This window comes from Medicago sativa, chromosome 5 (genome assembly GCF_051527215.1).
Source record: "Medicago sativa cultivar Bolivia chromosome 5, Bolivia_mono, whole genome shotgun sequence".
NCBI lineage: Eukaryota > Viridiplantae > Streptophyta > Magnoliopsida > Fabales > Fabaceae > Medicago > Medicago sativa.
The window spans coordinates 46,298,726-46,370,814 of record NC_140753.1 but is presented as its reverse complement, the minus strand read 5'-3'; the positions used below and the strand labels follow the sequence as shown (position 1 = coordinate 46,370,814).

The 72,089-nt window shown below is 33.1% G+C and overlaps 1 protein-coding gene, 1 long non-coding RNA gene and 4 pseudogenes across 5 annotated transcripts; 3 read left to right on the top strand and 3 right to left on the bottom strand.

Moving 5' to 3' along the window:
* Positions 1–7,106: 7,106 nt before the first annotated feature.
* Positions 7,107–8,339, bottom strand: LOC146922451 (F-box/FBD/LRR-repeat protein At5g56420-like; annotated as a pseudogene).
* Positions 8,340–12,428: 4,089 nt separating this feature from the next.
* Positions 12,429–14,451, top strand: LOC146922450 (uncharacterized; annotated as a pseudogene).
* A 3,352-nt stretch (positions 14,452–17,803) lies between these two features.
* LOC146922449 (uncharacterized) lies at positions 17,804–21,302 on the top strand. Of its 4 annotated transcripts, none has more exons than XR_015012474.1 (4): positions 17,844–19,195; positions 19,326–20,311; positions 20,408–20,509; positions 20,906–21,302. It is a non-coding gene; the product is annotated as an uncharacterized LOC146922449 (long non-coding RNA). The 4 variants fall into 4 exon arrangements; XR_015012475.1 differs by having other exon boundaries at positions 17,845–19,195; positions 19,359–20,311; XR_015012473.1 differs by having other exon boundaries at positions 17,804–20,311; positions 20,415–20,509.
* A 28,477-nt stretch (positions 21,303–49,779) lies between these two features.
* On the bottom strand, positions 49,780–51,535 carry LOC146922448 (putative F-box/LRR-repeat protein At3g42770; annotated as a pseudogene).
* Positions 51,536–51,568: 33 nt separating this feature from the next.
* On the top strand, positions 51,569–53,064 carry LOC146922447 (uncharacterized; annotated as a pseudogene).
* Positions 53,065–63,423: 10,359 nt separating this feature from the next.
* On the bottom strand, positions 63,424–69,386 carry LOC146922446 (uncharacterized). The gene is made up of 9 exons (XM_085715371.1): positions 69,129–69,386; positions 68,901–69,037; positions 67,918–67,984; positions 67,429–67,481; positions 65,799–65,853; positions 65,634–65,708; positions 65,429–65,546; positions 63,951–63,997; positions 63,424–63,845 (listed from the first exon to the last, which is right to left on the bottom strand). Exons 1-9 carry the CDS (start codon positions 69,228–69,230, stop codon positions 63,741–63,743), a joined length of 759 nt encoding a protein of 252 aa, XP_085571497.1. The 5' UTR covers positions 69,231–69,386; the 3' UTR covers positions 63,424–63,740.
* Positions 69,387–72,089: the final 2,703 nt, after the last annotated feature.

Sequence of the window (72,089 nt, the reverse complement as noted above, 5' to 3'; positions counted from 1 at the left end):
CTTTACATCTACCAACAATAACAATATATAAAAATCCCTAAGAAAAAACAATATATAAAAATTCCTACTCCAATTTTTTTCATTTTCATGATTTTATATGTTTTTTGAAAAAGTCAAAATGAAATTTATTAAAATCACAATGAGTCCTAACCAGCACAAGGAGTGCTATGCTAGGAATCGTAAAGTAGCAACGTATAAAGGGTAAATGGGTAAACCCATGCACTCGTGCACCAGAGACAAAATGTAAAAAACCATAGGAAACACCACCTAACAAAGGGGCTATCTTCAAAATTAAACGAAAACAACCGAGAGGAAACGAATCAAATGATCTATCTCTGTGCTGCATCACCACCGCCACGCACCACAAAACCGCCACCACACCCGCATCCACTACCACACAACCCGAAACCCGTGTCTACTCACCAGCGATCCACCAAAACGGCATCACAACTTCCATTATCACAACATCACCACCATCAACTCCTCCCACCATCACCTCCTCCCATCACCACAACAACAAAAACCATCACCTCCCACCACCTAACCGTCACCTACATCATCACCAACCACATGGCCTACAAAACCAACATCATCTCCTCCACCCTAATCTTTATCGAATCGAACGAGCCCATATCAAAAACCGCGGACAAACGAGAGAACAACCAAGAGGGGAATCTTTATATAGTTGTTCTTCTTCTTATATAGTTGTTTTCAATGTACTTTAAAACTTTTTTTTTGAGACTATGTTTTATCTACTAACATAACAATATAAAAAAAAAAATCAAATTATAGCAAAATTTCATAATCGCCACTTATTAAAACTCGCTGAAGCCATTCTTTCTTAGGGTGAGGAAGACGGCTATAAGGGTTTGGTTTCTTGTCTATTTTCTAATTATGAAACTTAATATCTACCAAAAATACAATCTTACCCTTCTTAATTTTTTTAAACGGCATCAAAATTATATTCGTTGTGTCGTTTGCTTCAACCTCTCCCTATTTTCTCTCTCTTAAAAACAAATTAAAACAAATTCACTCGATAAAACACACTAACTTAATCTTTTTTAAAGGAAAAACAAACTTAATCTTAATCTCAATAAAAACAAATTTTCTTATAATCTATTCTCTAATTATGAAACTTAATATCTACCAAAATATATTCTCTAATTATGCAACTTAATGTACGCCAAAAATATAATCTTACCCCTTCTTAATTTTTTGACACGTAATCAAAATTATATCATTTTGTATCTTTTGCTTCAACCTCCCCCTATTTTCTCTCTCTTAAAAACAAATTAAAACTAAGCCACTCGATAAAACACACTAACTTAATCATTTTTTAAAGAAAAAACAAATTTTATCTTAATCTCAATCAAAACAAATTTTCTTATAATCTATTCTCTAATTATGAAACTTAATGTCTAACAAAAATACAATCTTACTCATTCTTAATTTTTGACACGTCATCAAAATTATATCATTTTGTGTCTTTTGCTTCAACAACCCCCTATTTTCTCTCTCTTGAAACATATTAAAACAAATTCACTCGATAAAACACACTAACTTAATCTTTTTTTAAAGAACAAACAAATTTAATCTTAATCTCAATCAAAACAAATTTTCCTATAATTCAACTTCTAAATATCTAAACGATTAAAAACGAGTTTACGATCTATTATCCTTCTCTAATTCTCTTTGTTGGCGTAACTCACGGAGGCCGCCGCCGGTGCGTTCGTTCGTCGGATCTCCTTGCCCTTCCCTTTCCGGTGACCAACTTCCTCCTTGTTTAATCCTCCTTTTTGCTGCGTCGTCGCTACGGTTTGTTTGGAACGAGGTTGTTGATGTCGGTTTGCTTTCTGATCTCGGAACTCGAAATCGGATCTGGTTGTTTCGAAGCCGGTTTGTGTTTTGGCTCTAGAGCTTTGCTCGTTGGGATCCGAAGATGCTGGTTTTGGTGGTTCAAGCTGGTTTAGTTTGGTCTCCGTTCGTGTATGCCGGAAGGTTTCGGGGAAGTTCCGACGTTGGGGTCCTTGGATCTTTGCTTTTTCGTTAACTTGGTTTGTGCTTTGTTTTTGTTCTATTTGTAGGTTTGCAAGTTCTTCTTGTTGGCGGGTTGTTTTGTGAGGACAACGCTTTTTGTTTTGTATTCGTGTTGTTTTCTTGTTCAAAGGTTGGGGAGCTCGGATTATGGCTTAGTGGTGGTTCGGTTTCATGAACCCGCGAGGATCTGGTTCGGTTACAATAACCGAGAGGGTCTGGTTTGGTTACAATAACCCGAGAGGGTCGACTTACGTATTGGACTCATCCCTCGATCCGAGTTCTAACGCGTTTATGCTCGAAAGGGCTTGTATGCTTGCTTTGTTGATTTCGAGGAGCTGTTGGCACTTGGTTTGTTCGTGTTGGCGGTCAATCCATTCGCCGGTTTTTAACCTTTTTGTCCTTTGGCATTGTTCACTTTTTCATATTTTTTTTGTAATTTGATTTCGCACCCCTGCGTGGGTTCCCTGGATTTCACCCGTTATAGGTGAATTTTTGTTTGGATAGATTAGGGTTGGTCCACATGGGTTGATCACGATGTATCTCCTTTTAGGGTTTTAACTGGGTCGAGTCTTATGTCCCCCAATCTCTCGTACTCTTTGTTTTTGTTTATTATATTTTTTCCATCTTATTATTTTGACACCTCAACATATATTTACCTTTTTGTGTCTTTTGTAACAAAACATCATATTTACACATATATTTGGAAACAAAGAATCGGACTATCGTACAATATTATAAAATAATATTTTTTTATTGTTGTAGAGTATTAATTATTATATCTTTTTTTAATAATTGTTATATCTTTTAGAAACATAACTATGAAGAACACCGAAAAAGTGATAAATGAGTCACTAAATAATATAGTTGTACAATTCATACGCTGGATTCATAACGACATCTTTATCAATAATGAAATCTTTATTATTTTTAATAGTTTTACATATTTTTAGTTTACCTCTTCATAATATTTAATAACAATTATTTCAATGATTTTATCATGGGCAAATTATTCTTTAAAAAAAATCATGGGCAAATTACACTAACATTCTTCAAGGTCTTCTTAAATAACACAAATACCCGCTCAATTTTTTAACTAAACGATAATCTCCCTTATTTTTTTATCAAATTGACAAGCACTTCCCTTATAATTTAACACGGTTTAAACTTTGTTAATTCCATTTTTCTTGAGCAATTAACTTCTTCATACGAGTATGAACTCACTTAATTTTTGATCATTTTTTCTTTCCACTTTTACTAGGTGATGTTACCCATCTTATTGTTCCTCGAGCAAGGTGGTTTAAGTTTTAAACTCTAATGTAATAAAACGGATACAACGAAGATTATTTCATTTTCATTGATCAACCACAATGTCCATCCACCAACATGCTTCTCATTTCTATATCATCTTTGGATCTCTTTTGTAATTGTCAATGCTTGATTCTATATTGTGGTAAAAACAAATGTTGTTATTGTTTCTCCATTGTGAGAAAAAACCTCATTTAACTTAATTGTGAAAAGAGAAAACAGATACAAACAAACTAGAATAACAAAAATTAAATTGTATATATTTACAAAGTTATTGAAATGGATAAAATGAGGAGATTGATGTGTTTCGAAAATTTGAAGGCGTGCTTGTGTTATTTAAGAAAATCTCAAGGGAAGTCAATGTAATTTACCCTTTTATCATGAACATCGGCTTTATCATTAGTTTTTCTTATTTTCACAATTCATATAGCATTGCAATGCGCTTTGACATATAATCCTCCGCTTCAAATCTTCCCGTGCGGAGCACGGGCCGTTCTTAGCACGGGTTTGTTGCTAGTTTTTATTTATAGCGGGGTTAGCCGGTTAGGGTATGTTATATTTTCAAAGTGGATATTGTGTTTTTCGGGTATGATATATGATATATTTTAATAGTGGATATTGAGTTTTTAGAGGAAAATATTCTATTTTGGTTACTATTTTTAGAGGAATATGGATATTGTTTCTTTTTACTAAAAAAAAGCACATACTGTTTTTTGATGAAAAAAAGGAGATTGTTAATGAAGGTCGATAAACATAAACAATTAGGTTGGAACTTTTTCACCTTAACACCTTAAAAGATTTTATGTACCTCCTATCAAGATTTAAAGAGAAGAGATTATATGAAACAAAGTTCAATGGGACTCTCATAACTTGTTTTCCGTTGACTTCTCAAAAGTATATTGTCCTGAGTTGTATTCAGTAAGATTGATAAACAAAATGAAAGCTGGAGGAAGAAAAAGTTGTATGTCTTGCTAATATGTAGGCCAGTTCTTTAGGAATGTGAATATCATATTATTAGATGAATTCAGTTCTAATACTTTTTGATTTACACATGACTCTTACCTCAAGCTGGCATGAAATATCTTCCACACAAAAGCTCTTAGTTTCGACCGCATATTACAAATCCAAACTCGCATAATAGCGCTACTGAAATCACCGCTGGCTGCTGTGTTTACTGACGCAGTTTGTGCAGTCTGCCGCAGCAGTGAGTAAGGGCCTGTTCAAGGGATTTGGAGAAATTCTGTCTAACCAGAACCATGATATAAATCAGTGAATATGGAGCTACTATGGAATGAAAAATTCAATTTTTGCTAATATTTTATGCTAACCTACTTCTGCATATCAGTGAAGAATGAATCATGACACTTTTCTACTAAGTTTGATATCATCACACATGAAATATTAAAAAACTGAGAAACCTAAATTGTTTTTTCCTAAAAACCTGATATGGTATGGAAAAGTTAGCAAAAAATGCAATCAGCTTTCGACAATCTTTTAAAGATGCATAAAACAATCACGTTATGATACACAAATAAGAAAACAAGATCAGGACGAACTAAAAAGATGTACATTAAGCTGCACCTAAATTTTATCAATAAAGAATCCAAACAAAGGAAGACGAAGAGAGTCTGACACACAAAGAAAGTAACCGATAACAATAAACAGAAAATATGATTAATAGACGCCATGTGTTTTAAACTCTAACCGAACACTTCAAGATGACAAGTACAGATTTTTTAATTTTCTTTTGAGGACAAGTACAAAGAGTTGAACCTCTAATTTATTTGCAAACGATCGAAAACAAACAGTAATAGGAAGTTTACGAATACAAAGAGGATTGTACTTCTTAATTCATTCATCTATTACAAAAATTACCCTGCAATTTTTTTTAAGTACTTTAATTCAACTAAATATATGGTACTTCCATTGCATTCCAACATTACATATAAAGGTAGAAAAGTTACCGACATATGCAACACCTGAATATATACATATACATATGCAACACCTGAATATATACATATACAATTCTACCTTGTCCATGAAACGATCATAAAAATCCATTAGAGATACACTTAAAGCGTACTGTGCTTAATTTTTTCACTACTCCTAGAATTCGTGTAAACACAATCCTTTTGTAACGAACTTGTTGCTGTAAAAACATCATTTTCAAAAGATTTCTAAAAAATATAATTAAGATGAACCATTATATCATGGAAAAAGAGAAAAGAAAATTTGTTGCCTGCGGAATGGATTGGAGTCCAATCGTCAAAATTCTCTCTAAACTGTTTTCACTCTCTAATATGAGAAGTCCACCCCTGTTCTCACCTTCATTCAACTTTAAAATTGTACTCGATGTTCATAGATTTTGCACACTATATAAACTTCTTTTTGAGCAGCTTTATACCCTCCAAGAGCTTTTAGAAAATTCTCTTTTATGATAAAAAGATTATTGTATAGTTATCAATTATCAGATGCCTTTCAAGTCCAGTCTTCATAATAGAGACTAAATAAACTAATTCGCTTAAATAACTTTCATCTTATTACAGATTCAATAATTAAGAAGGAAAATGCATCATTCATGCTTCCTGCAATGGAATTATAGTGAATGATATTGCCAACACCATGGATGATTTATCGAAATGAAAGTGGATCAGACCAAAGGAATCACCAATAAAATATGAACCAACAAAATAATGGAAGAATAAATCTTGTCAATGACACACTTTTGATTGTAGCTTCGGAGGAGACGAAGAAACAATCGCTTTATGACTGAAACCATATACGGCATCAATCTTGAAAATCATCTCAAACATTTTCAACTATTGCGACATAAAAAATTATAGAGTCATCATTGTTAAGTATAAAAATTTCTTGTATAAAAAAGATGGATTTTTGATAAATAAAAATGTCGGAACGCATTTAGAGTACCTTTCCTAGACACTAATCCTAAACAAAAACTATGTTTTCGGTGTAAGATCTTTCAGGAACTAGTGTGAAAAAAAAAAAGGTCATTCAGAGAGTGAACAAAAGCAAGCAAAGTAATCATTAATGACAGGTGCTTATTGTCAAAATTCTGCACAGTTGCACTCAAAACTGCAGATCTGCTTCAATATAACCGAACCTGCTATTGTTTGTCCCTCTAATTTATCAAAACAATTGAAATAATAACCTCTATCCAAATTCGATAACAAAACACAAATATCAAGAACATCAAACCTGTCCAATTTTTTCAGTTTCAGATTTAAGTATCAAATGCAAGTTTAGAGGACTTGAAAGTAAGCACAAAGACGGAAATTTTGTGTTTCATTGTCATCTAATTCTATGATTCAAACAAATGGAAGTGGGAAGTAGTAGTTTGGACCTTGAAAAAGACACCAAACATGGGAATAAGCACAACAAGAAAATCACATAAAATTGCAATGAAGTAACCCGTAAAAGTAGAAACTATCTCTAACAAAAAAAAGAATAATAGTGGCAGCACCATGTATATGATCAAAATAACAATTGGAATATTATATGATCATTAATGCGAGCAAAATCCAGTAAAAAAAAAAGCACAATCAAACAACTCGAATATTTGGAACAATTATAACTTTCAATACAATAGATCAAAATTAAATGAAAAGCATTCAAACAAGAATGTTATCAAAGGCCACAAAAATGATATATTCCGCCCTATAATTTGCACATACTAAGACAACCACATATTCAATGGCTGTATATGATTGGAATAGAAACTAACGAAAAACAATGATATCTAATTACTCAATAAATTCATATGAAAGTTTACATCCTGGAGATATCCTTGGACAAGTGGATAATATTTCCATAATTTGATGTCTTTGCATTAATCCATTTGGAGAACTAGCAGTAACATCGATTCTCATCACTTCTAAAAGCCTTGCATTCTGCAAAATATATGTTGCAAATCGGAGATCGTTTCCAGAGCCTTCAAAGTTTATAATTGTACACGACCTAAGGTGAGAGCATTCAAGAACTGAAATTTGGCATTCTGATTCCTTTAATAATCTCGAGCTCCACTGTCAAAAAGGATAAAATTAACGTTTATTAAAATATGAAGAAAGTAACAATCATATAAAAAGTAATCACTATACAAACCTTAGTCATGTAAAGAATTTGAAGCTTGGGACAATGCTGTAGCAATTCTACTACACGAAACCAACCCCTAACAAGCCAAAAAACGATAGTTGAATGTGAATCAAGTTTTGAAAAATTGGAATGCCTTTGAAAGAAGCCGGGTCCATATTGATTGTTATGCATAGAAACTCCACATTATAAATCACACTAAATGGAACATCGATTAAACTGCAATCCGCTCTGACCAATTTGGACAAGAACAACGATTTAAACTCATCCGCTTCATTATTTTCAATATGTCTCGAATATCTAGGATAAGAAATATGCAAATCTCGTAGAATAGGAGAGGAATTAAGAAGCTTAATAAAATCATTCTGATTTTCAAAACAAACATATTTCAAACCTAGGGTTTTGAGAGATGGAAGATCAGCATAGAAATTACGAGTTCCAACATGTAGCCACTCAAGTTTGAGAACAACTAAGGTTTGACAGGTGAAAATTGTGGGATTCAATACGGTGTAACGCGCAGTGAGATTAAGTTCCTCGACATGACGTTGTTTAGCGGCTTCTACCCATGCATGCAATCTTTTTTGAAGATTAACGTCAAAAATTCTAGGACGACACTTGAGGCCAAATATTTTGATAGTTTGGTTTCTCGCACAAGGAGAGAGCATAAGTGTGTCAACAAAACGACAGAAGCAATTGATCGCGTCATCGTTGTCATCACGGGTGGTTTCATCGTCGAATTCGAGAACCGAAAGTGAATAACAGAGTGGTGCCCATCTTTTGGAGAGAACGGACGTGGAGAAAGCTTGTTTGGTTGGGAGAAAGGAGAGAATGATGGAAAGCAACTCATCAGGTAAATTACTGATCCTGTCGACGGAGGCTGTCTTCATGTTTAAGAGTTTTTGGACTCAGGGAAGAGGAAGACGGTACTCAAGGGTTTTGCAAAAGCGTGATGTGATTACCTATTTTTTGTTTTTGAGGTTATTGGGTGATCATTTAAACTAGTTTAGGGCTAGTTTGTTTTAGATTTAAAATAAAAAATTGATTTTTCTTTGTATTTTTAAAATTGGATTTTTTGGAAATTTACTCAAAAATAGTAGAAATTATTTCAAACTCATTTGTTATAAACAAGGTAATCGAACCGGACCGGACATCAAACCGGTAAAGGCATGGGTTCGAGGTTTAAAGGTTCAACGGGGTTGAACCGTTTTTAATAAGATAATCAATTTATATATAAAAAATATAAAAATAGGTAGCATTTGAATAAATATAATAAAATCATTTTGGTTACTATAATAACCAAAAAGAAATTAAAAAATCTTATATAATAAAGCTTAACCCCTATAGCTATTTCTAACCCTAATATTTTCCCCCCATTTCTCCCTCCACTTTTTCGAGCCATTGATCTTGCACATTTAGGCGCCATTCAATTTTAGCCATTGATCATCTTACTTAATTAATGCCGGCCAAATTTTGTTATCAAGTTTGCTATAATTTTGGCCAAATTTGAATCCTTATTTTTTAACCTAACAAATTTCATTCTTATCCTCCTTTTTTTTTAATCAAATATTTTCTACACTTTTAGGTTTGCAATTATTTAACATAACAAATTCCATCTAAAAAAATGCATCGCACCAATTTTATTCCTATCCTCTTGCCTTTTTTTTTATGAAGCAAATATTTTCTACCCTAACTTACTAAAGCTTAACTCTTCAAGCTATTGTTGCCCTAATATTTTCCCCATTTTTCCCTCCACTTTTCTGAGCCATTGGATCTTGCACATTTAGGCGCCATTCAATTTTAGCCATTAATCATCTTACTTAATGCCGGCCGAATTTTTTTATCAAGTTTGCTATAATTTTGGCCGGTCGAATCCTTATTTTTTAACCTAACAAATTTCATTCCTATCCTCCTTTTTTTTGAATCAAATATTTCTACACTTTTAGGTTTGCAATTATTTAACATAACAAATTCCATCTAAAAAAATGCATCGCACCAATTTCATGCCCTCCTTATTTATTAATTTTATTAGGTCTGCGGCAACTTAACCTAATAATTTCCCTCTAAAATTTTGCATTAGATTAGCAGCAATTTAACCTAACAAATTCCATCTAAAATGCAGCGCACCAATTTAAACTAACAAATTCCTTCTAAAATGCAGCAATCCCTAATATTTCTCCTCACGATAAGCTTTTTATTCATATCATGTTGTGTCATCGTTTGTATATATCTATTGTTTCGTAGACTTTTATTTTTGACAAGTTGTTGTACACTTATTAATGATATTTTTTGTTACAATTATTAATGATATATTTGTACTATATTTATAAACAATAGAGGATTTTAGGTTGACTTTTGTTATTCAAATTATACCTTAAACAATTTTGTTTGTTACATTTGAAATTCATAAATATTTATGCTTATAATTTTAATCTATATAAACTTTTTTATATAAAATATCGTTCATAATCTATATGTGTTATTATTTCAAAAAAAAATCTATATGTGTTAGTGTAATAAAAAAAACGAAAAGACGGCTATGTGAATGCCCGTCTTTCCACACGTTGACATAATGTAAATCAATATTTTTCTATATTAAAAATAAATCAAATTATTACGTGGTATATCCCGTGAAAATAAAACTATCACATACCTCCCTAAAAACAAAAGAAACAAAAAACTATCACATTCCTTAAAAAAAAAAAAAAAAAACTATCACATGCTTGAAAAATTCTATAAAAATCCTAACGAATCTTTTTCCTTTTTATAAAGCAACGAATATCTTAATATATATATATATATATATATATATATATATATATATATATATATATATATATATAAATGTTAGATATTCTCCAATCAACCTTAATTAACCCTAATCCCGCCCTTTTTGGCGGGTCTAAATATATATTTTTTTTAAAATTGTTTTGCAAGGAATTGAACCAACTACCCATAACAACACCTTAGAGCTTTTACCACTAGACCATTAACATTTTTATTGAAATATAGTTGCTTATAAAATGGATATGTAATCTTAAAGTCCTTTTTTTAAGCCACTAACACTCATTTTTATTGTGTTTATTTTCATGTTTGATTAATTTCACATAATTTAATTTATGACTTTTATTCCATGTTCATTTTTTGATGCAAACTAATGTTATAATTTTCTTTTTTGACATTTTGCATGTCGATCACTCTCAAACATCACTTACTTTCATTGTTTCTATTACTTTAAATGCAACTCTAAAATTAATAATATAGTCGGCTTTGATGCTTATATAAGAAACTCTACAAAACTCGTACATCGTACGGGTTAGAGTCTAGTAAATAAATAAAGTTTTTGGCTTGTATGGTAGCCCACGCCCACTTTTTTTTTTATGGGCTCCACAAACCCATTTCTTTTGTATTTGTAATTGATTGGTAACCCTAGCATGGTTGCTACTGCTAATGACAATAAACAGCCGCCACCAACTTGCAACTTTCTAGTATTGTATCCTTCAATTTTTCTTCTATTTTTAATATAACGGTTCTTCACCATTTGTTATCGCCTGCATCTGTGCTTATTCTTTTTGAACCAAATGTTTGATTCTCTTCATCTTCTTGCGGTTTTGTTTGAATACTTTGATTCTATGAATGAGGGTTTCTCTTTGTGCTGTCTGTGTGTGAAAAAACGCGAAGGAAGAACGAAACTGAGATTTTGGCCATCTTTTTCGTCTGTTACCAAAACGCAGTCCAACCTGTCAAACCTCTTGAACCTCCGGTTTAGCCGGTTTTCCGCCGGTTTTCCGGTTTCATGACATAGCGGTTTACAGGCCATTCCGAACTGGACATATAACCGGTTCACGGTTGAACCGTTTGAACGGTCCGGTCCGGTTTTAATCACCTTGGGTATACGTTAAAAAAGAGATATTGATATTTACTAACTTAAAGTTTTCATTGTTCGGGATTTTACATAGTAAAAATCATATATTTTAAAAAATGACATCTTTAAAAATTAATTTTTATGAAAAACTATTTGAAATAGCTTTTTTTGAGATTTTTTCAAAATTTTAGTATTAAAAAAAAATTATAACAAAATGATGAAAAAAACTTCAAATGACTTTTTTAGATGAGTTACTGAAACTAATTTTTCATTTGAAAATTTCTTTATTGAGAAAATTATAACAAAAACACATTACGCGTAGCATTATGCGTGCTAGATTTATTGTGCGTGGGGGTGCTAGATGGAGTATAGGTTCGGGCACGACTATACCTATACTTAATGAACCATGGTTGCCAAATGGGGAGTTTATCGGTAGTGATATTCGAGGTGCTCATTTCGTTCATAATTTTACTTGTTAATAGCTTGATGAATTTATATGATAAAAGGCTGGAATGAATAGGTAGTTCGACAAGTTTTTAGTGATGATATAGCAAACAAAATACTCCATACGCCACTTATTTCTCGGGTTGACGAGGACAAAATTATATGGAAAGCGGAAAGGCACGGACGTTATTCTGTTCGTAGTGCCTACGGGTTATGTGTATCGAACTTATTGACTCCTCTTATAACCGCGGCCGGGCTATTGGCTGGGTATTTGAAATCTAAAAGTCCCACCGAAAGTCAAGAATTTAATTTGGCGGATGTGTCGTGGTTGCTTACCGAGCTCGTGTCCGTTTGTTGGACAAAGGTGTTACATGCCCCACTAATTGTGCTAGCCGCGACTCCACTCACGAAGATCTTTTGCATGTTTTCTTTGATTGTCCTTTTGTTTCACGGGTTTGGAATAGAACAGGTCTTTGGGGCTCTGTGCGGCACGCCATTTCTATTACGGACTCGGCTACGGAAGCTATATTTTATCTCGTTAGAGAATTTGTCTCGTTGAATTAACACAACGTCTCGCATCTATAATATGGAGGATATGGAAACACCGCAATCTCGGAGTGTGGGATGATGAAACGAAACAAGCGCCAAGGTTGTCGAGCGTGCTATCAACATGGTTGCGGATTGGAAGCGGCTAATACTCCGGATGTTCTTGCTTCTAGTTCGAATCATCAACAAGCAACGGCCTCCACCTCCCAACAACATCGAACTATGTGGCGGCTTCCTGTGGCCGGAAGATATAAATGTAATATCGACGCGGCTTTCTCTCCGTAAGTCAACCGAACGAGGTATTGGCATTTGTGTTCGCGATGCGGAAGGTACATTTGTTCTCGGCCAAGGATCGTGACATACCCTTGTAATGTTCGGGTGGATGTGGGTGAAGTTTTAGGGCTGCACTCCACTTTGCAATGGCGAGTGATATGCGGATTGACAATGTGGATTTTGAAACGGACTCTAAGTTGACGGTGATGCTTTCCTTTCTACCGGGAATGACTTGTCCGAATTTAGCTGCATTATTTCCTCCTGTCGTTCTTTATTCAACACTTTCTTTTCTAACTCTAGGGTGGAGTTTGTTAGGCGACAAGCCAACGTGGTTGCTCATGCTCTTGCAAGAGAGGTCATGTCTTTAGCTAGTCCCGCCGTCTATTTTGAAATACCCAATTGTATTGAAACTCTTATTATTAATGAAATGCTATAAGCATGTTTTCCCTAAAAAAAAACTATAAAAATCTATTTAAAAAAAACCTATAACAAACGGGCCCTAAATCTCTCACAACCAATAAATACATTATTTTATAAAATTTGGCTTAATTGCATGTTAGATCCTTTATGTTTATTTTAGTTTTCAAGTTGGTCCCTTATGTTTTAAAAGTTTCAAGTTGGTCCCTTACGTTTTAAAAGTTTCAAGTTGGTCCAAAACGTTACTCACGTTGGAATATGTTAGTCCCTCCGGTCACTTAACGTTTAAAGATTTGGGTTGACAATATGAGTGATGGAACTTAACTTATTTAGACAATCAGTTTTATAACATTTTTTAAATTTATTTTTGTTTTATTAAACTCAATATCATGTCGCGGAAAGGACTAACTTATTCCAACATGAGTAACGTTTTGGACCAACTTGAAACTTTTAAAACGTAAGGACCAATTTGAAACTTTTAGAACATAAGGGACCAAATTGAAAACTAAAATAAACATAAGGGATCAAACATGCAATTAAGCCTAAAATTTTCATTCAATTGTAGTTTTTTCTTGTTTCTTTCTTCCCATCAACTTGAAAAATCAAACGTAAAAATAAGTTTTTTTTTTTTACAAAATAAAATGATATTCATTCATTTCAATTGATATAATATAAATACACCCACATATGTTGAAGGGAACACTAAATATTATGGTGGGATGCTAAGACAAGTGAGTATTATAAACATTTAAATTTTATTACGTATTTGTATTCTGTGAAAAAATTGTATAGGAAAATTTGGTTTGTACGAATATTATATCTTGTTATTAGATATGCCGGAGAATGTAAAATATGCAGAATTTGGCTTTCAAAGTTTAGAATTTCTTGATGAGCTGGAATTCATATACGGGGATACAGTGGCAACAAGTCAACACCAATGGTCACAAGCTTTGGGTGTACATTTAAATCTAGTGACAAATATACTACTACAAATGTGCAACAAGAAATTATTAAATATGATGATAGTGAGTAATTTGATATTGATGATCACTTTAGCCTATGGAAAATACTTAACCCATAAAGAAAAGAAAGTTTTCAACAAATATTGGAGGAAAGTTATAAAGGGTAAGGCAAAGGTTGGGACAGTGTAACAACTTTGAGAAAAACATTTGAGCCATTAGTTGAAGCCATTGAAAGTCATAATGATTTTGAAAAGGCTGAAATTGCAGCCACATCTCATATCCATAGACAATACTTTATTCCAGTTACGTTAACTTACCGAAAAGTGAAAAGGTGGATATTTTTTGAATGGTCAACAATTTAGTCATGCTTTCAAAATACTTAAAGATGATCAAAATCGAGTCCTACTAATATTCTTAAAAGATTCTAATAAAGACTTGTCGAGTGGACTCTATACAAGTCCTATTAATGTTACTAAGAAATCATATAATATTTAGGTTAAGATTGTCGTGGGGTTTGCTAGTTATATTGGCATTCATGTTTTATGATTAGATTTTGATTTATGCTTTATCCTTAGTACCTCTCAAAGTTGTTATTTGGTTGAGAATTTTGGTTTTATAATTATGCATAGCAAAATTAATATATATGCATTTGCATTTGTAAATGTCATTGTATTCAAATTATTTTCTCAACTCTTTCAATTTAATTTAGGCTTAATAGCACTTTTGGCCCCCTATGTTTGAAAAAGTTGCGATTTTGGCCCCCTATGTTTAAAAACTACAAAACCGCCCCTTAGGTTTCGGTTTCGTTGCACTTTTGACTCCCATGGTCAATTTTGACTGTCCACGCTGACATGGCATCCACATCACTTATGTGAGGTGCCACGTGGAATTTATTTTATTTTTTATTTTTTTTAATTCTTTTTCGTTTTTTTCAATTTTTTTAAATTAAAAAAATAAGAAAAGAGAGGGAGTAGTTTAGAACGGAGAGTGAGTTTGATAAAGAGAAAGAGAAAGGAAGAAAAATGGTGCTAAGCGCGACGGCGATCGTAGCCTTATTAAACCCCGGATCGGAGCCTTATTAAACCCCAATTTTCCTCACCATTCCTTCCATATGCTTAGCTTAAAACCCCAATTCATTCACATCTATAACACCACTAACAATATCACCATACACACTCAAACCCCTTGCAAAGCGAGGCAGAAAACGCTTCTTACCTCGGCCTAGAAACTAAACCGGCAACACGGTTCAATTCCTCGAGCTTATCACGTCGAACAACAACATCATCAATTAAATCATCATCAGATCGAAATTTCCAAACCCCGGATCGAAAATTCCCAACCACTGGAATCGAAAATTGAAAAATTGTTGTTGTTCTTTGTTGTTGTTGTTGTTGTTCCCATGGTGCGGTTGGTGTAGAATTGATTTAATTGGTGGAAGAGAAGGAAGAGGAACGAGAAAGAAATTCGTAAGGGAGCCGGGCAAAGAATCACTTCCCTTCGAGCTTGTGAGTTTATGAATGGGTTTGTTTTTGGTTAATTCAAAGTGCTTTCTTATTAAACCATTGATTTAATTGATTTTCGATCACGGGGTTTAATTGGTGGTTGTTGTTGTGTGTTGGTGGTTGTTGTGGGTTGTGGTGATGTGCGTGAGAACAAAGAAGGAAGAGAAGGTGAGGATGATTCTTGTTGTTGGTGGTGGGGATGGGGATGAATATTGGTGGTCCCTCTCTTTTACGATTTTTTTTTAATTTTTTCAAAACAAAAAAATGGAAAAAAACGAAAATGAATTAAAAAAATAAAAAATAAATTAAATTCCACGTGGCACCTCACATAAGTGATGTGGGTGCCATGTCGGCGTGGACCAGATCAAAATTGACCATGGGGGCCAAAAGTGCAACGAAACCGAAACATAAGGGGCGGTTTTGTAGTTTTTAAACATAGGGGGGCAAAATCGCAACTTTTTCAAACATAGGGGGCCAAAAGTGCTATTAAGCCTTTAATTTATGATAATGTTTTATAAAATAATTTATGAATTTTTATTCACTTTATAAAGTATCTCAATGCTCTTTTGAAAATAGTTTACCAACCGGATTTTAACTTAAAAGTGCTAATTAATTTAGAAAAAAACAATTCATCAAAAATTAATAATAATGGATGATAAGATAAGAGTGAAAATTATAAATATTTAATAGTGGAAAGTCTGCGAGACAAGGAGTGGAGCTTCACTTGCCAAATTGGCGATACAAGCTCCAAAGCCTACTAAGAAAAAAGGATGCGAAGGATGCTAATTAATCGATGTGGATGAGGATGTGGAAGACGATGAAAAACGTTTGGTGAAGAAGTTGAAGAAAGCTCGAAGTTGGCTCAAGTAGTAGAGAAGAAAATTGTGGAAGAAGTTGCGGGAATGCTTGCTAAGGTCTGAATGAAAAAGTTGCCGAAGTGACTTCGGATATGTTGCCGAGAGTTCGAGTACGAAGGCTGTGGAATGCCTAAGGAATCTTAAGGAACTTCGAGATGCTGCTCAGAGCATCAACTCAAGGTAACAATTATGACTTTGTTGTAGTATATGTATGCTCATCTCCTCCTCACCGATTTGAACCCCCTAACCCTTCTCCATAGAAATCCACCTCTTCGACCCTATTTCTAAACCAAATTCATCCATTCACCAAGTTACATAAATTGTGAGTGAACCGGACTTCCCACAATCATCGGAACACACTCAATCCCCTCAAACTACAACTCTTAGAACTAATATATAATTCCCTCAAACTTCAACCCTATAATCATCATAACACACATCATCCCCTCAAACTGCACCTCGCATTTGCAAGCCAAGAAAACATCTTAATTCTACCATCATGGTAATTTTAAATTCATTTTTCATAAGTTCATAGAATTCCTTGATTGGCGGAATTGATAAATGCACCAAATCATACGCAAGTGATAAGCACTAAGTTATCATCACCACGGAGATTGTTGCTCAACTCGGTAATTGTAACGCCCATACTAGACGTATCTAGAAAGTCCAAAGCATGTGCGTTAGTTTAGTATTGGATACATTAAAATTTACAACAATAAAATACATACGAATGAATATTTACTCAACAATTTGCGTTCGTACAATGTAAATACAAAACATCTCGTCCAAACATAGAAAATGCATCCTTGATAACCATAACATCATGCGGAGGTACGAGCATAATCTTCTTCGAATCATCCATCCGGCTCCAAGCTTGCTTAACATCTGTTTATCCGAAACAAATAAGGATTGGGATGACACATAATGTCTCGGTTATGTAACGCCCTCCTTTTATTTAATTATTTTTATTAAGTTAGAATCTATTTATGTGATTTATTTTAAATATGTGAGGTGTTGGTAATTTATTAAGTGGCATTATTCTATTATTTATTAGAATATGAGAATTATTAGTGTAAGTAGAATTGGAGGTTAGAATAGAAAGAAGAATAAGTTATTGGGCCTAAATAGATTTAGGAAGAGTGATTAGTATTATAAATAAGGAAGCTTAGATTAGAAAGAGTTTTTACGTTAAACCGCTTTTGGAGAAAGAGGAGAAGTCTGCGAGAACCCTAAGAACAAAGAACGCAGCCGTTGGAATTCGAAAAATAATCTAAGGTAAGGGTGAGACTAACTCTCATTAGTATCAAGTTTTAATTCATGAAATTTAATCAATTGTTGTAGTTTTAAGAATTTGGGAATTAGGGTTAGAAGTTGTAGATTGTTGATTAGATGACGGAAACCTCGTTGACACTACAAGAAATTTGTCATATAACAATCTGGCCACCTTTAAGAACGGTAAAAGAAGGCGTTGATATAGATAGCCTATAACAACCGAAATTCCAAACCGTCCGTTGCCATAGGATCCGAGATAAAACGCGTCCAAATTTTCCCAATTTTCACCAAATATTCAGATAACGCCAAACACAAGCGCTCAATTTTTTCACCCTCTTTTAATTTTTTTCCTTCGTATTTCTCTCTCTCACACCACAAAACTCCTCACAGAACAAAAACTTCAATCCCTAGTTTGAGAAATCTCAATCCCAAATCGATTCTCACCCCGAATCAAATCCAGATAGTCTTAGATTCAAGATCCCACCTTCCCTGAACTCAATCACACATTCTAAGATTCTGTGAAACCCAATCGTTTTTACTCACTCCGAAACCCAATCGATTCACCACCGATTCTCAGATTCTCGCATTCAAGTTAAATGCTTCAGTGTCGTCACTCTTTGTTCATCTTCATAGTCGCCGATCGAGTTAACTTCACAATCTCCTATTTCTTGCAAAAGGTAAACGCTTAGATGTAATGTGCCTGATTTGTTTTTCGATGATATTGGAGAAATTTTAAATTAGCTAATAAGCTATAACAAGCTTTTAATAGGATGATGAAAGGGTTTATTCAATCCAATTTATTTCTCTGTGTTGTACACTACTATTGCTGAGTGTTTGGAAGCATGTGCGTCTCTGTTTTTGTGTAGAGTGTATGTAACGTAACGGCAGAACAAAGGATGACCAACGCTCTCTCTCTCTCACTACCAATATATCCTGTAGTACGAATGGAAAACCCTTTGACTCGGATCCTGTCTATAGATCCATGGAAGTATATCATATATGTATCTCTTCTCTTCTCTTCTCTTGTGCCTGTCTGTCACACTTTCTAACAGTACATCATAGATAGGGTTTAATCAAACAGATTAGTCTCTATGGATGATCTATGCCTATGGTGTAAATTTTTAAGAATGCTGGTGCTAACAAATGTCATATGGGTTAGGTAGAAGAAAAAAAAAGTTGATTTCTAAAGTTTTAATGCATTGAATATATAATTTAAGAAAAAAAATTATTTTATATTTCTCAACAAGTATTGTTAGCATTTCCTTTATATTAAGTAGATATTTATATAGAAATTTGGCATTATTTTCCTTATTTTATGAGTTGACTTACAGTAAGATGCTTAGTAGTTGTTATTATTTTTGCTGCATGTTGCTATAATAAGCTAATTAGTGAACCTTATGATCCACAGTCTAGTTATGGTCAAGGGAGTTATGCTTATGAATATGATCTACATCCCACTTATTAACTTCACAGCTGTATTATAACTAGCCTCCTCCAAGTTATTTTGGTGCTAGTGAACCTTATGAGAGTTGTAGATCCTTTGATGATAGTACCAAGTTTCAGAGGAAATACTCAAGAATTGCTGATAATTACAGTTCCATTGATGAGGTATGATTTTCTAATATGTTAGTGTTTTATCGATCAATATATGTGTGTGTGTGTGTGTGTGTGTACTATGTATGTTGCATGTATGAATGTGCATGCATGTGTAAGTACCGACTACCTATAGTATGTACAGACATATTCTATGTATTGCTACGTGGAGATGCAGATGAGAGGGCAGTGCAGGGGAGACGTAAGCGATTGAGACAGCCGCAATGGATATATGCTTCCGATGAAGCTAGAGTGGAACCATTGGAGAAGGCTGATTAGTTGCAATCCCATTTTGATTCTGCACATCCAACTTTTATTAAGTAGTTTCTATTCTACTCTTCCTTTTTCACTTTTTAATTATTAAGTTTTAATTTTTTGTTGATTCAATCCTGTTTTTATTTTGTAATTGCATTTGAATTGACTTGACTGGACAATTAGGGAACTGATTTCTATTGGTGCAATATTCTTCGTACAATAAGTTTTAATTTCTATCAATATTTACATTTACACAGCTTCCAAGTGAATTCATTATCAAATCTAGATTGAATCACTATTGCATATTCAAGCATCAAGGATAGAAGCAACTTATATAAAATCAATTTATATTTTTTTATAATAGAAACAACTTATACAAAGTGATTATATGACAAACTAACTTATACTCAAGAGAGTCTAGGTATTATATTATTTTGTAGGATTAGTTTGTTATGGATGGAAGCACTATAAACTTGGGATTATAGGATGTTGTTGGTAACAATTAGACAAAATTAAGCAACATTTTCTGCTTCTTGTTTGTTTTTGGTGGTTTAAATTATTGTTTGGTTAACAGGTTAGGAAGATTAACAGGTTCAACTTTTTGTTCTTGTTTGTTTCAGCCTTTTTTTACTTGTTGCTTTCATATTTTATTGGCTAACAGTCCAGATGATTATGTTCCCATTTCATGCTTAGCTTAGGCTATTTGGAGGATCTGCAAAATTGACGAGAGTTCATTATCTTATCAACCAATGCGAAGACAGGATACATAATTTTTTGGTTCTTTTATTTACACAATTAGATATCACTGAACACCAGTTTATACAATGATGTCCATGTCCTTTGTCTTCTTAGGTGCTTTCAAAGAGTTCCAAAGAGGTATTAAAAATACAAATTGTGAATGATGTTGTTAAGCGAGTGTCATTAGATATGTGTTGCAGAAAACTTATTTAATTCTTCTTTTTTGGTTATAAGAGTGCAGTTTGGAAGTTCCTTGAAGAATTATACTACCAAGTTTCAAGCACTTCATGTGAATTTTTACAAAGAGAAAGCCACTTCTCTTCGAGACCTTGCAAGGTACTTCCTATACCATTATCATTTGAGGGATTGTTTAGCATTATTTGTTGCGAGTTGACTAGAATAGACATTCTGATATTGATTTGCTGTGCTGAGTTAATATTGATATTAAAATATGATCGAGATGATCGCGGGCAAAATGTTGTGTTTTGTTATTGTAGGACGTAGGCTTTTTGTGTGCTTTGTATTTTCTGTTCGGTGTTGTGTAAACCAAAGGATCCTGAATGTGTTGTACAAGAAAGAGAACATTAAGACTTATCTCTTTCTATGTTAATGCACTTTATTTTTCTATTTACGAGTTTGATAACTACATCTCCATTAAGAATTATAATATACTTGTTCAGCCTGATTAAAATACTTGCAATTATATGTCTGAAATTGTAATTATTATTGCAGGTTTGCTATACTAGGATGACAAGGATTAAAGAGACTGCTAATTTTCAAAAGAATAAGAATGGAGAGCACAATGAATCGACATCAGGTCATCAGAATCTTTTAGACGAGTGAAAGTGGCAAGTTCGAAGTTTACTTCATTACAACATCTGTTGAAGTGTGTGCCGACCTCAAATATGATTCAAAGATTGTGTTGATAACCTTCTCCGTTCCAGTTTCTTGAGAGAATATGATTAAATTGTTTGTTAATAGAAATCCAAGCTTAAGTTATCAATAGTTGGTCTTAAGTAAGTTCTATAAGCATAAGAGCTTGGTATGTAGCTTTGTTAGTTTGTAAGATGTTAGTTCCACATGTTTGTAAGACTTGTTAATTTGACAATATAATTGAAATTTTCTTTTATTTTTCTTTAAATATTGTGTGGTGCATATAAAAAATATTTTATTTTTGACAAAAATATTATTTGTAAAAAAAGAAAAAGAAAGAAGCAGACCAATAGCAACGGACAGTCTGGACTTATACCAACGGATATACGCGCGGGCTAAAGCTATAAGATAGGTGTAAAAGGCCGTTGCTATAGCTCCAAATGTTTTTCCAACGCCCCAAACTTCCGTTGGTATAGGCTATTGCAACTGCATTTGCCGTTGGTATAGGCATATTATTGTAGACGGCAACAAGTGGCCGTTGGTATAGGTTTTTGACCTATAGCAACGGTTTTTTTGACTTTACCAACGGTTTTTCCGTTGCTATATGGCAAATTTCTTGTAGTGTGAATTGATGTAGGGAAACGGTGTTCGGACCTTAGAACTTTCATAGTACAATGAATAGAACCGAGTTTTGGGGTTGGGTTGATGAAAATTGAGATTACGAGAAAAAGTGATTTTAAGTGTTTTTGAGAAATAAGTGATTACGGGATAAGTTGTTTTGGAGATTTGAAAATATGATTTTTTTTTAAGTAAAATATAATAGGATTTGTCGAATAGAACGCGTAGGCGAAAACGGAATCGGATTCGGGGTAACGGTTAGGTTTTTACGGACGAAACGGTGAAGAGAATGGGATTGTACGAGCTGCATCGCAGGTCCCCGGCTGCTGCCTTCCCACGCCTGGGCGCAGTTTTCCACGCTTGAGCGCAGCAAGGCAGCCCCTCATGGGTGACCGCATGTTGTGCTTTCGTTGCGTGTTGTCGAACTTTGATTTTTGCGTTCTTGTGTCGTTTTCACCCGTTTCTGTTTTGAATTAGCTTTCGGAGTAAACATGAAAGTTGTAGATAATTGAGTTAGCTTTCTAATGGCTTTGGAGTGACTAGAAAATTATGTGTAGATTTTGAGTTATGATGAAAATAGTCCAAGTGGGTCCTCATAAAACTTTAAGAAAACTTAGCATAACTAATCCCAAGTTAGTCCAAAAATTTATGGTTGGTTTCTCAACTTCAAACTTAAGTGTTAGGGATTAGTTGAGGTGTTTTATGAGTATTTGGCTTATGTCTTATCGATCAAACTTGATTTGCTTTTGAAGAATGTTTTGGACTTTGATATGAATGTAATTGATTAATGTATATGTTGTCATTGTTGTTAATATGTTGGAATATATTATGTGAATATTGTATGATGTATAATATTATGATGTTATGCCATTCAAGTTGTTGTACGAAAGTTGTGTTGATGCATAAGTTGCTAAGGTCGTCTTTGTTGTTAACGTTGATGTTCTTTGTCATCCAAGTTGCTAAGTTGTTGATTATCTAAGTTGTTGGTTGTCCGGGTTGTTGGTCGTCTAAGTTGTTATTGCTTTAGAGTCGTGTCGTTGCATAGCATAGTCGGAGATGGGGGCTTAATGCTCGACGATTCTTTTATGACCTTAGAGATGGGGGCTTAATGCCCGACGGGTCCTTTTATGACCTTAGAGATGGGGGCTTAATGCCCTGGTGGTACCACATGAAGGGATTTTAAGAGAGGTTTTTCAAAATTTTATAATCCTCTTAGCGGAACAAATCCCATTGAAACGGATCTTGATTAAATCATTAATCACAAATCAAACAGAACACATGCTTAAACACTTTAAGGATTCATGTGTTTACCTCTTGAAGCGCGGAACCTTTGTAGAAGAAATATCTCTCGATCACGAGCAAAGCAAAGCGGCGATGCCTCTACTCGGTCCACACGAACAGAACTTCTCCGATGACCGGGGTGCTAGCCAATTCCAACGGAGATTCGAGAGAACAAGGTTTAGAGAGTGGCGGCTAGGGTTTCACAACTTTTGTGAATCGGGTTAAGCACTCACAAAAAGTTAGTAATGCTTCGGCACAAGGGTTCTATTTATAGAACCACTTGTGTGGTCGGCAAGACATCACTTAAGTACACCGTACCTTACGGTGGACCACGTTTCTCTATTTTTCGTAAATTAAATAATAAAGTCATATTTAATTATTTAATTACTAATAAGTCTTACTTATTATTTTATAAATAAGTCTTACTTATTTATTTCTCTCTTCTATACGTCCTTTGTGTGTGACCCTATAGGTTCTCATAACGTTGGCAATAATATTAAATCACATCTTTAATATTATAAACGATTGAGCGGTATCTAGCAACACATCACTGCTACTCAAGTGACGAGAATGACATGTGATCCGACGAAACCTTTACGTGATAATGATCATGTGTATAATTACCCTTTTGCCCTCATGTCTATATTGAACACATGGCATAGGCTGTGTCATCCTTGTCTAGTTCAATATTGGGCCCGTAGACATTTCTCCTGTTATGTAGGAGGGACAAATTCCATCTAGGTCACTCATGTCCCTCGGCATGATTCATGGAGTACCCATCAACCAACTTTATAGTTATCCTGTTACGGACAACGTTTGAATGGTGACAAAGCACTCGACTCCAACATCTAGGGTACATAGTGGTTTCGAGTCGAAGGGTGGAATACACCACTATCACTATGAGAATATCTTATGACACTTTTCATAACTTTTACTATGTAGTATTCTCATAGCGGGTCAATCCAATATAAATATTACTCCTAATATTTATATCTATGTGAAGACTTGATAACTCTTTTATCCATGATCTGTGAGATGTGATCATCGATCTACCCACATAATAGTCTCTATGCTTTAATGATATCCCATTTCTCAATAAAGCTTGACTACGGATACTTTAAGAATAGTTTCCTTATGTTTAACGGGGTCTCACAATTAAGTTATACTTAATGTTCCATTAAACGGACTAACTATTCTAGGGACTTTAATATTTTGAAACGGGGAACAAAATCAATAAAGAAATGCCTTATTATTATATATTCACAATATATACTTATATCAATATCATGATACAAAGCCAAACCCAATCAACATAGATTGGCTATTAGGGCTTACTCCAACAATCTCCCACTAGCACTAAAAGCCAATCAAATATTAACTCAATATTTATTGCTCAAGTGTTAGCATCAAGCACACTCTGGGCATGATACTATTCTAGTAGATAAGGAACCCTTTCCTATGTTGGTAGGCTACATTACTTTCAATTTACACTTTCGATTTTCCATCGAAAAGAAATTGAAGTGTCAAAGTATACATTTAGATCATTGGTGAGATCAAGTTTTCATTGCTTGCGGGATTTAAACCAATTTTACCTCAGACGAGATCAATGGAATCCGCAACGCAAGAAACACATGTTTTCACTCGATTTTGAGCTAAACAATCCAAATCATACATATTTGACATCTGTAATAAAAACAACAACTATATGAAGCTTGTACTTTTACAAATTTCATAGTTGATATCCTAGCATAACATTTATTCCAAATTACGATGCGGATATCTTGTACACCCATATGAAAGTCAACACCATTGTAACTCATTTACGGTGTTTCTTTCATCCGTGTTCAAGAAACAATCCAATGTCCTTTAAGACATCCAAGGATATTTTTTGAAGGTATTCTAGTGTCGAACACTATAATCAATTTTGGTACATATTAGAAATAATTTTCTAACCATGTCTTACATGTGTAGATAAATTGTTTTGGTGACTAGTATGTCATCTACATACTCCACCAAATTAATATCAATGCTCCCACTAATCTTCTTATTTGCACAAGATTTCTTTATTAAAAAAAGTTTTCATAAAACTTCGTTAATAAAATAAACAATTCAACTTTGAGAAGTTTTCTCTAATTCATAAATGAATTTTGTAATACATGTACCTTTCTAGCATCTATTGGATTAACGAAACCCTACATATATGTCAAAAGCATATATAAGGTCATTCTAATTAAAGAATTCAACGTCGTTATCCATCTCCTAGAATTCGTATTATACAACAATGACAAATGGGATTGTCGCATTTAAGCATTACGATGATGTAATAGTTTCGTCATGATTTGCATCATGAGTTGCATGAAACCTTCTACAATCAATCACATCTTAAAGGTATTCATAATACCATCCATGTCAATTTTCTATAAGAAAACTCACATTCATCTTATGAGTCGTACTCATTTGGATGATATAACCGGTATCCATATATGGTTTGTGTACATGGATTCTTTATAAGATCCCATGGCATCTAGCCACTTCTCAAAATCGGGCCATTTACGACCTTCTAGTAAGTCGAGGTGCTTATCTTCCATGAGCATCATATCACCTTGTTGAGTCATGACAAATCTTGTTTCTCATCCTAGTGTTATGACATATCGGACTCATCTAGATCATGTGCTACTCGAACTAGCGATTTACCAACAACGCTTTGTTGAAATGTATTTTGTGGTACTTAACTTAATTCAAGTTCTACATCACTCCCACTAGCTCTTGTAGAGTTATACTCCTTGAAAAAGAATACTCCAGTTCTAGCGACAAACAACTTTTGTCAAGGAAGAAGATGTAGAAATAGTATCCTCTAGTTTCCTAAGGGAACCTCCACAAGTATACATTCATTTAATTTGAAGTTTAGTTTATCTAGTAAACCATATAACCTCAAATTATCATAAAGTCAAAAATAGGTACTCTTACCTCCATATCTAATATGGCGCCTTTATGATTGCTCAATTAGAACTTGTTGTGGGTGAAGAATAACTGTAATTTAATTAATTTAAAGAGTCTTTGAGTTATAATCAAACTATTTTAGATCGAGTCATGTCAAACATGAAACGATATAAATAATCATTATACTCATTAATCAAGTATTTACCATCACGACTAACTCGTATAGTCTTTATACTTTTCAAACTTATTCCTTTTACTTCATTGTTAAAATCTTTGAACAATTTCAAAGTTTTCTTGAATCGTGTCAAATACACTTTGCTTATCTACTAAATGATTTAGTAATGTTAGATGAAGTAATGGAAACAATATATCTAGCAAATATGTTTAGTTGTGCATATACATCTCATATGTATATAAACTCAAATAAATTACGTGTCCTTTCACCTTTGTTGGTGACCGGTATACTAATCTATTTTGAAAGATGGGGCTCACATCCTTCAAATGATGTAAAATCAAATGAGTCCAATAGTCCATATCCATAGATTTTGGAAATGTGAATCACACATGTTTGTACTAAACAGATAATGCCAATGATATACAAAAGGTTCAAATCTCATTTGATCCCTTTTCACATATGTTATAAGATCAGCTTATCAAGATCATGGAACTCAATTCCATTATTTGATTAACACACTTTTATAGAAAGCATTATTCGGATAATAGGACAAAATTTGTCTTTTATTCAACTACACAATCCTTCTCTTGTCAATACAAAATTTAGGACGTAATGCTTCTATATTATATGGAATTTAATAACAATTATTTGGTTCCATATCAAATTAAGTTTAAGTCCAAGCATAAGCTCTTATAATCAATGAAACTATTTGTTCCGTTCTAGACGTAGGTGGACTTCACTTATAGTTAATGTTCTACTTCTTTAAAACTATATTTCAACAAATATAAGATTAATCATCAAGTATCATATACTTATGATGCGAAGTAGAAATTTAACTTTATATAACTATATGGGTAAATAAGAAGTCTTACTTCTTTCTTATTTTGACTCTTACAAAATTACGAGCAATTTTGTTTTTCAACTTTTGAAATAATTGCTTCCCTATTTAGCAACCATGTTTAACCTTCCAAGGTAGAGAAACAAAGTTTGAATTTTATTCTTATCCATTTCCATCTACTTGATAGGTTGAAACTCTTTATCGTATCTTGCGGTTATAACATTGAGGTTAATGATCATATCATTATCTGTTGTCATTACCACTATAGGATATCTTATATCCACTCAATCGACCTGATGCTTCGACAAGCATTCTTTTCGAATTTAAAGTTTGCTAGGAAATGGTTGCTCGAAATTATACAGTTTTCCTTATTCTTAAGAACAATTCTTAATTTTGTACCAATTCGAAACTCCTTTCGAAGATTTTGTTCTTCATAAGAACATTTAACAGTATAATAAAAATGTATATGGCAAAGAAATTCTAAATACGGAAAATAAATAAATTAAATGTATCATGATTTAAAAACATAATTAATTAGGTCTTTAATTAAATATGCTCCCACTATTTTACTCAAATCAAATGACCTTCAACATTTGAATCGGAAAATCACATTGGAAGATTTTCTAGTGGGTTGAAATCCATATTTCACCTTGCTTTAAGTCAACGGGGCTGTACTCAAAACTCGGTTATTTAGGTAGGAACTCCTTCCAATTGTATCTCATACAACTTTCAAATCATTTGAGTGAATAACTCCTTACTCTAATCTATCATATAGATGTTCCCAAACATTGCTTCTAAATTTATTTTAATCTCATTAAAATTAATTTAGTTAAGTTAAACCCAAAAGAATAACACTTGGGTAAATTGGATTACCGCACCGCAACTTACTAGTATAAAATATGCGCTTCACGGAGGCAAAACCCACATATTCGATATTAGTCTTGAAGGGTGTTAAACTTTTGGAAAGCATTAAACTTAATATTTTATTTGAAGTAAATATATATATTTTAATCTTATTAAAATAATCTAGTTAAGTTAGATCCAAAAATAACGATCGGTAAATAGAATTACCGCACCACAACTTACTAGTATAGAAAGTGCACCTCGCGGAGGCGAAACCTACACATTTCGATATTAGTCTTGAAGTGTGTTATACTTTGGAAACCAATTTACTTCATATTCTATTTGAAGGATTTTTATTTAGTTTAATCTCATTGACATGTGTATCTCATACACGCGTCTTTAAAGATGCATGACATTCATACTCATAGAAAGCAAGTATATAAAACATTTAAAACATACATGCTAACATACATCTAAAACATGTTAAGCATACATCTCATACATGCGCTAAATAAATATACATTTCATGCATCACATACATAAAATAATAAATAAGATTAGGTATATAGTTATGACCACCTAACGCGCGTAAGACAAAATAAAATAAAATAATTACAAGTCTTCGTTCTTTGAGTTGACTTCTCAAGCCTCTCCATTGACGTCCTTGTTTGGCGTTGCTTCCCGTCATCACGAGCAATTACAATTATTTAAAATAAATAAATATCACGACACGCAGGCCGTATTTTAAATTAAACCACGACACGCAGTCGTATTTAAACAAAATAAAATAAAACGCCAAATACGCTCTAAGGTCATAACTATATACTTCTAATAATTAATTAATCAAAATTAATTAATTATATTGAATTATTTAGGCAGTTCACAATTTAAATTATTCAAAGCCTTATGGATTCAGTATATCGCACATATCAAAACAAATGCATCAAAATGATATCAATTAAAAGCCAAATCAATTTTAATTAACTAGCAAGTCATGTAACATTTACGGTGATAAGCATTCAACTAAAAATTGATTTCCTTATTCAATACTGAACTGAAGTCAAAAGAAAATCGTTTTTTTTTTCTTTTCTTTTCTTCTCGTTGGATTCAAAATTGGAATTAAAATAGTACTGATGCTTTTATATATATAAAAAAAATGGAAACAATTTCGATTTACTTAATTATAATAATATTGACCCTCAATAAATATTATAACTAAATCTCTTTCAATGAAGTGACCTGATTTGTTTCTAAAACAAATAATCATGATCCAATCATCATACGACAGTAGTAGCATTTGTTGGCACTGATTTAGAAACAAGCCAATAAAATTGGAACAACTATATCGCAATTAAAACAGGAATTGATGGGTTCTAAAATTAAAGACCATCAATTACGTCACCGAAAAGTTTCATTTTGAATTCTCTAATTCAAAATACCCATATCAAATATGTGTCTAAATATACCAAAACTTCACAAAGAAATTTTAATCCAAATTGAATTTGATTATAAATTGCCCAGACTATTAACTTTTGATGGAATAACCAATGATGTTAACTACCCAATTACTTGGCATCAAAATCTCTTTTAATGAAAATCAAATTGATGGCTACGTAATTACAGAATAGTGCATCGCATAAACATGTATTTTGGTACCTTTAAAAGAATGCATCACATACACTTCACAAGGCATATACACGAAAATCTTTGCAAAACATGTGATACTATTTTCACAAATAAAATATACGAGGTTAAAATCGCTGTTGAAACCAAAAGGGACGTATAGATATTCTTTTAAGTTGAATCAAAATCAAGCCATTAAAACAACGTGCCTATCGTGTACCCGTAGTGTCAACACTTGACAAATACAAGCTCTCTTGAATCAAATTCAAAGGCAAAGGAAAATTGGTAACAACGAAATCATTCACGCATTTAAAAGATATGATCAAACAAATTTAATCAAACAGATGCGTATAAATCTTGAATACATCATCATGTAATCATCAACATGCATCAAACGATTTGAATATAATGATTTAATCGTAACCAATGCTCTGATACCCTTTGAAGGGATTTTAAGAGAGGTTTTTCAAAATTTTATAATCCTCTTAGCGGAACAAATCCCATTGAAACGGATCTTGATTAAATCATTAATCACAAATCAAACGAACACATGCTTAAACACTTTAAGGATTCATGTGTTTACCTCTTGAAGCGCAGAACCTTTGTAGAAGAAATATCTCTGATCACGAGCAAAGCAAAGCAGCCATGCCTCTACTCGGTCCACACGAACGAGAACTTCTCCGATGACGGTGCTAGCCAATTCCAACGGAGATTCGAGAGAACAAGGTTTAGAGAGTGGCGGCTAGGGTTTCACAACTTTTGTGAATCGGGTTAAGCACTCACAAAAAGTTAGTAATGCTTCAAAGCACAAGGGTTCTATTTATAGAACCACTTGTGTGGTCGGCAAGACATCACTTAAGTACACCGTACCTTACGGTGGACCACGTTTCTCTATTTTTCGTAAATTAAATAATAAAGTCATATTTAATTATTTAATTACTAATAAGTCTTACTTATTATTTTATAAATAAGTCTTACTTATTTATTTCTCTCTTCTATCTGTCCTTTGTGTGTGACCCTATAGGTTCTCATAACGTTGGCAATAATATTAAATCACATCTTTAATATTATAAACGGTGAGCGGTATCTAGCAACACATCACTTTGCTACCCAAGTGACGAGAATGACATGTGATCTGACGAAACCTTTCGTGATAATGATCATGTGTATAATTACCCTTTTGCCCTCATGTCTATATTGAACACATGGCATAGGCTTGTGTCATCCTTGTCTAGTTCAATATTGGGCCCGTAGACATTTCTCCTGTTATGTAGGAGGGACAAATTCCATCTAGGTCACTCATGTCCCTCGGCATGATTCATGGAGTACCCATCAACCAACTTTATAGTTATCCTGTTACGGACAACGTTTGAATGGTGACAAAGCACTCGACTCCAACATCTAGGGTACATAGTGGTTTCGGGTCGAAGGGTGGAATACACCACTATCACTATGAGAATATCTTATGACACTTTTCATAACTTTTACTATGTAGTATTCTCATAGCGGGTCAATCCAATATAAATATTACTCCTAATATTTATATCTATGTGAAGACTTGATAACTCTTTTATCCATGATCTGTGAGATGTGATCATCGGTCTACCCACATAATAGTCTCTATGCTTTAATGATATCCCATTTCTCAATAAAGCTTGACTACGGATACTTTAAGAATAGTTTCCTTATGTTTAACGGGGTCTCACAATTAAGTTATACTTAATGTTCCATTAAACGGACTAACTATTCTAGGGACTTTAATATTTTGAAACAGAGAACAAAATCAATAAAGAAATGCCTTATTATTATATATTCACAATATATACTTATATCAATATCATGATACAAAGCCAAACCCAATCAACATAGATTGGCTATTAGGGCTTACTCCAACACCACATGCATATTGAAGTTGTCTAAGATGTTGTTGTTTAGGATGAGGAGTCGTTTTTGCATTGTAGAGTCGTCATAACTTGATATAAGTAATGTTAACTGCTTGCTTATTTGATGTTGAATATATGTATGTTGATTACTCTTTATGAATTATTATTTGCTATTAATGAATGTGAAATCTCACCCCTTCGCTTGAAAATGTTGCTCTTCGTATGAGTAACTTGCAGTAACCGAAGAATAGTGCGATTACGAGTGGTCTCCGTCGTGTCGTCTAGGATGCTCGATACGTAACGGGATGGGGATTGTTTGATGCATTGTTTCCTTGTTACGTATTTCTTTTATTATTGTTGGACTAATTTCATGAAGACTATTTTAAGATGTTAAGTTGTGGCCTTTAGTGCCAATGATTTTATAAGATGATGTAAAACTTTTCCTTTGCATATGATTATTGGATTTTTATAAAGGCTGGTTATTTTAATAAATAGTACTTTCTTTTATTATAATTGTGGATAATGTTGTAAGATGAATGTGATGCTCCGTTTCGATGAAAAACTACGATATTCTTTATATTTATTTATATTGGGAAAACGGGGTGTTACATAAGTGAGTTCCACCTAATCCTAGGCTATAGGCAGCCACGGGGAAAACCTACGGTCACCTCGTGTCTACAATACAACCTGTCGGTTGATTATACGTGTGTGGGGACTTGCTTCCCTACACGGTCGTGCTTACTAGATCCATCGTAGGCTTATCTTAACTTGCTATAGGCTTCACTTCTTATACATGTCATGGCGGTTAAGGGGATCCTAGAACCGCTTTGCAAAGATACGTTAAACGCATGGAAGCCTACACCTAATCATGACACGAACCTACACCGGATGAATAGGGAAACCCAAGTTCGTCTTTGGCATAATATTCTTTACTTGCTTCTACTTACTTAAATATGTTGCATCTAACAACATATCTTATCTTACCACAAAAGGTGATTCATGCTATCTTACTATTCTTAACGACCTACGTCAAGGCTCTATGACATAACATAAACATGTCTAATAATTATGCATAGTCAAATTCATTCATGCATTATGTTAGCGTCGAACAAACAATGATTATACGAGTTCATTTTACGGATTAGTCCCGGGTGGAGTAACCCGGAAGTTAACCCTTACTCCCGGTAAAATGCCTAGCAAGGGCGTACCGGACTCCCTTAGTGACGTGCGGGTCCCTTACGGCTCACCCCGTTCCCCTTGGAGAACCTTTTATATCCAAACTTGGAAGGAATACAAAAGACACGACACCTTTAGTTTATTAATGGTCTTGACCATATAATTCTTAGTCTTATGCATGTATAAAGGTTAAACCTATTCATGCTATCTCTTTTACCTCGGATCTTTAAACGATCCCACTAGAGGTAACTTAAATGCCTACTTTGCAAATAGTTAATCTAACCATCCACAACTTAACAATAATGAATCTATGCTTGACTATCTAATTCTCGATAACTATATCGAGGCTTTAGTTCCTTCCCTTTCCTTAATAGATTAAATTGCTACCCGATTGATATCATACTATTCTCTCGTTTGCCATGCTTTGTTAACTTGTCAAATAGTTACTCTTTACTCAAGAAAACTTTGCTAAAGATTATCAATTAGGACCTTGATTTGAGGGGTTTACTTTTATAAAAAGTACGCACAAAGAAAACCGTTCGAAAATATGCCAAAGCTGCCCGAAGCGAGCAAACTATGTGTGACCACACGGTACTGCTCGCCATGGCGAGCAACTTTACCGGGGAGGCGAGTACCTACTCACCATGCCGAGTAGGAGGCGAGCGAGAACCATGGTTACGCTTTGTTCTACTTGTTGTGGCGAGTAATAGCTCGCCGTGGCGAGTTGTGACAGTCCAGAACCCTCAAAAATGGTATTTTTGACCCAAAAACCTCAAACCAAGTGTCTCTAAGTATATTGGAACATATTTGATCATAAAACACTTGCAAAACACTCATATGGCAAGTATTGACAAGTTTGGTAAGCAAGGCAAGAAAAGGGCAACTAACTTTATTTATAAAAAGCCTAAGTTTTCATATTATACTCACAAATCATAACATAATCCCAAAGGCAAGGAAATACTAACAAAGGAATTCACCTATCAAGATTCTTGTAGCATCTCCAAGTCCCTAGCTCAAGCTACCAAAACCCAAGCTCTTGATCAACTTGTCTTTCTAAGTTCATGCCATTCAAACTTGTTATTCATCTTGCAATGTAGGGCATCTTGATCCCTTGTTGATCACCAATCTTTGAGTTTATAATCTAACCCAAAGCTTTCACCAAAACCCTGATTCTTCATGAACTTTTCTTGTGGTGATGAAGTTGGAAAACAAGCTCATGTGAAGCTTCTACTTGTTTCTAAACCTTGGAGGTACCATAATATATGCAAGCTCTAGCTTCCTCTTTACCAAACAACAAACCCTAACGTTTGAATCCATTCTTAAGAGAAGAAATAGAGAAATCAAATGAAACCCAAGCTTTCTCAAGTTTGATAGATCATGAGGAATCAAAGTCTAAAAGCTTTCCATGAAAGGAAGAAGCTTTGGAAAGATTTGTAAGAAGAAAAGAGAGAAGGATGGCGTGAGAAAGAAGAGAGAAGGAGGAGAGAAAGCCTTTACCAAAAACTAGAAAGAGAAATTATAAGGGAAATAAAATATTTTGGTGCCTAAACCATATAAATATCGTTTGGCATGCAATTACCATTATGCCCTTATCTCAGCGTGTTTAATCCAACTCGATACTTAACCCGTAGAAAGCCGACATCACTTGAAAATATTTTCGTCAAACTTTCTTTCAAAATATTAATCCTCGACACGATCGATCGGTAATATTCCGATGCGACGGACGGGGTATTACGGTAATTATAAGAATTTATCGAGAAAGTAAATAAAAGAAAATATTAAAAGTGGTTGCAAGGTTTTAATTATCCCGCCTAATGCGAGATTAGGTTTTGTGATTCGAAGTGTAACAACGATTAGGGAATCCTTGAATCCCCCTTCCGTATTTGTTGGAATCATCTCGGTTGATTATTAGTTTATGAACTATCTTTTTGGGTTTAAGAAAGTAGAACATGACCCCGTGCCGTGATGAATTAGTGAAAGTTTTATGTTAATATCATCGCAATTCAATCAGTTGCAATTGTGGCATTCCCTTAAGATGAGTCATAGCAAAAAATTCATACTATATTCTATTAAATGAATTTAATTTAGAAACTAAGAAATTCTACTGTTGTCATGTTCGTACGGAATTAGGATTGTCAATACTTCTTTTTCTTTTTTTTTTGAGAGAGGGTTGTCAATACTAGTATGCGCTTCATCCGAGAGATGTGGTATAGAAATCCTTATTTATTAATTTTGTTAAGTACTGCAGCAACTTAACCTAATTTTTTCCCTCTACTAATCCCTTATTAGGTTTGCAACAACTCTATCCTAAAATTTTGGCTCTAAATTTGCATCATATATGCTTTTCACTTCTCTCTCTAATAACCGTGAATATTTTTCAAAGCAAAAATCTATTCTCTAATTCTCTAATTATAAAACTTAATGTCTACCAAAAATACAATCTTGCCCCTTCTTAATTTTTTGACACGTCATCAAAATTATATCCTTTTGTGTCTTTTGCTTCAACCTCCCTCTATTTTTTCTCTTTTAAAAACAAATTAAAACAAACTCATTCGATAAAACATACAAACTTAATCCTTTTTTAAATAACAAACAAACTTAATCTTTTATTTTCTAATTATCTATTCTCTAATTATGAAACTTAATGTGTACCGAAAATACAATCTTACTCTTTCTTACTTTTTTGAGTCGTCATCAAAATTAAATCCTTTTGTGTCTTTTGCTTCAACCTCCCCCTATATTTTCTCTCTTAAAAACAAACTAAAATAAACACACTTGATAAAACACTCTAACTTAATCTTTTTTTAAAGAACAAACAAACCCAATCTCAATCCCAATCAAAATAAATTTTTCTATAATTCAACTTCTAAATATCTAAAGAATTAAAAACAATTTACAATCTATTATCTTTCTCTAATTATTAAAGTTAATCTTTCTCTAATTATTAAAGTTGATCTAATTTTGTAACAAAAAAAAATCCATTTTTTATAGTTGTATGCAAACAAATTAAATTATTTAAAACATGTGATTTTAATTGCAATAACCAAACAAAATAAATCGTGATTTGGTAAGGACAATGCATAATATATGCAAGGTCCGAGGTTCGAACCTCGGACAACACCAAAAAAAAAAAAAAAAGATATCAAAATCACTTTTATTTTAATTTGTAACAAAACGGGTCCTGAATTGTTTTTTATAAAGAGTGGTTTTTATCATGATAAAAAAACCTATAAATTATTAAATGTCGTTTTTTTAATTCGTAACAAATTTTTCATATATTTAATTTACATTTATTAAAAATAAACTTTATGACGTACATGTAATTTTATCTCATCGTGTGTTTCTAATAAAAAAACACGGAAAAAAAGAGTAAATAAAAAAAGCACAAGACTTTTTTTTGACAAAAAAGCATAGGACTATTTCTCACCTTTGATACATATTTTTACATATAAATTTATTCAATTATATCCAATTGAATGATCACAAATAACATAATTTGGGAGAGTTACAAAATATTTCTCATTTATAAATTATACACGGTTTTTTTTAGGGAAAATTATACACGGGGTTAGTATTTATTATGGGAAATACAACTACTTTACATAAAATTACACGTCTTCAAGATTACTTCTTTTGTATAAATGATTTTCATACGTTTTTGTTTATCTTAATGTCATATTATAAAATAATTATTTTTAATCGTTATTCATTATTAATCATTATATCCTTTTAAAGAATGACTATAAGAAAAACAAGACAAACGTTACTCTCTAATTAATTAGACGCCGACTAATATTGTTGTACAAATCATACATGGGACAACAATCACTCACATATTAATTAGTTAAATTGATTTTTTTTATGTATTGTATCTAGGCATGGCAACAAAACTCATACCCGCGAGTATCCATCCGAACCGGACTCAATTTGACGGGCTTTGTAACGGCCGATTTTCGTTAGATTTATTTTATTATTTATTTGTGTTTGTTATATGTGCTCTTATGTGATTAATTGCCTCTGTGTGTATTTTTGGTTGGGGTTCGTAGAATTCGGTGTTAGAAGGATATTTTAGTCATTTTGGACTTGGGGGTATTTTGGTCATTTTGAGGGCAGGGGTAATTTTGTAATTTTTGCCGAAGGTTATTTTTAGTGCTTAGTGAGGGTTTTATTTTACTAAGTGTTGGAGAGTGTAGTAATTATTTTATTTACCGTTAAGTGACCGTTGGTGTTATATTTTACGGTAAGTGAGTAGTAACATTTTGAGGTTGAATTAGAAATGGGTTAGGCCCATTAAGGTTTTGAGATAAGCCCATTAAGTGAGGCTTTATAAACTTGTGTTAGTGAAGAGATAGGGTTACAAACATTTTCATTTCATTTCATTTCACAATTAGAGAGAGTTAGAGAGAAAAGCTCAAGAGGAGAAAAAGGGTTTTGAAGAGAAGGGACTAGAGAGAGCTAGAAGAGGCTAGAGAATCAAGGGTTGGAGCTAAAGTGAGACACTAGCTATTGATTGTGGAGAATTAAGGTAAGAGGGTTAGGCTTCACTCATAATTTCATAACTTTTCTCTTTTACCCATTTTCATGAAATTGATGAATTGGTTTTAATTGATGTAAATTCGTGCATAATTGTTGTTGTTATGTTTGAGAACATGATTTGTATGATAATTGTGTTGTTGTTGTTGAATTTGTATGTCAAAATGGATATATATGAATATGATATGATTTTGTGTGAAATTGATGAAGAATGAAGTTGTGGTTGTTAAATTGTGGATGATTTCATGATTAGATGTTGTTGTTGTAGTTGTTAGATGTGTTGTTGATGAATTGATGCATTGGGTATCATGAATTGGAGAATTATGATGAGATTTGTTGTTGTGGTTCAAATTTGTGAAGTTGTGTTAAGTTGTTCATGTGAAGGACCAAAATGAAATTTTGATATATGAAGTTGTTGGCTGAGTTTTTGATGTTGATGGATGAACTGAACTTGGTAGAATTTGTTTTCATGTTGCGATTTTGTTAGTCGAGTCGTTTGGGAGAAAACGGGATTTTCGTGTGAAAATTCGAGTGTTAACCGTTTTGAAAAATGAGTATGATGTGAGGTTTTGGAAAATGATTTTGGGATGGTTGAAACTTGAATTTTTCTGTACATTATGATAGAGCTAAGTGTTAGGAGAATGTAGGCGAAAACGGCATCGAAAACGGATTAACGGTTTGATTTTTATGCTCGAAAACGTGAAGGTTAAAAATCTGATCTTGTCTGTCAAACTAAGAACGTGCCACGATGCGGGACCAACGTGCCACGATTCTGCCCAAAAATTTTAGTGTTTTTGACTCTGGAAAAATCGTGCCACGATGGGAGACCCACGTGCCACGATCCTGTTTGACAAGGAACCCTAAAAATGCATTTTTTCTTCAATCCAATTGCTTCCAAACTTGTTCCAAAGTGTAGGGGCTTTATCCTAACCATCTAGGGGTGTTTTATGAAGGAAATAACTTTGTTTAAAGGGGTCTATTGAGTTCTTATGTTGCTTGGCATTGAAATGAATTAATTAAGAGACGGACTTAGTGAATCGTATAATTTCGTTGTGTTTGGCCGATGAATTGCTTATGTAATCTCTATTGCACGCATATGTGACTTATGAGAATACATGGCATAGGCAATTGAACTGTTTACTTGGTTTTGGCTTAGGTGCACAATTAATTTCAATATTGTGATTTTTGAGACGAACTTGATTGAAAATGATCATTGAAGGCCAATTGCTTATGAACCTTCTATGATTAGATTGATATGATTATGAGATGATGTATGAATGGTTGTTAGGTGATTAATATGATGTTGTGATCATATGTTGTAATTGTTCTTTTATTTGGAATGTAAGGAACTATGTGGAGATATGAACTATATGATATAGTTGAATGATGATTATAGCCGTTGACTTATAGCCGTTGAATCGTGGTGAACATATGCATTGTGGATTGAGTCATATGTTCATGCATCATATGTCGTGTCGGATGTTATATCCATATTGCCGTTGACCGGATACTTGTATCCATATTGCCGTTGATTATAGCCGTTGATAATGATGTTTTTGTTGCATCATAAGGTGACGACCTTGGAGGAGTTTGGTACCACATGCATCTAGAGAAGAGTCTAGAACATTGCATGCATTTGAATAATTGATGAGTTGTGTCATAATTGAATATATGGCTTGGTGGATTGTGTGTTGGTGAAATTTGGTGAATGTTGTGATTATGTGGAATTTGGTGTATATGTACATTGGTGGATTTTGTGGATGGTTGTGAATAATTGATTATGCTCTAATTGCATGTCTTATTTGTTTGTACTTATACACTTGGTGAATCTATTTGATGATAATTGATTGGATGATAATGATGAGGTGAGAATTGTATATGTATATACATAAGATGTGGTGATTTCTTTGATGATGAGGATTGATTACTTGTAACTTGAAATGATGAATTGTACTTGTTGGGATAAGCATGCTAGATGAGTAATGAAGTGAGTAATGTTTTCATTGATTGATGTTGATAAATGAAGAGTTTTTGTTGATGACTTGATTAGAGGTTGAATATGCATGCTATGCTATGATAATAATGTGATAGCTTGAAATGTAAGTGATGGGGGATAATAATAATCATGTGATGCTAGTGTTCTAGGAGGGAGGGTTATGTATATGTGATACGTGTATGGTACACTTGTTGATGTGAACTTGGAATGATAATATGCATGTGTTGTGATTACTTATGAATATATGTATGGATTGTTATTCTTGAATATATTCTTTCATTTCCAATGTTCATGATAAATGTTTTTCGTGGATTATGATGATGTAATGCTAACCCTCGGTGGTCTGTGGTGGACCGCCTACCTTTCGTATGGACGGGTAGACGGCGTGCGGGGATGCTTAGTTGTTTGCTTGTTGATGCCGAGGAGTGGAGTTCCTCTTTTTCATGCAAGTGTCTAGATTAGGCCTCTGATCTAGGATAGTTCTTGCATGTTGGTTTTTATTTTTGGACCATGTATTTTGGAGTTTAGATGTTATTTGTTATTTGAGATTTGGAGAATACAATTGTATTTTATTGAGATGTGGAGATGTTTTATGAATTATATGTATGTCCGCTGCTATGTTGTGTAACATGATCTTTATGCATGTATTTATGTGGTTTGATTCGAAGACGTAGCATCTATTTCTAGAATATGTTTGTATATTCGCGCGTTTTACCGCTTATTAGAAATAGGGTGTTACGGGCTTTTCCCCGCTTTGACTCGGTTTGGGTTTTCCCGATTTCAAAATATCGGTACGAATGACTAACGGGGATATAGGTATACCCACCTAAAACTCATACTGTCCCGAATGTAGAAAATCATTTTATTGCCCCTTTTATGTAAAAAGAAACTCAAACCACAAATCATTTCGGTCACACAACCGAGTCTCGATCTATCAAATGACACCCACTTCTTAGAGTTCTCTCTATTCTCCATCACCATAGCCATGATCTATCGTCGTCATTTCTTTGCGGGATAATGCATTGCAACATTGCGTACGAGGAAGAAAAATACTTCTATTTTATTAAAAAAAATTATCCATTGCATGGATGGGGCGGGGATACCCGAATGCATCGAGACAGGGGATGAGGTTCGATATTTTATCTCTGTTCGATATGAGTTGGGTAGCGGATAAGTATATGGTAGTAAGGTATGGGGATGGGGAAGGTAAAACTGTCCCCATCCGCCTCATTACCATGCCTAATTGTATCTTATAAATAATAGGACTAATTATAATATACTAATTATAATTTGATATTAGAATCTTGCACGATACACATATTTATTGTTTATAAATTCATATAAAAATAAAAAAATTCTAAAAAATTATAAATATTTTTCAATGATATATAAAAAGTGTGAGGCTTATTAACGTCCCCGTTATCATTATTGTGATTTTATTATTTATAATATTTTCACATACTTTTGATCTACCACTTTATAATATTTAATAACAACTATTTCAATATTTTTATTATTATCTTCATCTTTATAATTAATTTTTTTCTTATTTCTCAATATAAATAATATTGTAAATGCGTTTTGTCGCATAAATCGCAATTTAAGGATCGGTCCGTGCGGAGCACGGGCCCCGTGCTTAGCGCGAGTCCGTTGCTAGTTTAATAGATATCTTAATCCTTATCCTTTATTAATTTTATTAAGTCTGCAGCAACTTAACCTATTGTTTCGTAGATTATTTATATTTTTTTGGACAAGTTGTTGTACACTTATTTAATATGTTTACAAACGAGAATACCCTAATTTCCATGCAAACTCGGCTACCCTAAATAATTTGTTAGGAACCATGAACTGCATTAATTTTTTATATTTAACTATAAAAGTAATAAATAAAATTGACCCGTGCAACAATATAATTTTGTATTCTTTTTTATCTTTTTTCTTTATAATTATTTTTATTATCATTTAATTGTAATATTGTATACGTAATAATCTAATTTGCGTTTATTGGTCGACCCATGATCTTACGGGTTAAAGATTATTTATTGGTCTCTATTATAGTCGAGAAGTCTCGTGCGTCGCACGGGTCAAAAATCTAGTAAACATATACAAATTAAATCGAGATTCTATAATCATAAACGGGATATAAAAAATTTTATTAGTTGAATCCAACAAATAAGAAGAGGCTCATCGTGGAACTATAATCAAAGAGGTTTAGTTGCTTGATCGTACTGATCGAGAAGGTGACCGTCGGTGCTTCTTTAATGTGCTTTGGTTGAAAGTGGTAGAGATGCGTCAGTTGAGTATTGGAAAGTGGTTCAAAGTTTGGTTTATGTTAGTTTGCAGTGAACTAGATGATAATGAAGGAAGAAAAGTCACACATAGGAGGTATACGTTCAACAAGAAAATTAGGCTAGTTTTGAGAGAGACAAATTAGGATTTTATTAGTGTGTTTTGAATCGGTGGGCTATTCCTTTTGGTAGGGTATTTTGCAATGATGAACAAGTTTAAATTAAGATTTTATTATTTTGTTTTGAAAGTATATTTTTTTGTGTGACAAGAATTAGATTGTTCAGGACATTCAAATTTTTGTAGATGCGGTGTCCCGTACTTTTTCATCCACTTAAATCTTTAATAATAATTTTTATTTAGGTCAGTTGTTATGCATTTTAACTCTTTTTTGTTAGTTATTACTGTATATGCAAAATATATAAATACAAATAAATTAGAATTTGGATTGAATTTTGTGGGATTCAATACTAAACAAAAGACTGAATTAGCCATTAAAGTGAAATATTTAAGGGAAAGAAAAATACCTCCAAGAAGGACGAAGGGAGATATTAACTGATTTTCCATTAAGCAATTTTGTTTATAAACCAAAAAAAAAAGAATAAAATAAAAAGTGTGTATAAACCCAACGGTCCTCTAGCAATGGAAAGAGGAAGGAAAGTGCGGTCAACAGGTCTATATAAACCCAAGTATTCGCCAAAACAGATATTCATATAAACTCATCTTCTCTCTCTCTCTCTCTCTCTCTCTCTCTCTCTCTCTCTCTCTCTCTCTCTCTCTCTCTCTCTAAGTTCTTCGATAACAGATATTCATAAAAACTCAGCTTTCTCTCTCTACGTTCTTTACAAACAAATATGTCATTTATATTCTACCTATCCGATCACAAAACCCGCCCTATTTCCAATCGTCGTTATTGGGTGAGTATGGGTGTTTTCGTTGCTGCGATTGTTGCCATCAATCTCCTGATTATTTTGGTCGGTTGGCTCTGTAACCGCTATTATCGAAGACGAGCAACAACAACAACAACGGTGGAAGCCTCCTGCTGTCCTCACTGATGTGAAGACGAAGGAGTTCAATACTCCTGATGTTTAGGGTTTAGTTTATTATAATTAGGGTTTGATTGTTGTATCTACTATATGTCCAAAGTATGTGGTCGATTTGATTGTTGTATCTTGATTTCCATTTTTGCTTTAATGAGACTTCCTCATTAGATTCCATTCAATTTTTTCTCTGTTATACACTATACAATAGTAATTACGATTAATGTGTTTTAAACTCTAACCAAACAACACTTTTAGAGGACAAGTACAACATATTTGAAAAACTAACATCCCATCATATTTGTAAACTATCGAAAAAGAACAGTGATAGGAAGTTCAAGTATTTGGAAGGATTGTATTTTTAATTCTTTCAATTATTGCAAAAATTAGATTAGAATAAGGCAAATTCTAGCATTGTTATATGGGTATAGTTATATATACCCATTAAGCAATACTTGTTTGTTTGTTTCTACCTTCCTCTATTTGGTAAAATATTGTTTACTATCTCTTTTTTGAAGTTGTCAAAGAAGGGGAATACAAAAACATGTTGATGAATGATGAAACTCGTATCCCTAAACATAGCTATGTTTTCTTTGTTGGTTGCTTGGACTCTTGTTGGTTTGATTAATGTCGGGATCTACAATTGTGACTATTCGTTACACATTTAGAGATAAAAATGACTATTACCTTTAAAAATTTATTGTATGATGACAATTTCTACTTTAAACTCAAGAATTCTAAGGTTTATGTACATTTCGTCTTTAAATCAATAGTTAAATAAGTTGTTTTTTAAATATTTAATATATTTCATAATTATAATAACTAAATCTTATTTACTTAAAGTGTTGGGATTTTTTTAAATTTTTGTTATTAATAACGAGTGAATAATGATTATTCTTTACGATAAAATGTAAAAAACGTAGGTTCATTCTTGTAAACGATGAAATGATATTTTTCATTGTGAATGATATGTTTTAAAATTTAAAAGTCAACAAATTGTTCTTTATTTCATAAAAATAGTCATTAATTTTATGATTTAAAAAGTAAATGTATCAATCCAATTCAATTTACGGGTGTACCATAGATAAACATTAAATAATTCTATAAAATTTAACGCTTAGATTTGATCGGGGAATAATTGAGTTGGAAGTAAAGTCATTTATGTTTGATACATTTATACAAAATTATTGGAGCAATAAATTTTTGGGCGTAAAAGTCAATTTTAAAATTAGACACTCCAATTATTCTATAGGAACCAAACATGTCATAATTCAATTATCTCGGCAATAAAATAATTCTCCTTCTCTCTCAAAAAAAAAATAAAAATTCTCCTTCAAATCTGGAACCAAATTCAGTTTTTTTTTATTGTCTCGTGATTTTGTTAATCAAATTCTTTTCTGAGTTTAACCAAAGAGTACCTATTGCATTTCTTAATCTTTTTCTTTTGATAAAAATATCTGTTATATTTCCAAGCCTGAAATGTTAAAGGTAAACTCTTAAATAAATGATAGATATGATAAAGAGGATAACAATGTGGATAAATGAAAGTTATCTTAGTTGGTAAATAGTAGAGTCACTCGCAAAGTTACGAGTTCAACTTCAATTGTCGGTGTAAGGACCTCTTCAATAGGAGTTAAGATCCTCTCCATTTATTATACTCTTCATTTGTTCTATTATATGTATTTCTATTACTGCATGTTAAGGGTTGAAGGCTACTATAACTAGAGCCGTTAAAAATGGACCGGGCTAACGGGCCGGCCCAAAAGCCCATATTTTTGGGCCGGGCCGGGCCTAAAAACTAGCCCAAAAACACACTCGGGCTTTTTGGCCCAAGCCCATTTGGCCCATACAAAAATTGGGCCGGGCTGGCCCATCGGGCTTTGGGCCGGCCCAAGTATTACTATTTAATTTGATTTTTTGTTAAAAAAATAGTATATTTTTGAAAAAATTATCAACTATTTTAAAATTTATCAATAAAAAAATATTTAAATAAATAAATTTAATAAAAATGAATGAATTTAGCTTAAAGTTTTAAAATTTTAAAGTTTATAAACTATTAATTTGATTTAATTGAATGAATAATAGAGTTTCATTAATATTCAATGTTAATGTAAAAATTACTTGCACTTTTATGTTCATCCAATCATATTTTAGGGAAAAAAATAGTGGTGAGTGACTAATATATAAAAAATATATAAAAAAAGTGAATAAATTTTAAAGGTAAAAAATAAACGGTACTGGCCCATGGACCACACAGGTCGGGCCGGCCTCTAGAATATGCGGCCCAATTATAATTGAGTCGGGCCGGGCTGGACCACTTATGTAGTCGGGCCTCTTGGGCCCGGCCGGGTTGGGCTGGGCCAGCCCATTTGACACCTCTAACTATAACCCTAATAAGTCTCCAAAATCCAATTTACATTAACTATCTTCTATAAAAAATAATAATGTAGTACCAATTGATTTCATACCACACACCACACAATAACCCCTAATTATAGGGGGAAATTGAGAATGCGAATATCCTTTGTTTATAAAGTAGGCATAGATAATACAAAACTAAAAATACTACCTCTATATTTAATTATAAGACTCTTTTGAAATTATTACTTTTGTCCCTTTATAGATTTTTGGTAGTTCCAACATCATTAATTATTTATTTACCAACATATAATCATGTGGGATATTTGATTTGTTCGGACACGAATTTGAGCTCAAAATATTTTTTATTTTTTTTTACTTTATGTGTGTGAATGTAGATTCTATGAAAGAAAGAAATACCACATATCAATTTAGCTGTAATTTTGTAAATATTACAATATGCATTACAACCATTACTTTTTAATAAAGTAAACATCTAAAATACAAATTCAAAATCTATTACATGAAAGGTGGTTGGTAAAGAGTCTCACATTGGATGAAAGATGAGATGAGCAAGCGTTTATAAGTAGGGACCATTTTCATTTCACAAATAAGTTTTATGGTATCACAACCTCTTCCAAAATTCATTGGGTCACATGCTATCGGGCTTACGCTATCGGGTCGCCAACTATTTATGTTGTTATACCCTAATTTTGGACCTAAAAATACTTGCTCAAAATATTTTTTCACCTACGATATGTGTCTATTACTCTTGAGAGATTGCTAGTTTGATATTGTTTACCCCGATATTTTACTATGTTTTAGTTTGCATGTTTTCTTGTCTTTGTTTTGAAAAAATTTCAATTGTAACTTTGTCTATGTTTTCTTGCATTTTAAACCATCCAAAGGGTCTTTCTTGCATTCCAAGTTATTTGAAGATTGTCCACGATCAATTGCATATTTCTCTGCATTTTATTTCACCGTTATTTGCAAAATTCATAAAAAAGAGTATTTTAGTCATTTCATGCATTCAAATTCATTTTAATCCCTGAAAATTGTCTCGAGTTTTTCAATTGGTTTGTATAAATCCTTGCTTTAATTCCATGTTAAAATCCATTTCAAAAATTGCATCTGAGTCGTTTTGAGTCGAGTTTAGTCCCTAGGGGCATTTTGATCATTTCACATAAAAATTTTGGCGAGAGAGGTATTTTAAAATACCTCATTTTGTAGTTGTTTCATTTTAGTCCTTTTGTTGATTTTATTTTTGTTTCACTTTACGTTTATTTCAAATTACTTTTTTACCCAATTTTAGTTTAATTACATTTTAGTTCTTTTATGTTTAATTTTTAGTCCTTTAGTCTTCGTTTAGTCCAATTCATTTTCAGGTGCCACATGTCACACTCCAATTGGTCCAAGGTCAAGGAGCTAGCCTATAAATGGGTCCCATGGGTCAAAGAGTCAACACTACTAATAATTCAATCATTTTTCACAAAATCCACAAAAAATTCACAAAACTTTTTCTCTCATTTTCCCCTCCCACTTTCTCTCTCTTCTAACAACCTCCAACCACCACAATCTTCATCTCTAACAAACTCCAACAACCACAATCTCCACCATAACAAACTTTTTCCACCACCTCTAACCTCCATAACAAACTCTTTCCACCACCTCTAACCTCCATAACCACCACAAAACCACCACAACAACCATCATCATCATCATCATCATTCAACCCTCAACATCATCACAAACCTCAAAACCTATTCGAATTGTGAAGTGCAAGAACATCAAATCGAAGTCGCGAATCGGAGAAGAAGAATGAATTCAAACACGAGTTCGTGACTCACCGTAAACAAAACTACAATCTGCGAAACGAGAGGAGGGAAGGAAAGGATTTGAGGTCGCGAGAAACAACGACAACACCGGTTTTCAATTCGTGACGGGAGCGTGTAAAGGAGGCTGGATCCGAAGCAAGAACAACGAGGAAGAAGAGGTGCAACCGAATTCGGAGGATCGAAGAACAGAGGTAACCGTGAATCACTTTCGTTTTTGATCTCTCTTTCGTTCTTCGGCATTCTTTTGTTTCTTCTTCGAATTTGAGTTTAAATTCAGCAATTTTGAGGAAAGTTCTTCGAAAACTAAGTGCAGATTCGTCTTTAAAATCAAAAAGGATATCTAAATCCGTGTTTATCTTTAAAATCGGAACACTTTGATTTCTCCGGTGCGGTGGCGCCGCCTGTTAGGCCGGCCACCGCCGCACCGGTATTCATAAGTAGTGACGGAATCTGCGTTTTGGTTTGAGAAGAAGGTCGATAGAGTGTGAGCAAGAGGAGGAAGAAGAAAGCATTTTGTGCCTCTGTTCCAACGTTTTCTTCTTTTAACAAGCCTTAATTCCTTTTTAATCTTATGCGCTTGCGTGCACCGTATTTCCATGCTCCCTCACTGTCCTGGTTTGTATGATGTTGATCATGTGGTTCCTGTACACTCTGTTATGGACCTGGACCCTTATGCTTTGGGCTTGGGGCCTGTTTGTGCTGAATTTCTTTTTGCTGTATATTTTGTTGTTATTTTGACAACTGTTAAATGTTAATTACACCTCCTGCTATGTTAATTTTGCATGATAAAAATTCTAAAAAATGCCTATTATTTTCCTTTAATATTTTTGTTGATCCTTGATAATTCTTGCATGTTGATACTGAAAAACGTATGGAAAATATTTCGTGCTTTTTGTTAATTCAATGTGTCAAGTTGTGTTAAAAATTTCTAAGACTTGTGTGAATTTTTTTGGCTCATAATTGCTGATACTTGGTTTGCTTGTGAAATGTAAATTCATGCTGAAATTCACTTCAAAATTATGTGTAACCTTCTTGTGCTTTTGGCTCACTTTTTCTTGTAAAACTTTGTGCGATTTTGAGGTGATTTTGGCCCTTGAATTTGGCACATAATAGTGACTTTGAATATGCATTTTTTTGAGTGAGTTGGCTTCTTGATTTAGTATATACTTGCTGTTTGATTTGGTTTCTTGTTGTGGATTTTGTACCTTGTGAATAATGTGTGGTTCTTGTATTAAATAAAGTGCGAATAGGCTTGAAAATACTATGATTGTATTACATGCTAATTTCCCTTGATTTCTCACATCATGATTGATTTAAAGCTTTTAAAGTGTTACCATCGATGTGAGGATTCTAGGCCTTAGTTTTGCCTTAGAATTTTAGTAATCTTTCAAGTACTATTTCATCATGTTCTTTTGATTAAGTTCTTGGTTATCTCTTTGTTAATTTCTAGTTACTTCAATTCTCTTTACTTGTTTCTATTTCTTTTCTATATTTTTTGTGCTACTAACCTCTTTTGTTTCATGTCTCATTTCCATAGCATTCTACATCATATTGTATCTCACTTTCTCGCCTCTTTTCTTGCACTTTATTTTTTTGCTTTAATTCATTTATGTGAGATTAAGTTCTCACAAGGGTAGTAGTTTGTATTTAGGCCAATGATGTAAAAGGACAATGGACTCTAATGATGTACACGACACAAGCACCGACACATGCACACACATCACATGGATACTTTAGATGTATGCTTAGGGAATATATACTTTAGATGTATGCTTAGGGAATATATGCTTTAGATGTATGCTTAGGAATCGCGATACTTAGAAAAATTCTCTTTTCCAAAAAACATGAACAACTTCACTCAAATAATTTTCCAAAGAAACCTTGGGATCAAAATCCCATTGAATTTTCCCTTTATTTTCTTAAATAAAAACCTTAATGAACTTTAATCATACTTAGACTTCTTTTGCAAAATAACTAATTCCACCTCACATTTTCCAAATCTTATGTCCTTGAGGCCTCTCTCTCTTATTCTTCAAAATTCCATTTTCAAAGTTAAAATCAACCAACAAAAACAAAAACATTTTTTGGAAGAGAACTACATGGAGTTTGATCCCTTAAAAGGGTATGTAGGCAAGAAGTCAAAACTTCTCCAAGTCCAATAAAACAAAAATTCAAACACATTCTTCTCCCTCCAATTCTTGACTTAGCAAACCCTTAGGTGTAAATAACACTTTCAAATAGCATTTAAAAATAAAGCGTGCGCGTAGAAAGTAAAGACGGTTCCTATAGGATACTATAGTCATTATGGGTGCCTAACACCTTCCCGTAATGGAAACAACTCCCGGACCTCGATTCTCAAGGGTTTTTCTTATTTTTCCCTTCCCAAGAAAAAATAAGATATCAAAGGTTAAAAAGGTTCAAACTTAATCAATGTTTGACACCCGAAAAACCAAGAGAAAACATATGTCCATGCACCAAAACCAATATTATACATAGACAAATAATATATAATTTATTGAATAGATTTACAATTTTAAAATAGATCAGAGCATCCCTTAAAAGAAGAAAAAAGATCATAGCAAGTGGTTCAACGAGTGACCCAATAGATCGACCAATAATACACCGACTCAATACTCTTACCGAACTGATGATTAGTTTGTAATTTAAAACACTCTCTACACCACATCATTTGAAATTATGCATTCCATAATCTTTATTTTGACTGTTTTAAATAGCACATTTGATAAAATGACGAAAATTGACCACACTTAGTTTTAAGCTTGAGGCTACTAATGAATAAATTTAGCAAAACATCAAAGACTAGCTAATTCTAGTTACATAAAACCCATGTCAAACATTTCCAACTACTGCGACATAAAACCATTCAGTAAGCACAAAGAAGAAAAACTTGTCCTTCATTTTTCTCTATTTTTGTGATGCCAATCAAATGGAAGTAGGAAGTCGTAGTCTGGACATTGAAAAGGACACCAGACATGGAGAGTAAGCAATAAAAGTAAATAACAATTGAAATATGATAAACAAAGGATAATAGTGGCCATTAACAATAAATTCCAGTAAAAATAAACAAGCACAATCAAAAAACTAAAACAACAAATAGTAAATGGAAATATTCTAACTTTCAATCCAATAGATCAAAATTAAAATAAATTAAATGCATTCAAACAAGAATATTATCAAGCCACAATGGCATTCCACCCTATAATTAGCCCATACTAAGACAACCAAAAATCAAATTCAATGGCTGTATATTATGAGAATAGAAACTTATGAAAAACAATGATATCTAGTTACTTAATAAATTCATATGAAAGTTTACACCCCGGAGACATCCTTGGACAAGTGGATAATTTTTCCATAATTTGATGTTTTTGCATTAATCCGTTTCGGGAGCTAGCACTAACATAGATTCTCATCACTTCTAAAAGCCTTGCATTCTGCAAAATATATGTTGCAAATCGGAGATCGTTTCCAGAGCCTTCAAAATTTATAATTGTACACGACCTAAGATGAGAGAATTCAAACACTGAAATTGGGCATTCTGATTCCTCTGATAAGCCGGGGCTCCACTGTCAAAAACAATAAAATTAACATTTATTAAAATATGAAGAAAGTAACAATCAAATAAAAAGTAATCACTCTACAAACCTTAGTCATGTAAAGAATTTGAAGCTTGGGAAAATTTTGTAGCAATTCTACTATACGAAACCAACCGCTAAACAAGCCGCTAAACCAAGGTTATCAAAATCGGGACTTTACTTCAAGTCGAAAGGGAGTAGCAAAATCGGGACTCGTAAAATCGCAATCAAAATCGAAGGATTTTACTCAAGGACTTTTGTAGAATCGATATAGGATAGCAAAGTCGGGACTCGTAAAATCGCAATCAAAATCGAGGATTCTACCAAAACAAAAATAATGTTAAATATATGTTATATATTGCATATAATCAAAAATGACTAAAGTTCAAAATCCACAAAATACATATACATAAATGTGGGCGGAAGTGAAAGAATGAAAAAAATTTGCCTTTTGGGTATTTATAGAACGGGTCATGGATTCAAATCGGGTCAATTTACGAACCGGGTCAAAAATTGACCCTTATCAAAAATGAACAAAATCCTGCGATTTTGAATGGATTTCACGATTTTGTGCGACTTTGATAGGATTTTGCCTGTTTTTGGGACTTTGTTATGGATTTGAGTCGTTGAACCTACGCAAAGTCGCAAAAACCGGGATTTTGGGACTTAAGTCACGTTTTTGATAACAATGCGCTAAACAAGCCAAAAAACGATAGTTTAATATGAATCAAGTTTTGAAAAATTGGAATGCCTTTGAAACAATCCGGTTCAACATAAATTGTTATGCGTAGAAACTCCACATTATAAATTGCATTAAATGGAACATCCGATGAACTGCAATCGGCTTTGACCAATTTGGACAAGAACAAGGATTTACACTTTTCGATTTATCAAATTTATCATGTTTTCTATAGTGCGGATGAGTAGTATGCAAATCTTGTAGAATAGGACAAGCATTAAGAAGTTTGATAAAATCATTCGGCTTTCCAAATTTGACCAATTTCAAATGTAGGGTTTTAAGAGATGGAAGGTTAAAAAGCGAATTTCCATCTCTAACTTGTAAGTTCTCAAGTTGCGGAACAACTAGAGTTTGAGAGATGAAAATTGTGGGATTCAATTTGATGTAACGCACGTTGAGATGAAATTCCTCAACGCAACGTTGTTTAGCGGCTTCTACCCATGCGTGCAAACTATTTTGAATAATAACATCAGTAAATTCTAGGACGACACTTGAGGCCAAATGTTTTGATAGGTTGGTTTTCGGCACACGGAGAGAGCATAAGTGTTTCAACAAAATGACGAAGCAATTGATTTCATCATCGTTGTTGCCATAGATGGTTTTATCTTCGAACTTGAGAACGGAAAGTGAATAACAGAGTGATGCCCATCTTTTGGAGAGAAGGGATGTGGAGAAAGCTTGTTTGGTTGGGAGAAAAGAGAGAATGCCGGAAAGTAACTCATCGGGTAAATTACGATTCTATCGACGTCGACTGTCTTCTTCATGTTCAAGGGTTTTTGGACTCGGAGAGGGAGGAAGACGGTACTCTAGGGTTTTGCAAAAGGGTGATGTAATTACCTATTTTTATTTTTGAGGTTACCGGTGATCATAAATAGTTTAGAGTCGGTTTGTTTTAGATTTTTAAAAACGGATTTCTTTTATTTATTTTTAAAAATGAATTTTTTGGAAATTTACTCAAAAATTGTAGAAATTATTTCAAACTCATTTGGTATGAGTTAAAAAAAATGATTTTGACATTCACTAACTTAAATATTCATTGTTCGGGATTTTTCATAGTAAAAATCACACGTTTTTTTCAAAATGACATTTTCAAAAATAATTTTAATGAAAAACTATTTGAAATAGCTGTTTTTTAGAGATTTTTTCAAATTTTTAGTATCCAAAAAAAATTATAATAAAATGATGAAATACTTCAAATGACATTTTAAGATAAGTTATTCAAACGAATTTTTCATTTGAAGCTTTTCTTAAAAATTTCTTTGTTAAGAAAATTATAACGTAAACATATTACTCTACAAAAATCTATTTAAAAAAAACCTACAACAAACGGGCCCTTAATCTCACAACCAATAAATCCATTATTTTATAAATTTTTCTTTCAATTGTAGTTTTTTCTTCTTTCTTTCTTCCCATCAACTTAAAAAATCAAACGTAAAAATAATTTATTTTTTCTTAAAAATAAAATGATATTCATTCATTCAAATTGATATAATATAAATACAACCACATAACCTGAAGGGAACGCTAAATATTATGGTGGGATGCTAAGATAAGTGTGAGTATTATAAATATTTAATTTCTATTCTGCGAAAATTGGATAGGAAAATTTGGTTTGTCCGAATATTATCTCATGTTATTAGCTATGTAGGAGAATGTAAAATATGCAAAATTTCATTTTCAAGGTTTAGAATTTTGTGATGAATTGGGATTCATATACAGGGATACAGTGGCAACAAGTCAACACCAATGGTCACCACTTTAGGTGTACCATTTGAATCTATTGGCAAAAATACTATTGCAGATGTTCAACAAGAAATTATTAAATATGATGATAGTGAATTTGATATTGATGGTCACTTTAGCCTAGGGAAAATACTGAACCAAAAAAGAAGGAAAGGTTTCAATAGATATTGGAGTGAAAGTTGTAAAGGGTAAGGCAAAGGTTGGGACAGCAACAACTTTGAGAAAAACATTTGAGGAATTAGTTGAAGCCACCGAAGGTCATATTGATGTTGAAAAGGCACAAATTGCAGCCACATCTTATGTCTATGGACAATACTCTATTCAAAATTTTGTTAACATATTGAAAAGTGAAAAGGTGGAGGGTTTTTTGAATGGTCAACAATTTAGTTATGCTTTAGAAATGCTTAAAGATGATCAAAATCGAGTCCCTGCTAATATTCTTAAAAGATTCTAAGGAAGATTTGTTAGAGTGGATTTTGTACAAGTATGATGCTAAGAAATCATCTAATATTTAGGTTAAGATTGGTATTGGTTTTGCTAGTTATATTGGCATTCATGCTTTATGTTTAGATTTTGATTTACGCTTTATCTTTAGTACCTCTCAAAGTTGTTATTTGGTTGTTTGGTTTTGTTTGAGAATTTTGTTTTGATATTTATGCATTGTGCAAAATTAATTTATATGTATTTGAATTTGTTAATGTCATTGTTTTCAAATTATTTACAAATAACAAATTATTTTCCAAACTCTTTCAATTTAATCTATGATAATGTTTTATAAAATAATTTATGAATTTTTATTCACTCTATAAAGTATCTCAATGTTCTTTTGAAAGTATTTTACCAAATAGATTTTAACTTAAAAGTACCGATTAAGTTGAAAAAAAAAAACAAATCTTCAAAAAAGAAAATAGTGAATGATATAAGAGTGAACAAAAAATAATAATAGTGGATGATAAGATAAGAGTGAGTATTATAAATATTTAATAGTGGAAAGTCTCTGAGACAAGGAGTGGAGCTTCACTTGCCAAATCGGCAGTACAAGCTCCAAAGCCTACTAAGAAAAAAAAGGATCGAAGGATGCTAATCAGTGTGGATAAGGATGTGGAAGAAAGTGAATAAGGTTTGGTGAAGAAGGTGAAGAAAGCTCAGAAGTTGGCTCAAGTGGTAGAGAAGAAAGTTGTGGAAGAAGCCGCAGAATGCTTTCTAAAGTCCTGAAAGAAAAAGCTACCGAAGTGACTTCGCATGCTGCTCCGACATCAACTCAAGGTAACAATTATGACTCTCTTGTAGTATATGTAACCTCATGTCCTCCTCACCGATTTGAACCCCCTAACCCATCTCCACAAATCCACCTCTTCGACCCTATTTCTAAACCAAATTCATCCATTCACCAAGTTACATAAACCGTGAATAGACCGTACTTCGCACAATCATCGTAACACACTCAATCCCCTCAAACTACACCTTTTATAGCTAATATAGAATTCCCCTCAAACTCCATCCCCATAATCATCGTAACACACTTCATCCCCTCAAACCGCACCTCATGTTTAATTTGCAAGCCAAGAAGCATCTTAATTTTATCATCATGGTCATTTTAAATTCCCTTTGCATAAGGTCATAGAATTCCTTGTTTTGTGCAATCGACAAATGCACCAAATCATATGCAAGTAATAAGTAGTAAGTAATCGTCTCCAAGGAGATTGTCGTTCAACTCGGTAATTATAAAAATTTATTAGAAAGTAAATAAAAGAAAATATTAAAAGTGGTTGCAAGGTTTTAATTATCCCGCCTAATGTGGGATTAGGTTTTGTGATTCAGAAGTGTAACAACGATTAGGGAATCCTTGAATCCCCCTTCAGTATTTGTTGGAATTATCTCGGTTGATTATTAGTTTATGAACTATCTTTTTCGGTTTAAGAAAGTAGAACATGGCCCCGTGATGAATTAGTGAAAGTTTTATTTTAATATCACCGCAATTCAATCGGTTGCAATTGCGGCGTTCCCTTAAGATGAGTCATAGCCAAAAATTCATACTATATTTTATTAAATGAATTTAATTTAGAAACTAAGAAATTTACCGTTGTCAAGTTGGTACGGAATTAGGGTTGTCAATACTAGTATGCTTCATCCGAGAGATGTGGTATAGAAATAAACATATACAACTTAAATCGGATTCTAGAATCATAAACTCGAATATAAAAAACTTTATTGATTGAATCCAACAAATAAGAAGCGGTTCATCGTGGAACCATAATCAAAGAGGTTTAGTTACCGATCGTACCTCGATCGAAGGTGATTGTCGGTGCTTCTTTAATGCGGTGGTTGAAAGTGGTGGAGATGCCTCAGTTGAGTATTGGAAAGTGGTTCAAAGTTTGGTTTTTGTTAGTTTGCGGTGAACCGTAGATGATAATGAAGGAAGAAAAGTCACACATAGGAGGTATACGTTCAACAAGAAAATTAGGCTAGTTTTGAGAGAGACAAATTAGGATTTTATTAGTGTGTTTTGAATTGGTGGGCTATTGGTAGGGTATTTTGCAATGATGAACAAGTTTAAATTAAGATTTTATTAGTTTGTTTTGAAAGTATTTTTTTTTTTTTGTGTGACGAGAATTAGATTGTTCGGGACATTCAAATTTTTGTAGATGCGGTGTCCCGTACTTTTTCATCCACTTAAATTTTTAATAATAATTTTTATTTAGGTCAGTTGTTAGCATTTTAACTCTTTTTTGTTAGTTATTATATTATGTATATGCAAAATATATAAACACAAATAAATTAGAATTTGGATTGAATTTTGTGGGATTCAATACTAAACAAAAGACTGAACTAGCCATTAAAGTGAAATATTTAAGGGAAAGAAAATACCTCCAAGAAGGACCAAGGGAGATATTAACTGATTTTCCATTACGCAAATTTTTTAAAAACCAAAAAAAGAATAAAAGAAAAAGTATGTATATAAACCAACGGTCATCTGTCAATGGAAAGAGGAAGGAAAGTGCGGTCAAAAGGTCTATATAAACCCAAGTATTCACCAAAACAGATATTCATAAAAACTCATCTCTCTCTCTCTCTCTCTCTCTCTCTCTCTCTCTCTCTCTCTAAGCGCTCTCTCTCTCTCTCTAAGCTTTGATTGCAAAATTGTAAACAGTTCTGACTCTCTAAGTTCTTTACTAACACATCATAATGTACCAAAGTACCCTTTCCGATCACAAAATCCGCCACATTTCCAATCTTCGTTTTTGGGTGAGTATGGGTGTTTTCGTGGGTGCGATTGTTGCCATCATTCTCCTGATGTTTTTGGTCGGTTGGCTCTGTAACCGCTACGATCGAAGACGAGTAGCAGCAACAACAACAACGGTGGAATCATCCTGCTGTCCTCACTATATATCAGATGTGAAGACGAAGGAGATAAATTCTCCTCTATCTTGTCAAGTTTAGGGTTTAGTTTATTATAATTAGGGTTTAGTATGTTGTCGATTTGATTGCTGTATCTTCTATAGTGGATTTCCATTTTTACTTTAATAATACTTCCTCGTTAGATTCCATTGAATTTTCTCTTACAGCAAATTACTCTGTTATACACAATACAATAGTAAATACGATTAATAGACGTTGTGTTTTAAAATTACCTTATGATTGTGATTGAATTACCTAAAACCTAATTTTCATGGATGATTGCTGAGATCAATTCAATACAAATTCAATCATCTTGCATATAGGTTATCAACTTATTAGTAATCATATATAAAATTTGTCAATCTCTCGTGGTAGTGATTTGTAGCTTAAGATTAGGTTTAGTTTGAAATAGTTAAGTGTTTTGTGGATTATATTTAGTAATAATTATAGATTGCCTTATTGCAATTCAAGTGTGAATCTCTCGTTCAAATTGTATGCATTGCTTATTCTTTTATCGTTGGTATTCATCGCACGACTTCGAATAGTCATTCGCTTTCGAAGATTTTCAAAACCGCTCTTTCAAAACAATTTTAAACGCTAAAATCTATTCACTCCCAGTTTATTGTTGCCTTCGCCATATTGACAAACAAGTTCTTCGGTATTTTCTTCTCTAAATAAAGATAAAAAGTGTAGATTCATATTGGAGAAGATGAAGATATTGATTTAACTTTTCATGGAGATGAATAATTTGAAGGGAGGAAGAAATGTTGAAGCGGGAAAAGAAAGTATGGTTTGAACACACAAATAAGATGGATCTGAAGCGCTAACACGCTGGTTCATAGAAGTGAGAATTGATACATGACTCACTTAACTCATGTTTTAATCTCAATCATTCCTGTTAATGTGAGGGCTACAATTTATTTCTATTGTTCTAAATAAAGATATCATTCTCGTTTGTCATATGTAGAACATATAAATTGATTGATTAAACAGAAGGTAAAAAACTTATAACAGTGGATCTGAGGATAATTTGTATTATTAAATATTGTAGAAAATAAAAGAAGGGACGAATTATAGAAAAGTTTAATTATAATAATAATAATTCCATAAAAAAATTATAATAATGAAATTATTGATAAAATTTTGACATGCAAAACTACTGCATCACACACCGCTACAAAACAAATGTGCAACATATATTATTAGATACGAGAAAGGAAAAAGAAAGAGATGAGGCCGCATCAACTCTCACCTTCAAAGAGCATATTATTTTCTGCTTATTCTATAAAAATATAGACAAATAAAATATATATTAAATCAAATTAAGAGAAACTGTTTCTTGTTGATACAAGTTTCCTAATAAAAGTGCACTCAGTGAATATCATTCTCTTATATTTTGAAGCATTATATCCACCTGTATGCGAGTCACCCTCTCAATTTTTCTACACAATGCTTCTAAATCACATTTACCAACCACTCTTACGGCATCTCCTTCCACACTGTAATTCCTAATTATTCCTGAAACATTGTAAATAAATGGACTTGTTAAGGAACAGAACAAAGTTCAAAAGCAAGAGCATCTCTTCTACTTGGATGTTTAAATGGGTTTCACACAAACACATACTCATTTTATAAAATTTTAGCGTTGTTTATCTTATTTAGTTGTAACGCATACGTCATTTATTTATCCCGTTTAGGTCCATTATCTTCTTGGAATTTTTATTTGAAGAAGAAAATAATGAAGATAAAGATGATGAACATTTATTTTTGGGGACAGATGAATATGATTAACATGTTCATATGTGGTTTATAAATTTATTTATTTTGATAGATAAAGGATCTAAATAGGGACAAAACAAAATATAAATAACAAATGTGTTACAACTAAATAAGATAAAAGATCCCTAGTGTAATTTTTCTTAAAATAATTTGTTGAATAGGGTTCAAAAAAATGAAGAAAGAAAGGGTCATTCTATATGCACCTTTAGTTTGAACAATGTTTAAAAACAGTTAAAAATGTTTTTTAGCGAGCGAAGGAATTACTAGGATGAGTTGTGATCTAGGTCGTTCTCTTTCGTACATTTCGTGACACTATCTAAAATTGTGCAAGCATGTTGTCAACCATGTCATCCCTAGGATAAAATAGATTAGCTACAATTTGTATCGAACTCCTACTGCACTTTGTATGATCAATTCTAGAATTACACCTTCTATATGGTACTTAAACCACTATATATATGGCACTAGATCACTCTAACTTCTAGAGGGACAACCGATGGGATTTTCCAAAGATACTATTGTGACGGAACAGAAAGAAAGATGAAGAAGTTGGGTTAGAAGTGTGTCGATCAAAAATAGGGAAAAGAGACAAAAAGCAAGCAAGTTGATGTGTTTTGGTGTAAGTGGAAGGGAGGGAGATGAGTTTTGTTTATAGGTGAGGAGTCAAGATAGGTTACAAAACCAATGGTTGGGATCATTTAACTGTTACAAAATCAACGGTGTGATCTTCCCTTACTAAAGAACAACACGGATTGTAGTTGACAAGTGCATGTGCCCAACGCGTGTTGGCGTGTGTCAATCACAATCTAACGTGTGCAAAACGCTTGCGTGTATCTAAACCAAAAATTCAACAACAACAAAAAAAAGAGTAATTAAATTTAAGGTTTCGGGTCATTAAAAAATAATACAACACACTAGCCCGGACCCGATTGGACCGCGACGGCGGTGTCGTGCCCGTGGTGATCATGTTGAGTATGTCAAGACTCATTTACAAAATTGTGTACCCCCAAGAGGGCACACTCTTGGGAGTGCACTACATAAACATTAGTTGTGTGTGTAAACTCTCCACTATAGGATATATGAATTTTTCAATTCACACAAAAACACATAGCATTCCAACAACCTTCTATATATAGGTACCCATAAATTTAACTCGATGGTGTGTGTATTTATTAAGCTCGATGTTAAATAGATGAAGCATCTATTGTTGTGGATACTCTAAGTTGTATGCTTAACTACAATATAGCGGGTAAAATAAATATTAATTTATTTATATTTAAATAGGATATGCAATATTTTCATTCAATAAAGAAAAGTAAATTTATCTAGACCAAAAAAAAAAAAGTATATTTACCTATTTTCTTGTAGTTTGATCTGTCAGCTAGGAACGTAGTTAGTTCCTCCATTCTTCCTCCATCAAATGCAAGCATGGCCTCTGTCTACAATATTAAATAAGGAATATATGTAGGAATTCAATTTTCCATTCAACACATATACATTAATAAGTAGATTCTTATAGTCACAACCAATCAATTATAACATAAAGTAGATTATTCCCCATACATATTTTTTTAATTTACCTATTTGTGAACATGATTTTTTTCTAAAGTCAAATATTGTGCATAGATATACTTCTTAAAAAATTGAGTTAATTTGTTTAATAAATTGCAAAAACAAAACTTAGAAACTTGTTGAAAGGCTAACAATGAAGTAACATTGAAAAAATATGACATGTTCTTTTTCTTTTTCTTTTTTGGTAAAAGCCCATGTCCTGCTATATTTGAAATGAAACTATCTAATTATTGCTTACATTTCTTTCTTTTTTTAGAGTTCTAATTTTGATCATTAAATAAAATAAGGGAAAGAACGATATACCTCCCTTTTTCTGATACGTAATTTGAAACAAGTCATACTTGTGATCATTTCTTCAGCTCCTCCTCTTTTCTGATGAATATGATTGTGCAATCTAGTTATCCAATTGATATATTTTTTGTGACGGCATTAGATGACACATAGCCTTTTTCTAGGATTAAAACTTCAGAAAGTATATCAACAAATATAATTTAACCAAATCATAATTAAACAAATATTTCAATTCTCTAACAAAAAACTAAAAAATATTTCAAATATGTTGAAATCAAATATATTTTCAATTAGAACTTTATTTGTAAATATACTTAATTACATTATGTGTATTATGATGTGTTTCATGATATGAAATATATACTTAATTACAAATATGCCAAGCTTGGTGAAGCAACAAGTTAGGGCATACAAATATAATACGTTATGTAGTACCGACTTATTGTTCTTGTAGAAAATATTTGTGGATTGATGACCAGAATTAATAGAAAATATCAACCAAGAAAACTAAATGACACGGAAAGATTCATATGTGGTCTATGAAACACGGATACGAATCGACAATGACATGTTGATATCGTTAATAATTTAGAAAAAATAACATAATTCAAGATAATTATATGTGTTGGTGTAGTATTAATATGAAGACGACACGTGTACGACCCCGAAACACGTCTAACCCGAAGAGTGTCGAGCTTTACAATATGCGATGGTTTGCAGTTTTGATTTTGGGAGTTTTACTTGTTCAACAATTTCTACTGTATATCGAAAATATGAACACTAGTTGTAAAAATAAACAAGGGTTTTCTAAATCAACATGTCTTACAAGTGACAACCAGAATATGATTTAAATACTATTAAATTGCAGTGGCATAAACTATTTACATGCAAAAGAAACACTGCTAGGTATGAAAATAATCTGTAAAACAAAAGGTACACAAAAAACAGTAAACTAGAAAGAAAAGAAAAACAAAGGTCATTAGAAAATTTAGAAGAAACGCATACCGACTTTTCTTTCTTTCCTCCAATGTTTTGCGGCTCCCTTGCAATTACGTAAACCCTTTTTTTTACAATGACCCAAACCCTTTATATTAGTATATAGTAAAAATTTAGGTTTGATATTTTAGAAACAAATCTACATTATTAGTATTAATTAGGGTATATAAAAATTATATTGTATTTTATCTTAAAAATGTTTGTCTTTTTTACAGAATAAAAAAAAATCTTAAGGGGAAAAAATATGATTTTTAGAATAAAATAACAAAATCAAATTCATTTCTAATCAGTCCAAAAATTTCATTTATAATTAGCTTTATGAAGCTTCACTTTCTCTTTTACCAAACTTTAAGATAAGTTTTGTTAGGCGACAAGCAAACAATGTGGCCCACTTGTTAGCAAGGGCATCATTGTCTTACGCTAGTTCCCAATGTCATGATCATATGCTATCTTGTATTGAATATGATATTATGAATGAAATGAGTTAATTTGGTTTGTCAAAAAAAAAATTAGCTTTATGAATTAATTTTACTTTTTATTTATGATTAAAATAAATCATTCTGGTTTCAAAAACATGCCAAACACAGTATTGTACTTGTGCTATTTTTTTTTATAAATTGTTCAAAATGTCAAACAAATCGATTCATTGAAAATCTATTATCAATATAATCATTTTAAACGTCTCCTCATCCAAGAATAATTCTAAAAGAACATTTGCAATGTCAATGTATGAATTCACTATTTTGAAAGCCTGCAAGGTTGATATCCATCCTCCGAAAGTCCATATCATCAAGGTAGTAATTTGGTCCCCTCGGGGCCGTATCCGAGGCAGGCGAAAAGGGCAACCGCCCTAGACCCCGAAAAATAAGTACAAAATTTAGGCCTCAAATTTTTTTGGGGTCTACAAAGCCTTAAAAAATTTTGCTTAGTTTTTTTTATCAAGTTTGATGTTTATATATATTTATTAGTTATGACCCAAATTGTAGGTTCACCCTAGGCCACTAAAATCTTAGAAACGGCCCCGGGTCCCCTCCAGTTGATGGCTAGTTCAAAGTAAACACAGATGGAGCAGCTGTGAATCCAGACAAAGCATCTATTGGGGGCATTTTTCAGAGAAGCTAATGGAGTTTGTACGGCTTGTTTTGCTCAATATTTAGATCATGATTCATGGTGATGCATTGCTTGCCGAGCAGAATGTTGCAATGATAGCAATAGAGAAAGCAGCTTCAAAACAATACACTAATCTATAGTTAGTATCTGACTCTCAACTTGTCCTTCTAGCTTTCAGGTCAATCAGTGTGGTGCATTGGCGTCTCAGGAACAGGTGGCTTAACTGTTTACTTCTAATTCTAACCATGAATATGAGATTTTTTGCTACTAATATATACAGGGTAGGGAATTTTTGTGCATATATGTTGACTAATTTTGGCCAATCCCATTTCTTTTCTTCTTAGGCTTTGCGGATAGATTTACCCGACTTTATCAAAATGGAGTGCACTAGAAATAGGTTAGGAATGCCCAATTTTAGATTTTTCACTTTTTGAAAAGGTCCTAGACCTAGTCCCCTTTTCTATTTTGTACTTCTTCTCTTTTTGGTTAATATATTTTGGGTGATGTTGTTTGCATCCCTTTTGAAGAAAAAAATATTAGTTTATAAATTATTTAAGACTGCGCGTAAGCCTAGCCTGCAAAATAAAACATTTTCGTAAAATAAACGGAAGAGTACACAATTTATATAATTCGTAATTTTTATTTCAAAAAACTTATGCATATTTTTTTATTTTCAAAATGTAACTGAAATGCATATTTTCAAATTGTACATCAATGAGTCCTCGTGAGCTTAGCTCGATTAGTATGGACAATGCATAAAATATGCAGGTCCGGGTTCGAACCCGGCCACCACCAAAATCAATGAGTTAGGCAAGTCGTCTTATATGTAAGATTGAAATACCTTTTCTTTTTATTTGTATACCCAAACAATTTTTATTCAGAGTTGTGCCTAAGTATTTCTCTGATGAGTCATCTCTTCTCAAAGAACAGCTAGAACTTTCCTAGTTTCACAAATCTCCATAGTTGTTGTCAGTTGAGTTTGCAACTCAAGTGGTATAGTGTTTCCCATCAGAAACACTGCAATTGTAACCTCTAAAGAGTAGGAAAGTCTACCTGTTCGTTCAAACTAAATCCTCCATTGAAAGTAGTAAATCATTTCTCAATTTTATATAGCTGATTCGTTGTTGATTTCTTCTAGTCCAGTTGTTATGGATTAAAAAAAAAGTGATATTAATGTTTAATAATAAAAAAACTTATGTTTAATGAAAGTATACTTTTTTTAACAAAAAAAATGTTATGAAAATGGTTTTCTTTTTAAAGAATCTACTCAAAACACTTGCCCATTCAAAATAGTTTGGTTCTTTTTCGAAATCCTTACTTTTTAAAATTTGTAACAAAAAGGTTGATTATTTTGTTTTAAAATTGTTTTTTTGGCATAGCAAAAAGCTGTAACAAAGACACTTAATATTGTGAATGAGAGTAATTTTACCATGACAATAGACACCATTTGTTCCAACCAAAATTGACCATTCACCCAGTAGGCACATCCGTAGTCATTGAATCAAGAACCGATAGTCCAAATTTCAATGTAGATTTTGATTTTTTAAAATAACTAAAATTTCAACTTCAAATTTGGACTGTTCCCAACCACCAATGTGCCGACTTCGTTAATTTACGGAATTGCCAACTGCATGCAATCCAAATCCTCTCAAACATATGGACTTTATGCAACAGAGTTAGACCAAAGGATCATGAGTACACATTTTGAAAATCATGGGACACAACTATTTTTAGAGACTAAAGAGGAACATTACATTATTTCAAAGGATCAGGAACAAAACATATTTAAGATGTCATAAATTACATAAAGATAATCTCCATCAAAATTCCTAATTTGTGAATGACAAAAACCTACGATAATTCATAATTCTAAAAATACCCCCAAAAAAGTGGTTGTTGGTAAATCTTGCAGAGTATACAACACAAAAGCCATGATTTGGAGAATGTTCAACAAGGCATCATCATCAAACCCCAAATATGGTATACAAAATGTATATAACATTATTTCTGGGCGCTATCTTCCATTACAGGGTTAACAACAGCCTTACTCCACGTTTTCACCAGATCTACGATATGGCATGAATCTATGGTCCTTTGCAGCATTTCTCTTCCTCTTTTTCTCAATATATGATTCAAGATTTCCAGATGACTGAAAATAGTAAATAGATAAAATTAAGGGAAAAGACAAACAGTATGACATAATACAATGCGGATAAAATGAAGGGGGCACAAAGAGATGTTCTAAGATGCATACCTTGAGATGATTAAATTTTTCAACAAGCCTTTGCTTCCGGATCTCGGCTGAAAAACAAACCAAAAAATATCATTATCCATAGTTGGAATTTTATTTTATTTAAAATTTATTTGTTTGATCTGTTTTTCAGTTCATTTGTTCGATACCATTTAACCTTCATATTCACAGAACTGTATCATCCCGATAACTATTTCCCCATATAAACATGTGAATGAGAGATGTAGTAAAGAATGAATATACCAACAATATAGTCCATTCTTTTAATTGAATAAATTTAACGAGTGTCTTATTAATTTCCCCATGTGCAAGAGGAAAGGGGATCATAACATTAGAATTTTAGCGCTATTAGTGGATTAGAATTTTAAATAAGACTACCATAAAATTTAAAATTTCAAATAGTCCTGTAACCACCCTTAAGCTCATTTTTAGGTTTATTCCTAGGAGTATGGGCGCTAGCAAAATATTATAATGTGTTAGACTATTGCCAGGTTTCACTGTAGGGTGTTGGCATCCCTTAGACAGTTAGTAACAATGCTCAAAAGGAATAGAGTAAATGTGAATGACCAATGTAGAAAAAGAACACAAATTTCTTTATTGTGCGAGAATGGGGAGTAGGGACAGAAAATCTAAGGGTATGTTTGGATTGAGGGTTTAGGAGGGGAAGGGAGGGGAGGGTTTACTTTTCTTTTTTAAATTACAGTGTGATTGAAATATGTGATTGAAATATTATATGATCGTTTATCATGTTTTTATTTTCATTTTTCAAAAAACATTTCATAGTTTCCACAATTTAAAAACGAAAAGTAAACCCTCCCCTCCCTTCCCCTCCTAAACCCTCCATCCAAACACACCCTTAAGAGTAATCAAAGGAGAAACTGGATTAACTAGTAACAAAGTTCAGTTAGATTCCCAACTGAATTAAACCTACAAGGTCACTTAAGAAACTCAATTATTCCGATACACACCCTCCTATTCATTAAGAGGTAACTATAGAAGGAAAAAAACTGACAAACTGCTAACTAAGTAACAAAGCTCAGTTAGTTTCCCAACTGAATTAAACCAACAAGGTCTTCATACTCCTAGAGGATGGCTCACCTTCATGTCTAATGCATCAAGTAATAGTTAGTAGTAGACTAGTAGTGCTGTTTTCATGAGCTAAAATATATTTACAAATTACAAACATGAAACATCAACACTATTGAACATATTGCCACTAATATCACCAATGTGCTACAAGTGAAAGGGGAATTCAAATATTTTAATTGAAATTAATTAATGTTATGTAAGAGTTATTCTAATCTTGCAATATTGACTCCGCATATTGAATGTCTCATATTTTAGGTTCAGCAAAAAACTTCTCTTAAAAGTTCAAATAAAAAGCTAATAAAATTAACATAGGCATAGATAGATTGTACTTCTAACATATCGGAAGTGATAGAAAAGGGAGATAAAATTATGTTGAAGGAAGAGAGACTTACATTTCTTGAGATAAAAGGGACGTTTTCCCTGCTTTGCTGCTTCTCTCTCTTTCTTCTTGTGCTTAGCCAAAATCTGTGTCTCAATATTCTTGGTTGAATCAGATTTCAACTGTTTATCCTGAAAAGACATGTAAACGTGATCAAGTAAACTAATAAAAATTACACCTTTGGACGGGGAAGACTAACTTCAAAAGGATGTACTTACAACCCATGCTATGCGCTCTTCTATTTCACTTCTACGCTCTGGATCTTTATATTTTCTCAATTGCCTTTTAAGAGCCTGTTATGCCAGAAGATGCCGTCATGAGAGGAAAGTCATAAAATAAGATATAGACAAAATTCTGCAGTTACAATTCACAAGACTACCTACCTGTCTTTCAGCAGGAAGATCATTTTCATATAAAAAATTATATCTCTTTCTAAACCTGCAAGTCCAAGTACATGTATTATTATTAGTGTTACACGGTTCTCATAATATGAAACAAGAGAAGCTTCCAGATTAAGTTAAAAACAGTTGCTAGAAATAAAATAGCAACGTCAAAAACACTTGATTTATATTGTTCACCATTACAATCTAGAAAAGTATAAAACCAAAATCTACTAAAACGCCAATGAACCTATTTTTTTTTTTTTTGTATGGCAAATATATATATATATATATATATATATATATATAAAGAAAAACTGTACAAGATACATCAAAGGAGCCGTCATAAGACGCTCACATAAAGCCCCCAAGAACGACCCCCTACACACAGAGGGAAAGCACGCCCCTGGGAAGGCCGAAACACACACCAACAACTAAAGGCGAAAAGAAAAACTCCAAAAAAGCCAGAAAAACAGAACAAACCACCAAACCAACCAAGCACCTGCTGAACCAGAAAAGGAGAGACAAAAGAGCAACCAGGGGGCGGCCAGAGGAGAGGAGGCAGAGAAACCCTACACAACTCCCCACACAGACCCAAAGAACCCACCCCCCCCCCCCCCCCCCAAAACGAATGCCCTACCGCTGCCAACAAAGGACGGGCTGCACCTCCCACTCATGATAAGTGCAAGAACTAGCAGGGCACTTATGAGCTGGGTTAGAACTATCAAATGTATAATCAAATATTATTTACCAACCAAATGATATCCACATAAACGACATGGCATTGTAGAAACCAAGAATTATATGGAACTATCTGCAGCAATACCCAAACAGAGGATATCTAATGCTGCTGACTAAGTAATATGCATGTGCACGCATACACAATGGTAAGACTAACATACTATCTTAAACATGCTCTAAAATCATGCTTCAATATGTGTGTTGAATCAAATGATACAATAGCCAATGAAAGGCACCAGGAAGGACATGCTCTAAAATGGAAAGACAATCAAAATCAGCAGGCTTTATTTCAGTATGAAATGCTTTAAATTGATATGCTAATTTCAAGTAAAAAAAACTACAGTATTTCTTAAATACAGTGGATTGGAGATTTGTCATGCACAAAAATAAAAATCAGCATAAAATCCTTCAGTATTATCTAACAGCTTCTAATGCAAAGTAAAGAATAGTACATTGAGTTGGGATTTGAGTTTGTTCAGAGAAAAAGAATAACCAATGACAGGGAAAAAATTATAAAATATGTTGTTTTATCATTTTGTAAGGATTAATTTCAATCTTGGACTATGGGAACTAAAATTTCCCCATAGTAAGAAAGAGTTTCAGAAGAAATTAATTTGCATTCTTCTGCCCACACCTTCGACACATTCTTCCTATGTTGACTTCTTGAGGACAGTGATAACCGGCTCTTAGTTAAAGTTAAAATAGTGAAAGAACGTCACTTAGCTAGGCATGCTCTTAATAAAAATACAGCAAAAATCAACATGGTTTTACACCGGTACGAAAATGCTTAAACTTTTTCATGATGATTGCAATTAAAAAATATCATGTTTCTATACAAATTAACACAACAAGAAAAAGGTAGAACAACGAAAACGTCCAGAGGTGAACATACCGATCATTGTCAAATGTACCGCAAAGAGACTCAAATCGTGGATCACGTACAACCTGAAAAATAATGAAGGCATGCATAATTGAGCAAAAATCATCCAGATATATAAAACAGAAATTGTATATCTGTATTTAAATTCAGCACAATTTCAACATCATATACAACAACCCTTACTTGTACATTTTTTAAGTATTTATACACTAATTTTACATATGATAGCGGACCTGGAGTCTTAACTACATATGACGAAGTGTGTGCACGCATAGAGTAAACAATAATCAATTGCTTTTCCTCCTCTCTATGATCCCGCAATTTGTTTAACAGGGAAATGTGTCTAAAATATTACCCCAAAAAAACTACACAAGCTAATGGCATTCATAAATAATGATTTTGAAATATGAACTATTCAATTTGTTGATAAACAACACGAGATATCAGCAGGGCAGAGATCATTGGATTCTAGACAAGTAACAAACTAACAATTAATCTGACCTTCTTAGGAGCTTGAATGACATCTCTAAAAGCAGGAACTGGCTTCTTGCTACTAGCTTCCATTGGCCTAGTAAAAATTGGGAAATCATTTAATTTGCACACACAAGAATAAAAGGAAAACCACGCTGTCATTCAAATAATTATATATTACTAACGGCGTGTTTAGATTTACTTATTTGAACAATTGAACTTATATACTTGCATAAGTTTTGTGAGACTGTTTGGGAAAAACAATGGATGACATTGTTCATATGTTTTCAGATTGTTTGGATAAACAGCTTATGTGCAGCTTATAGCACAAGCACTTAGCTTATTTGCAGCTTATAGCACAAACAAACACTTATCATGATAAGTGCTCATGTATAAGATCTATTGCTATAGCCAAGGATAAAATAAAGTTCAATTATTTTTGTATGTTATAAGTTGTTTTTATAAGCTATATTAGAGAACTTATGAAAATAAGCTAAAAAACGCTTTTGAAAACTTTCATAGGGCCTCTTTTGATTGGCTTAATTTTAGCATATGGAAAATAGTTTATGCAAATAAAAAAAGCTTTTATGTTAATTCATAAGTTCTCACTGACGAAAATTGCATCTTCAGAAGTTGTTTTTTCATAAACTATATTGACAAGCTTATGAACAATACATAAAAACTTATTTATTTGCATTCCATAAGCTTAAAAATAAGTTAATCCAAACGGACCCATAAGCTGTTTTCATAAGTTCTCCCAAACAGTCTCAGAAAACTTATGTCACTATATAAGCTCAAGTAACTCAATCCAAACAAACCCTAATTTCATAAGTTCAATGAGATAGCTCATAAAACATTTATAGCTTACAGAAAATAATTAACTTCATTTTATTATCTTTTGCTATAGAAATAGCTTATACATAAGCATTTGCATATCATATAATAAGCATTTTTTATAAGCTGTAAATAAGCTGTTTATCCAAACAGGGCATAAGTTACAAATAGAATAATACCTGTTCTTATTAGCCCTTTTTAACTTCTTATCCTCTGCAGGTTTCTTGAAAAACGCATGCGCCCCATTCGATCGAGCTTTCTGCAATTCCTCGAATGTTACATCAGCCAGCTCTTTCTCTATCTCTTCTTCTTCCTCCTACAATAATCAAAATTAAAATTAAAATCAATAACAATACTAAATTATTATAACCTAGGTTAACATTTGATGAATTTTAGAAGTTGCTTACATCTTCTGATGAGGAGGAAGAAGAAAGTGACTCGTCAGTTTCATTCTCTTCGTAGTGGGTTTCATCGGTGGAATTTGGGATTCTGTTTCCGTGTTTATTCATTTTGAGAAATGAATTGAAAAACAATGCGGTAGTATCTACAATACGACGGTACTCCCTTGTTGCCGCGGCCAAAGATTTCAGTGGAGTGGAGGGGGTGTTAGGGCACCCTTTTCGTGAGTATGTTCTCTCCTTTTTTATTTTTTTATTTGTTTTGTTATTAGGCGAAATAGCACACAACTATTTAATTTCGATTATCATGTCCGATGAAACAATTTTGGCAATAGTCAATGAAGTTCGGTACATATGATACGGCACCCATACATCGATACGAACAAAATTTAAAATTCAAGATACGATACGGCGGGATACATTAATAAAAAAATAAATTTAAAGTACATATTTTTTTAGGGAAAATTTAAACTACATATCAATAAATCTTACAAGAGACACTAGCTAATTTTGTCGAGTTCTACTGTTTATCCTCAAATTCCACTCGAAATGTGTGTCTTCTATATTTTAATGTGTACTTCCCCTTGAATCGGATTGAGAATGGCGTGCACGAGTGGCATTGATTTGTCCTTATGTGTTGAATCGACGCAAAAGAGGGCTTTTTGTGGGTAGACAAGATTTTGAGTTAGATCTTCTTGTGGGTAAGTCGCATGTTTGCCTCACTAAATTCAAATTGATTCGCGTTGGTGTCGAGTTTGCCTACCTAAATTCAAGTTGATTCTGCTTTGTACTGTGTTTTGGTCTTTGTTCGTATTCCCGTTTTGCCCCTTTTCGAAGTCTTTAAATACCTACATGTTCGGTTGTTGTACTCACTTTTACAAATTGCAATTTCGATCTCGTGAGGAAAGTTTGTTGTTTCGCTTGAGATCGAAGTATGTAATGGATAACTCATTTGACTCGGTGTCTTCTCGTATCGTCCGGTAGAGAGGGATGGCCGCTTAAGGTTAGGGTTATGAGGTTGTGGGAGGTGCCAAGCTTCTTGAATCCCGAGCACTAATTCCATAGAGATGGTTCTTATTGATAATAACGTAGTATTGATTATTATTATTGATTTCGATTGTATGCGAGTTTTGTATTTGTTGTTGAGTTTATGTCTAAGTTTCTCACTCGGTTACTATGAATTTTGGCCGAATTTTGATTATTTAGGGTACAAAGTTCATGCCACCATCGAGAAACGGCTATTGTACGTGTTTCGAAGAAATTGGTTGAAGGTGATGTTTACAAGATGTCATTTTTTGTTGTTGCTCCCATCTGTTGGTTCGTATCACACTACTTCCCATCCATACAGTTAATTTTCCAGATGAAGACCAAGTTGCACAAGATTGAAGGTTCCATGATTCCCCTCAACGGCCTTTCTCGACCAAAATTGGGGAAGTGTCTAGACACCTTGCTAATCGGGATTATTTAGTTTGTGAGAAATCTCTTGGTAGATATGATCTCAACAATTTATTTTCTCAAGCTAAAATATATGTTTTTTTTTAACATTTGCCGCATTTGGTAGATGTTATTGGCTTGATGACCGGATATCTGTGAGAGGGAGTATGTTAGGGATGGGAAGGTTACCAAGATGATTGATTTTGAGTTGACGGATGACGGTATTCGTTGTTATTTTGACTTTTTTGCAAGAAAATATATGCATGGTTAACTGTTGATGCGTGATTCATGTTTTATGTAGTGGTAAGATTGAGTATGCTTTGTTTGGTAGCTATGTGGATAGTCGCAAAAAAATGATTGGGAAGACTAATGAGGGCATGCTTTTTGTTGTTCGGTTGCAAAAGTTAAGATTTTTCGAGGTGTTTATTATAAACTTGAGGAATTATATGGATTATTGGCATGTGTCCCTTAATTTATATATGTTTGTTGAATGTTGTGCGTACAAGGCATCTATTCAAAATGTGATGAACACAACTAGTTTGAGGAGGTTGTCAAGTTCGAGAGAAGGGTGGATGTTGGTTGTTGTGTAGTTTTTGATATAGTGTTTACGTGTTTTTTGGTTTTATTACATATGCCGCAATTTTTTTATCTATAGTGTTGATGTTCATGGTGTTGAATCTTTCGCACCTGTTGCCTCCCTTGAACCTCGGATTAGGCCTTTGTTTGAGGAGGATTTTTTGCGAATTTATCCTAAGAAAACAATTTTTGAATTGGATGGTACTAACGAGGATGGAACTTTTATTGTCTTTGTTGTTGTTGATGGCCAAGAATGGTGGTATCCCTGCTGAAAGTGCCATAGGAGTATAACTCCCGATTCCGGTGCATACTATTGCAAGGGATGTGTGAAGCATGTTTTTCACATGGTTCCCGTGTTTTATCTCTTTCTTCTTTGCGTTTGTGGTGTTTACGCGGGGGTTGCCATTTTTTTGCCGATGTGTTTTTCCTTAATTATAGGTAGAAGGTGAAGCTTTGTGTTAGTGATGGAGGAGGTGATGTTGTTTTTGTTGTTTTTGACGGTGACATGCGGCTTTTGCTCGGTGTTACGTGCAATACGTTGGAGTCACTGTTAAGGTTAACAACATTGAAACTCTTTTCATAGTAGACTTTGATTTTATATGTAGTGTCTTACTTTCTCAACTTGAAATGTTTGGTGATTGGGAATATGTCATTTATGTTTTTTGCTTTACCGTATAATAGGCTTAGAAGCATTTGGTTTTTACCCGATTGAGTTTATTGGCTTCGAATGGAAGGAAGTTTCTCTTTAAGGTTAAAAAGAATTCGATGCGAGTGTTTAGTTCGATGGATCCTTTAGGGTGAAAAGTGGTGTGTTCCGATCCATTTATTATTGAGACTTTTTTGGCTATCGGAAAGTGACAACACCCGTGATACGGTATGGTTGTTTGTATTCTTTGTATTTTTGTACAAACTTAGTATACTAAATAGTTTGACGATAGTGATACGGATGAAGATCAAGAT

Excerpts from the sequence above, each read along its gene's own strand:
- LOC146922446 (XM_085715371.1), bottom strand. The coding sequence starts at position 69,230 with ATGAATAAACACGGAAACAGAATCCCAAATTCCACCGATGAAACCCAC. Across the intron at positions 67,985-68,900 it reads AAAAGGGCTAATAAGAACAG|GCCAATGGAAGCTAGTAGCA; the intron begins GTATTATTCTAT and ends AATTTTTACTAG. Across the intron at positions 63,846-63,950 it reads AAAAATTTAATCATCTCAAG|TCATCTGGAAATCTTGAATC; the intron begins GTATGCATCTTA and ends TACTATTTTCAG.